This window comes from Chiloscyllium punctatum, unplaced genomic scaffold (genome assembly GCF_047496795.1).
Source record: "Chiloscyllium punctatum isolate Juve2018m unplaced genomic scaffold, sChiPun1.3 scaffold_278, whole genome shotgun sequence".
NCBI classification, from domain to species: domain Eukaryota; kingdom Metazoa; phylum Chordata; class Chondrichthyes; order Orectolobiformes; family Hemiscylliidae; genus Chiloscyllium; species Chiloscyllium punctatum.
The window spans coordinates 247,438-319,254 of NW_027310012.1; the positions used below are offsets into that span (position 1 = coordinate 247,438).

General features: G+C 45.5%; 7 non-coding genes across 7 annotated transcripts; all 7 read left to right on the plus strand.

The window, feature by feature from the left end:
• Positions 1-21,040: 21,040 nt before the first annotated feature.
• On the plus strand, positions 21,041-21,122 carry trnal-cag (transfer RNA leucine (anticodon CAG)). The gene has a single exon. It is a non-coding gene; the product is annotated as a tRNA-Leu (tRNA).
• A 6,566-nt stretch (positions 21,123-27,688) lies between these two features.
• Positions 27,689-27,770, plus strand: trnal-cag (transfer RNA leucine (anticodon CAG)). Its single transcript has one exon. It is a non-coding gene; the product is annotated as a tRNA-Leu (tRNA).
• Positions 27,771-34,336: 6,566 nt separating this feature from the next.
• Positions 34,337-34,418, plus strand: trnal-cag (transfer RNA leucine (anticodon CAG)). The gene has a single exon. It is a non-coding gene; the product is annotated as a tRNA-Leu (tRNA).
• A 6,566-nt stretch (positions 34,419-40,984) lies between these two features.
• Positions 40,985-41,066, plus strand: trnal-cag (transfer RNA leucine (anticodon CAG)). The gene has a single exon. It is a non-coding gene; the product is annotated as a tRNA-Leu (tRNA).
• A 3,242-nt stretch (positions 41,067-44,308) lies between these two features.
• Positions 44,309-44,390, plus strand: trnal-cag (transfer RNA leucine (anticodon CAG)). The gene has a single exon. It is a non-coding gene; the product is annotated as a tRNA-Leu (tRNA).
• Positions 44,391-57,603: 13,213 nt separating this feature from the next.
• Positions 57,604-57,685, plus strand: trnal-cag (transfer RNA leucine (anticodon CAG)). Its single transcript has one exon. It is a non-coding gene; the product is annotated as a tRNA-Leu (tRNA).
• A 3,243-nt stretch (positions 57,686-60,928) lies between these two features.
• Positions 60,929-61,010, plus strand: trnal-cag (transfer RNA leucine (anticodon CAG)). The gene has a single exon. It is a non-coding gene; the product is annotated as a tRNA-Leu (tRNA).
• The last annotated feature ends 10,807 nt before the right edge of the window (positions 61,011-71,817 follow it).

Genomic DNA, 71,817 nt, shown 5'->3' on the forward strand with positions numbered 1-71,817 from the left:
CAGGGGACAGGGGGAAAGTTAAAGAAAATAAAAACCGGGAGAACAGTAGATGCTGTAAATCAGAAACAAAAACAGAAGTGTCTAGAAATGCTCAACAAGTCTGGAAGCATCTGTAAAGAGAAATCAGAGGTCACATTTCTGAAGAAGGACCCGAAACATTAACGGATTTTTATTTTCACAGATGCTGCAAGACCTGCTGAGCATTTCCAACAACATGTGAAAGTTTAATGGGAGTTATATCAGGCAAGTCTCGTATGCAAAAGGTGATAGATGACTGGAAATGTACTTTCCTGGGAGGTGGTAAATGCAGAAACAATCACAATGCTTTAGAGGCATTTGGGCAGGCACATAAGTGGACAGGGGTTGGCAGGGATATGGATCATGTCCAGGCCGGTGGAAATGGTTTGGAATGGCATCATGGTCTGCACAGACATAATGAGCCAATTAATCAGATGCTGTACTTTTCTGTTTTCCAGGGGGTACTGTGCATGGAGCGAGAGGTAATATTTTTTTCTAACACACAGTGAGTTGATACATTTTGAGAGAAGCAATGTAGAAAGGAAATATATATTTAGATAGCACAGACACAAAGAGTAGAGACTGAGGGAAGGGCGGGGGAATGTGTATAATTCATTAAAGGAGAGAAAACATAATCAGAGTGTTTTGATCAAAATATATGGGAACCTGGGTTTCATTAATAAAGGGAATGAGAACAAATTCATGGAAACAATTTCAGTGACTGATTAGGTCACAATCAATCATTGTATCCAATTCAGGTCAACAAATTCCTGCTCAGGAAGGATCTGAGTGATCTTCAGAGTGTGCAGTACAGACTTACTGGTGTGGTGCACTGATGAAGAAAATGCAGTCACTGGATTGATTTGGAAAAAAGATTGTTATTTTCTTTGAAGAAATCAAGTTGAATATATCTTAATAGATTAAAATGGATAAGATTATAACTACCTAGATAGAGCAGACAATAAAATAAATTGCACTCAATAGGTGATGGCTCAAAACTTAAGATCAAATATAACGTTTTGAGAAAGTGGAAGATTGCAATGTTCCGCTGACTGTATTGGCTGGAAATATGCAGAACGTGCTGCCTATTATGGTGTTGCAAGTAGAGATGATCAAAGATTCACAAATACGATTATATCAGATCTGAGGGAAATAAACTTTCAGGGTTTTGAGGACAGTTGGAGAATGAGAATAAGGGATTCTGCTGCAGAGAACCAGCTTGAATTTGATGGGCCCCTTTCTGTGCTATAACACATTTTTTTGTACTTGCTTAACTTGGTCTGGTTATTTGTCTTCAGGGGTTAAATTATCATTAAGGTAAATCTGCTCTGTGCTCATGCTCAGACCAACACAGGTTGTCCTTCCACAGCAGGAGATAATGTTTACTCCTTTATAATTGGTTCTGGGGGAGTCCCCAGGTAGGGTACCCAGAACTGAAAATCTGCTCCAGGGTGTTTTAACCAGGATTGTGAATATCTTGGAACATCTAGTGCCACACCAATACCTGAAATACTTTCCGACTGAATGACTAAATGAAATATGTTCCTTCCACAACATGTTGCTGGCTGGAGTTCTGTGGTCAGTGTTGTTCCACAAGGATCAGAATTGGAACATCATTGTCTGCAACATACATCAATGCTTAGCATGGAAATGTAAACGATTTGATTAGCAGGTTTTAGATGGAAGAAATTGATGAAGTTGTGAATCGTGAAGAATATTGTCCAAGGATACAGCAAGAAAGAGATCAGTAGGAAAACCTGTACGGAGATAGATATTGATCCAGACAAGTGTGAGGTGATGTATTTTGTGAGGCTCATTGCAAGAGGAATGTATTCACTAAACTGAAGGGCTCTCAGCAGCATTGATGTACACAGGGTTCTCCAGGGGCAAGTTCACAGCTCCCTGAAAGTGGTGAAGAAGGTGGATGGCATACTTGCCTTCTTGTGTCAGGGACTGAATATAAAACTGTCATTAGGCAACCTTTGGAGTATTGTGTGCTGTTTTGATCACCACATAAAAAGGAGGATGTTGAGGCTTTGGACAGCGTGAAAACAGGTTTACCAGGATGTTGCCTGGATTGGGAGAGGTTGGAAAGACTTGGATTTTTGCGTTGGGAAAGTCAGTGGCTGTGGGTGATCCGAAAGGCTCAGACAGAGTGAATAATCTGAATCTTTTCCCAAGGTGTAAACGGCAAATTCTACAGGCCAGAGTTTTAAGGGGAGTGGGGGCAAGTTTAAAGGAAATGAAAACTGAACCAACTGCAGATGCTGTAAACCAGAAACAAAAAAATTTTTCTGGAAAAGTTCAGCAGGTCTAGCAGCTTCTATGAAGATAAATTAAAGTCAACGTTTCTGAGGAGGGGTGACCAGACCCGAAATATTAACTCATTTTTCTTCACAGATGCTGCATGATCTGCTAAGCATTTCCAACAACACCTGAGCAAGCTTAAAGGGAGTTGTGTCAGACAAGTTTCTTATGCAGAAGCTGGTAAGTGCCAAGAATGTACTTTCCTGAGAGATGGGAAAAGCAGAAACAATCACAATGTTTCAGAGGCATTTGGACAGACAGATAAGCAGGCATGGATTGGCAGGGATATGGACCATATACAGGCAGATGGAATTAGTTTGGAATGGCATCATGGACCGCACAGACATGGTGGGCCAATTATTCCGGTGCTGTCCTGTTCTGTTTTCTAGGGGGTAGAATGTGTGGAGCGAGAGATAATATTTTGAGTGGAATATGTCTCTTCTTTAGAACACACAGTAAGTTAATACATTTTGAGAGAAGCAATGTAGAAAGGGAATATATATTTGCATGGCACAGACACAGAGAGCAGGCCAGCAGGAATGGGGGACAATGTGTACCAATCCTTAAAGGAGAGAAAACATTATGTGTTTTGGGTAAAACAAATGGGATGCTGGGCTTCATTAATGGAGGAATGATAACAAACTCACGGAAAAGATTCTGACCCTTGACAAAGCTTGAGTTAGGTCACAGTCAATCATTGCATTCAATTCTGGTCAACATATTCCTGGTCAGAACGAGGAAGTTAAAATACCATAGAGGGACCAGTTCCATACATTTTGCTTCTCTTTCAGGACACCGTGGGGTCTCAAGGGTTAAACATTACCTTGCAAAAGGCCTTATTTCATCAACTGAAGGCCTGTACTCTTAGAATACAGACAGAACACCTCAGAATGGTGGAGGCTGACAGTATCTCAAAATAGAACCTCTTGCAGCCAGACATGTGGATTGCCCCGTAATCCCAGACAGAGGAATTTGCCCTTTTCAGACAAGACTGGTAGCCCTGGGCACAACTCTGTTAAACTGCCTCCCACTCCCATTGTCTTACCTCCCCTCCATATTGGCATAGGTAAGTGAATCCCTTATTTACTGAAGGAAGAACCATTCTGCCTTAATCTCCTCCCATCAACACATAATCAACACATAATCATGAACAATACGATCATCAGTTTCTGTAATCCATCACACGTTATCACAGACATCGCTTTGTAAGGTCATAATTACCTACTTTAAACTATGCAAAGACAATCGTCCATGTGATTGATATGCCTTTGTCTAATTCCTATTAAATATACTGTCTCTGTGGGTAAGGCAGAGATTCGTGAAGAAGAGTGTCTACAAGTAGACACTCAGCTACTTTAGAGACATTTTGAAACTCTCGCCGGCTGTCCAATAATAAAGTTACTGCTGTTGTGCAGAAAACTTGCATCGTCTGGATTTGTGGAACAAAATAGGCATCAACAATGAAGGATATGAGTGATCTTCAGACTGTGGCATATAGGCTTACTGGAGTGGCTCACTGATGAAGAAAATGCAGTCACTGGATTGATTTGAAAAAATTGCGATTTTCTTTGAAGTGAAGAAGTTGGATATATTTTTGATAAAGCTGTATAAGGTTATAACACACCTAGATACAGCAGACAAAAATATCTGCATTCGATAGGTGATGGCACAAGAGTTAAGGTCAGATGTAAGGTTTTGAGACAGCGGGAGATGAGTAAGTGTTTCTGCTGACTGTATTGGCTGGAAATATGCAGAACATGCTGCCTACTATGTTGGTGCAAGGAGAGAAGATCAATGATTGATAAAAACAATTAGATCAGTTCTGAGGGAAATAAACTTGCAGAGTTTGGGGTACGTATGGGGAATGAGAATATGGGATTCTGCTACAGAGAGACAGCTTGGATTTGATGGGCCTCTTTCTGTGCTATAATGCATTTTATTTGGACTTGCTCAACTTGCTCTGGTCACCGATTAAGTTGTCATTGAGGTACATCTTCTCAGTGTTCCTACTCAGACCAATACAGGCTGTCCCTCCACAACAGGAGATAATGTTTACTGCTTTATACTGGGTTCTTGGGGGGGGGGGGGGGGGGTGATGGGGACGGGCTATCGGTGTGTGTAACAGTCTGTCAACATTTATCTGAAATGGCTCAACACCAGTGCAGCCACACCAGGGATCGACTCTGGAAATGTGGGGAATGCCAGAAGGGAATTCTTTACCCATCCCACCTGGAAACTGGCCAAACCAGTCAGACTGGGGGGCCGTTCACCTGCTCTGTGTGTGTGAGGGGGAAGGGATTCACTCAGGCATCCATCCTGCTGAGACACCAGTCAATTTACTGATAACCACAGTTGAAGGACTTTTTCCTCTTTTTCACGCCAAGTAATGAACAATGGTTTTGACAGCTCATAAAGTTGTGCACACAGAAATTAGCTTTGGAAATGTTCACAACATTGTTGAACATGCACAGATTCACACTGGGTACAGATTTTTATTTTCCTTTATTCATTCACAGGATGAGGGTGCCGCTGGCCCGGCAGCATTTACTGCCCATACCTCATTGCCCAGAGGGAAGGTAAGAGTCAACCACATTACTGTGGATCTGAGGTCACAATGTTGGCCAGACCAGGTAAGGATGGCAGCTTCATTCCTGAAAGGGCATTAGTGATCCAGATGGGTTTTTCTGACAATCGATTAATGGTCATCATTAGACTCTAATTTCACAAGTTTTTTTATTGAATTCAAATTCCCCCATCTGCTGCAATAGGCTTTGAACCCAGGTCTCCAGAACACGATCTGGGGTTTTAGATTAACTGCCTCGCGACAATACCACGAGACCAATACTTCCCCACATCGCTGTCCATCTGCACAGAGTGAACAGTGATTTTCTGGTTCATCAGAACTTGGTAATCACACATATGTTTGCTCAATGATTGCAGGAGTTGGATGTTGATTGGCTATTGACATCCATCTCCGAACCATGTATTCTGGGGTTTTTTTCTGATGATGATTGGAAGCATCATCAGTCTTGTTATCTTTTGGGGGTAAAAACAGTTTCAATTAGCTTTCTGCTAAATGCATGGCAATCAATTCTATCTCACAACTCACAGGCACATTAGTTTCTTTTGAAGGGCTCTCCATCTCCCCAACCTCCTTCATCCTCACCTCCAGCAATACAATAATCTCACAGTCTCTTTGTGACTATGAATGAGATAATCTGATCAGCTGCTTCTTCCCCAGCTCCTATGTCAAGTTGGATCTTAAACTCCCCTTGCTGCAGTTGTGGTCCTGCATCATTGTACAGTGTTTCTTGTATTTCATGACTTGGCCTATCAGTGTTCATGATACTGCATGTATTATATGGGGCCAACAGTGTAAGAGTTTAGCTCATTCCTTCCAAGAACTGCAGTAGAATTGTACTCCAACAAATCATATACAATCAGGGCCCCGCATATTACCCAACTTGCCTCTTACCATCAAACCAGAGTATCAGTCCTCATTCAACTGTGAGAATTCAGGAGGGCATATCAGTAAAAGCAGCATGAATACCTAAAAATGAGGTGTTAACCTGATGAAGTTCCCAAAGAGGACTACTTGTGTGCCTAACAGCATAAGCAGCAAGTGATAGACAGAGTGAAGCAATCCGGGAAACAACAGACAGATCTAAGATTTGCAGTCCAACCAAATCCAGTTGTGAAGGAAGTCAGAGCACAGCTGGAGTTCTGAGGACAGTTCTCTTCAAGATATTAACCAACAAGAATGTCAGACTGGATTAATTATCGTAAAACTCAAGTCCGTTTGATATTCATATATTTACAATCAGTGTTCAATTCACCAAATGTAGCTGAAGGTAAAGATAATCTTCAAGTAATTGTCACGATGGAGACATCTGAATACTTGGTCAGCAACTTAAAGCCTATTGTGTTTAGATAGTAATATTTTTAAAGAGATTTTAAAAAGTAAGGTGACTTGAGTATAATGGAAGCAGTTGATTGGTAGGTAGCTGATAATGTTCTTTTAATCTGAAGTTAATTTAGGATGTGTTAACAAATAAACACATGGTAGGGAATCCCAGCCCCATGGAGTGCAAATCCAGTTCCAAGTGGGAAACCAGGACACGTCTTGTGTGATCGACAACCACAAGAACACGGAGGTGACATGGGAAATATCAGCAACACTCATTTGACTGCAGTTAATGTACTGCACACACTTCTGATCCCCTTATTCCAGGGTTAATGTGATCACACCAGAGAGGATACAGAGGAGATTGATCAGAATGTTTCTACAATTGGAAAATTCCTGCTCTGAGGAAAGGTTGGATAGGCTGGGGATGATTTCCGAGGAGGATGACCTGAGATTTAATTGAAGTGATAAAATGCTGAGGAATCCAGATTGAGTGTCTAGGAAGGAGCTATGCATTAACTGAGAGGTCAGAAACTGGACGATTTAGATTGAAACAAATTCCCAGAAAGAAGGGGAGAGGAGAATTCATTTCACTCAGAGATGGTGGGGAGCAGGAAATCATTGATGGGGTGGCAGAGGCAGTAACCAGCATCACATTAGAATAAAAGGACATGGATGTAACTGCGATGCTGGAACATTAAGGGCTGTGGACTAAAGTCTGCAGAATGGGATCATTGTGATTTATTTAACATTTCTCCAGAATATTAAACTCAAGTCCAATTTGAGAATTTATGAACATCATTCGACCTGAATTCCAAATGTCAGAATAAATTTATCAGAAAGTTACAGCACAGATAGAGGCCACTTGGCCTATCCTGCATATGTTGGCTGAAATAGAATGACCCAGGCTTTACAGCGTTCTGTACTCACCAATGAGAGCAACAATTTCAGACTGTGTACTCTGCCCTCAATGTTGTTATAATCTGCTTTTTCAATGTATTTCTTTGACAGCTGCTCACCTTGTTTCCTGGTTTCTTTCCCAGCTCTAACTCCATTCCCCATGGCCTTGAGGGACTACCATTTCTGTAATTTAATCTCTCCTGTCTTCCCCCGTGTGACAGAGTGTCTTTTTGTCCTTGTCTCCCTCCCACCTTGCTCACATCTTGTTTCAGTTCTGATTGTTCCCAGACCTCTGTGACTTCACTGCGCCCCCTGGGTCAGTGGCACGAGTTTTGAATTCTATTTCTCATGAGATAATCGGAAATCTTTCTGGCTGCAGTTTCTCCCAGATTTTATTTTGAAAAAAAGAGGATTTGCGTCAAAGTCAAGTATTTCTGAGCCTTCATCCCACAATCCTGAGCACTTAGACATAATATGTGACCCTCCCACAGATGTGCAGGTTTGGTGGATTGGCCATGCTAACATGGCCAATAGTGTGTAGGTTAGGTGGGTTGAGTTAGCCAGGCTAAATGTGGGGTTATGAAGGTAGGGTAGGACAGCAAGTCATTGCATACTGGATGGACCAAATAGTCTCTTTGTGCGCCTAAGGGATTCTGTAATTCTAACTAGTTGTGATTGTTGTCACATTTTCCTAAGTCCAGGTTCATTCAACTCAGGTACACATGCTGCCTTTTGTGTTTTTGTGGGTGCTCAATCAATCCTTTCCTTCTGTTTTACATCAAATTCACACTGTGTGTGAGGGTGGGAATTTATGTAAATATAAATACTCCAACCGAACCCCCTCACAAGTCAGGAACTGTTTCTGGTACGAGCATCACTCACAACAGGAAAATAAAGGTTCAGTCATAAATCTGACAGAGAAACAGTGGGTATAATCACCAGGAAAGGCATAACAGCTTAAAAATCTTTTCTTAAGAAAACAGGAGGCTGAGAGACAACCTGGTACAAGTAGAAAGCTTTGTATCTGTGTTTTAAGAGATTTGAGGTTGAAATCATTGCGTTTGAAGCATGTTTCATTGCTCCAGGTCATCAAAGGTACGATCTAAATGTGCATCTTTCTTTCTGCCTATCTGTCTGAGTCAACAATCAGACGGATATGTCATTGTCTGAGTGTTTTCCCAAATCCCGGATTGAATCTGCCTCCTCCCACAATTTCAGGTGCCAGCTGCCTCGAGTCCACCCACATGGGCATAATGAAGAGCATGACGGGAGAATGGATTGAAACCGAGAGTTCAATGCCGGAATGAAATAGGAAGAAGGAAATAAACAGTATTTTTGGATCCCAGGGGATACATGCTCCAGGATTATTCCCTGTGGGCATTCCTGCAGTAACACGAGACAGCATCCCATGATGAGAGTTAAACCCGGGTGGCAGGAGAGGGAGCCACTGAACATGAGCAGGTTTCGTTCAAACACAGGAGGTTTGTTCAGTCGGTAACAGTGTGTTCGACAGGGAGGGGAAGGGAGCAGTGAGGGGAAATGTCACCACAAGCTGCAGATGGATAACTTTCACTGAAATAGGAGGAAGTCATTCAGCCCTTCAACCCTGCTCTGCCATTCAATAGATCATGGCTGATTTGTGGCCTAAGTTGGAATTTTCAAAACCATTCAAACACATCAATTAACTACTCTGCACCAGACAAGATCAATATTCAAAAACTAAACATCTGCAAATGCTGGGAAATCAGGAACAATACCAGAAACTGCTGGAAAAAATCAGATCTGGTAGCATCTGTGGAGAGTGAACCTTTGGGTCCAGCGACCGGTCAAGTGATCACCTGCAGCTGACCATTCTGCAACACTCTCTGGAATAGGTTCTGGTGCGAGTGGAATGAGACAGTCAATAACAATTTAGAAAATAGGAGGATGTGCTCAATCAGAATAAAACACATTTTGGTCTTTCACTTTTAATTCAACTGCAAAAATTATTCATTATCATTTCAGAAATAAGATAATAGGCCAGAAATCAACTCTTCATGTCATTGGGTCTGAGAAACTGTTAATTCTGACCTGGTCCAGCCTACAAGTGAATCCAGACATTGAATAACGTGGTTGACTCTGAACCATCTCTTGGGCAGTTAGAATGGATGATAAATGCTGCCCCAGCACGTGATGCCATGATCCCACGAACAAACAAAACAAATCTGATCGCTGTGGTTACTTGTGAACTCGCCGGTGTTATTGGAAGAGGATGAATGGGAAGGTTTATGGGGTAAAGGCAGAAGACTGGCATTCAGTGAGGTGATCCTTTGGAGAGCTGATGAGCCAATCAGCCTCCTTTTGCACAGTAACAATTCTGTGAATATTTCATTCTGAGCCTTATGAGGAAATATCTGGGCAGGGTTTGTAAAGAGGTCAGATTGAATGAGGGTCTCAGTGAGCACAAGTGAGACACAAGTACAGAGAGGTTTTGGGATAGATTAAATTAAATTTTATACATTTGCATAGTCATCAACATGACAGCAGTTAAAACTGGGAGTCTAATTAGAGCAGCAAATAAATCTTAAACAGTTACGCAGCTAAAGGGGATGCTGGGTAAAGATACTGTAGTTCGCGTTTATTTTATTCCAGGCACACCAGCCTAGGAGCACATCCTTCCTGTATGTATCCTCTCGAGCTCTTGAAGATTTTTGTTCCTTTGAAGTGTTTCATGTTTAGATACTCCAGAGAAGACAGCTTCAAGCTCCTTAATCTCTCCTGCCAGGGCAATGCTGCTGTTAGATTTAAATTCACTGCTGCATGTTACTGGCTGCTTCATGGACTGGAACTGGCAATTGAGAATGAAAGGTTACTGTATAAAATATCTTCAATGGTATTACCAGACGGGAGTGGTTTTAGGAAAATTACCTTGGCTTACCGGCATTGAGTGTCAGAGCACTTCCTGTTGTGGGGCATCCTGTTTAGATTCAATCTATTGATAACTATTAGAACTGACTTGTACTGGCTCCGTCAAAGTGGTCAGAGCATTATGGCTGTCATCGAAGGTGGTAACAAACTTCTCATGGGTTAAAAATCATAAAAGATAAAGTAGTCTGAATTGCAGAACTGCACACAGTAATCTAGCTAGGATCCCGCTGGGCTTCTGTATATCGCACTGACGACAGCTGTTTCCAGCCGTCTTCCGCTTTTTTGTTGCAAGTACCTTCGCGGATGACATCAAAAGACGTTGGCTGTTACTGTGTGATACTATACCAATGGAAACAGCTCGATCAATAGAGGCAGCTCAGTCCGCTGGGATGGGTTAATTTCTGCAGTGTCTCCTGCGGATCAGATGCAGTACATTTTATCATTCAGATCATACAGAGTGAGAGCGCTCGAAAAGGCCAATTGGTCACTCGTACCTGTGTCAGCTCGGGAGTTACAAAATATGGGTTAAAGCAGAAACACTGGGGATTGGATCATGTTTCAAGTATTTACGTGAGGCAGGAAGCAGTGATTAGGATCTGACTACAGGAGCAGCAAATAGGTTGTATAGCGCATAGGAGAACTTTGAAGTATTGAATTCTGATTGATGGGCCGATCATGCTTTCACTAGGCCACGCTGTTGCAGAAGATAATATGTCAGTGTCTCTCGCAATTGTGATGTCGCAGGCAAATATCACCGTTACTTTGCAGGAAATTCCTTTTTCCAATGTGACGACAGTCTGTATGTAAAATAGCTTCTAAATTTAATCCTTTCTCATAAATAATTCCACTCCATCTCAGTGTGTTCAATTGTCTTCTTTCTAATTTACCTGTTATTGTGCCTGCATTGAAGTTGCTTTGCTCCTTCTGCGAATCTTTTACAGTCTGGGTGATGTGATGCATTTGTATTGACCCACCTTCTGACAGAATTTTCCACTTCACTTCAGCCCGTCCTAACTTCGCTATCTGATACCATTCCCGTTGTCTGCGTGTTAAGCGCTCGTCTCAGACACAGACTACCCTCACCCAAAATAAACGCAAAACTCAGACACACTGTGATCACTGCAATATACCGGCCATTCGAACTGACAACCGGAAGCGGCAGAGACAGGCCACGATAAATGCCGGAAGAAACAGCACAGAAGCGCGTCACAGGAGGTTCCCAAACACTGAGGATGTCAACTCGACGAAACGTTTGCAAGACAAATTCCCAGCTCCACAACAGAACCACAACAGGGGCTCTATTCTCTTCTCATGAGGAAGAAGGTACTTATCTCAATCTGTGGAATTCCCTATTCAAAATGCGGTGGATGCCAGGACAATGAGCCAATTTAATGAAGAGATACAGATGTTTAATTTGCAATGAGATGAAGGGTGAGAGAGCAGGCTGGAAAATCCAGCTGAGACCGATGTGAGCTCAATCATCACCGTATTAAATGGTGGGGCTGGTTCTCCTGTGCCCAGTGCTTATCTTCTAACGGTAATAACTGGAAAGCTGAATCCAAAAATCACCAACTTCACCAAAGGAGATTTTCGGAAAATGACAGATAGTCAAGTGCATTAGCATACCAAGCTTAGATAGTGAGGAAGTGTGTAGGAGATAATGATTTTGCAATTTTAAACTCAGGGGAGAGTGTGATTTATGGTTTTAGACTGTGTGGTACATTCACACCGTCCAGAATACTCTGTTGTGATTACCTATCCTGTACTTTATTACACAGCCAGGGTCTCTGACAATGAAATCCAAAACACCCATGAAACATCGCCTCCCCTCGTAATCTGATAAAAGAATTCTGAGAAGTCTGGTTGAACTTAGAACACAGATGGAAAGCTGGAAGATTAGATCCACTCCCAAGATCCTGTGCTTAAACAAAAGGAGACTACAATAGGATGAGGCAGGAGTTGGCTAATGTAGACTGGAAACAAAGACTTTATGGTGGGAAAGTTGACGGACAGTGCAGGAAGATCAAAGCAATTTTTCGAAGTGCTCAGCAAAATTATATATCAGGGAAAAGGAAGGACTGTAGGAAAAGGAGTAATCTGGCATGGGTGGTTCAGGAAATAAGGGAGTCTATCAAACTGAAATAAAATACATAAATATTGGCAAAGACCAAGGAGATTAGAAAAACTTTAAAGATCAACAGAAAGCGGGATGGAATTGGCGGAGAAAAGTGATTAATACCTGTCCCTTGGGCTGGAATAGCAGTTTACCCTGCTAGAGGGGAACCTATTGTGTGGGGAATATATGGCCTCTGAAATTGCTGAAGTACTTAACTGTTACCATTGAGATAATCTTGATCAAGTTAAAAATCACAGCACACTCCAAAGGCTTGTACTTCCAAATAATCCTGTCGGATTACAACTTGGTGATGTGTGGTTTTTAACTTTGTCCACCCCACCACCGGCTCCTCGACATCAGAATCCTGAGAGATACCCCACTGAAACTGAAGCGCCTGTCAGATACTTGAGGGAGTCACAGGGGTGTGGGGGAAGGGTGTGTGGTTTAACCACAAAGTGCTGAACTGAACTAGACTTTCTAACTGCCGTTGCCATGGAGATAATACTGAGAGACAGTCTCTATTCAAAGTCCCAAACCACAAAGGTATACGAATGGGAGCTGTACATCGGACAGGCGGGGAGTTACCTGATGCTGTCTGGAGGTATTTTGTATGTACACTATCCAGGTGTCTGCCATGTCTCATCAATGAAGACTCAAAGAAGACCTCTCACAGTTCTGTGCCGAGTTATTCCTATCCAGCAGGGTTCAGGAATATGAGTACACAGCAGTCAGCCTTCACAGTGGAGGATACGAAGAACAGGGCAGTAATTGATAAGGAGACTGAGGAAGGTGAGGACCTAGATAATAACAATTATCGTGAAAGAGTTAGAGCTGGGCAAGTTAATGGAGCGAAAGGTACACAAGTCTCATTGCCCTGATGGAATACATCCCAGGATACCAGAGTTAGTGGGAGAAATAGGAAATGCACTTAGAATTGTAGAATCTTACAGCAGAGATAGGCCCTTTGGCCCAAACTGGCCCATGCCGACCAGAATGTCCATCCACACGAACCCCATTTCCCTGCACTTGCCCATTTGTTTCTGACCCTTTCCTATCCATGTATGTGTCCAAATGCCTTTTCCCTGTTGTGAGTGTTCCTGCCTGACCCACTTCCACTGGCAGTTCATTCCATATACATACCACCATCTGTCTAAAACAGTTGCCCCTCAGCTTCCCTTTTATTCTTTCTCCTCTAACCTTAAACTGATCTAATCAAGCCATCCAATCCTTGAGTTCCTGGGAAAAGGATGAGTACATTCACCTTATCCATGACCCTCATGGTCTTATACACTTCTAGAAAATAACCCACTCAGTTTCCTCTGCACAAAACGTAAAATCCTCACTTGTCCAACCTCTCCCTTTAACACAGATCCCTGAGCGCTGGCAACATCCTTTTAAATTGTTCTGCACTTTTTACTGTTTCATACAGGAAAATACATTACATTCATCATATTCTAACTATTTCCCCACGGTGCTGGAACCGACATGACAATGCAAATGGATTACAATCCCTGATCGAGAATGAACTCCTTGACAACAATCCCGTTTTCATAGTGTTTCGCATGGTGCAGGTATACTTGTGTCTTTCTGGTTGTATGGTTAATTCTCACAGATACATTTGGAGCTGAAAGGAGTCTGAGAAGATAGACTCAGCTTACCATTGATTTTTGTCTGGATTGATGGGCTCTCATTATCTGCTGCGAAATTGATATTGTAGACGGGCACATCCCAGCAGCTGTGCGAGTCGGAGAGGGATCATGGAACCATTTTCATGTGACTTGGCATCTGTTGTTATGCAGGAGAGCACAGTTGGAAACGCAAGAAAATGGTGCGCGCGGCCGCCTGGTAGTGTGGCCGAGCGGTCTAAGGCGCTGGATCCAGGTTCCTGTCTCGAAAGGGGCGTGGGTTCGGATCCCACCACTGCCATGGCTTCAACTTTCAGTGCTGGATGCCCCTGAGCTGCCGGACGGGCGGCTGCGGCTTGTTTCTGTAGTGTAGATGTCATCACGTTCGCCTCACACGCGAAAGGTCCCCAGTTCGAAACTGGGCAGAAACTGCTTTGTTCTTCAACGGCAGCCTTTTACATGGGCAAGAACGGTGCTTTCTTGCTTGCTTTCCCATCTGCAAACCTGCCTTCGAAGTTGCTTGAACAAATCTGCTCGCGTAGTGAAATGTAATGCAATTCCATTTAATGACTGTGCAAAGAATTGTAAAGTTTTAATCCAAACTGGTTCTGATCATATGCAATTCTGTTTGAGAGTGTAGTTACCCCCTTCTGATTCTTCTACGAAAAGCAGTACCGCATTTGCATTCCTTGCGCAGGCGGCTCGGTTCAAAGACAGGGAAGAAGCTGATGCGCTGGTGTCACAGTGCACCACGGATTCCTGAACTTGTCTGTCTGTTAAATGTCCCCCAAAGGCGTCTCTGAAAGGCCTCGTTTGGAAGCTGTCTGTCGTTATTCAACGTACGAGAATTGGCACCAGAGGTCCTGAATCATGTTTTGGAGCAGTTCGCACTTGAGTGGCTGTTTCAATCAGCAACAGCAATGAAAGACATTACACTCTCAGAGGAAACTCTGGACCTGTGCTTTCATGGTGTCGCTAGTATTAAGGTGCGCCAGAGACCTAAGCCACGTTGGAACTGAAACGGAGGAATCGACAGAGAGGTTACAGAATGACATCGCATCCATTTGGTATTCTTGAAATCACTGAGGAGCAGGAAAATGTAAACGGGGAAGTCGAGTGGGGAAGTCAGGCAGTTGCAGCTCTGGAGAAACTCCTTCTTTGTGACTCACTCAGCAACCAGACACGTGAAGGTGACTCAGAGGCGTGAGAGCTCTTCACATCGAGAACAAAAAGCAATCAAGGGCAGTTAGCACCTCTTCCGGAGTGGGGGTGGGGTGAGGTAATTACCTTTTGACTTTGTTACTATGTTGAGAAACTGCCTTTTAGATTGAAGTGAACAGAAACTGCATTTCTAATAAGCACCATGGAATTGAGCAAAATTTATTGAGTCGCTTCTCGTCGATTCCCACACAGGTTTCCAACTCAGTTGCTATCCATGTGGCTGATGTCCAGGAGTGAACATCTCTGCAGCAAATTGCACGGTTAGGGTAAAAGGCAAGGAAAGTGGCTTCTCGAACTGGCTCCGAGGTCAGAGCATCGTCACAATGTGATCTGTCGTTCTCGAATAGGAATGCGACCTCCGGTTTTAGGGTGGAGTACATTGTTTGGGACTCTTTTTCTGCAAAACAGGCACAGTGACTGAAATTACGCTGCACGGTATGATGTGGAACACGGCTTTGTGCATTTTCCCTGTAGTCCGGTGTGCTTCATGTTCCGTGTAAACGTGAAACTTGCCCTGTTTCAAGCAATGGGTGAAATCATTTAGCAAAGCAGGAATCGAAATTGCAGTAATGTCAAGCAGCTCGTGGTTATTTGACCAAATCATAACCGAACATATATTCTCACAGATACATTTGGAGCTGAAAGGAGTCTGAGAAGATAGACTCAGCTTACCATTGATTTTTGTCTGGATTGATGGGCTCTCATTATCTGCTGCGAAATTGATATTGTAGACGGGCACATCCCAGCAGCTGTGCGAGTCGGAGAGGGATCATGGAACCATTTTCATGTGACTTGGCATCTGTTGTTATGCAGGAGAGCACAGTTGGAAACGCAAGAAAATGGTGCGCGCGGCCGCCTGGTAGTGTGGCCGAGCGGTCTAAGGCGCTGGATCCAGGTTCCTGTCTCGAAAGGGGCGTGGGTTCGGATCCCACCACTGCCATGGCTTCAACTTTCAGTGCTGGATGCCCCTGAGCTGCCGGACGGGCGGCTGCGGCTTGTTTCTGTAGTGTAGATGTCATCACGTTCGCCTCACACGCGAAAGGTCCCCAGTTCGAAACTGGGCAGAAACTGCTTTGTTCTTCAACGGCAGCCTTTTACATGGGCAAGAACGGTGCTTTCTTGCTTGCTTTCCCATCTGCAAACCTGCCTTCGAAGTTGCTTGAACAAATCTGCTCGCGTAGTGAAATGTAATGCAATTCCATTTAATGACTGTGCAAAGAATTGTAAAGTTTTAATCCAAACTGGTTCTGATCATATGCAATTCTGTTTGAGAGTGTAGTTACCCCCTTCTGATTCTTCTACGAAAAGCAGTACCGCATTTGCATTCCTTGCGCAGGCGGCTCGGTTCAAAGACAGGGAAGAAGCTGATGCGCTGGTGTCACAGTGCACCACGGATTCCTGAACTTGTCTGTCTGTTAAATGTCCCCCAAAGGCGTCTCTGAAAGGCCTCGTTTGGAAGCTGTCTGTCGTTATTCAACGTACGAGAATTGGCACCAGAGGTCCTGAATCATGTTTTGGAGCAGTTCGCACTTGAGTGGCTGTTTCAATCAGCAACAGCAATGAAAGACATTACACTCTCAGAGGAAACTCTGGACCTGTGCTTTCATGGTGTCGCTAGTATTAAGGTGCGCCAGAGACCTAAGCCACGTTGGAACTGAAACGGAGGAATCGACAGAGAGGTTACAGAATGACATCGCATCCATTTGGTATTCTTGAAATCACTGAGGAGCAGGAAAATGTAAACGGGGAAGTCGAGTGGGGAAGTCAGGCAGTTGCAGCTCTGGAGAAACTCCTTCTTTGTGACTCACTCAGCAACCAGACACGTGAAGGTGACTCAGAGGCGTGAGAGCTCTTCACATCGAGAACAAAAAGCAATCAAGGGCAGTTAGCACCTCTTCCGGAGTGGGGGTGGGGTGAGGTAATTACCTTTTGACTTTGTTACTATGTTGAGAAACTGCCTTTTAGATTGAAGTGAACAGAAACTGCATTTCTAATAAGCACCATGGAATTGAGCAAAATTTATTGAGTCGCTTCTCGTCGATTCCCACACAGGTTTCCAACTCAGTTGCTATCCATGTGGCTGATGTCCAGGAGTGAACATCTCTGCAGCAAATTGCACGGTTAGGGTAAAAGGCAAGGAAAGTGGCTTCTCGAACTGGCTCCGAGGTCAGAGCATCGTCACAATGTGATCTGTCGTTCTCGAATAGGAATGCGACCTCCGGTTTTAGGGTGGAGTACATTGTTTGGGACTCTTTTTCTGCAAAACAGGCACAGTGACTGAAATTACGCTGCACGGTATGATGTGGAACACGGCTTTGTGCATTTTCCCTGTAGTCCGGTGTGCTTCATGTTCCGTGTAAACGTGAAACTTGCCCTGTTTCAAGCAATGGGTGAAATCATTTAGCAAAGCAGGAATCGAAATTGCAGTAATGTCAAGCAGCTCGTGGTTATTTGACCAAATCATAACCGAACATATATTCTCACAGATACATTTGGAGCTGAAAGGAGTCTGAGAAGATAGACTCAGCTTACCATTGATTTTTGTCTGGATTGATGGGCTCTCATTATCTGCTGCGAAATTGATATTGTAGACGGGCACATCCCAGCAGCTGTGCGAGTCGGAGAGGGATCATGGAACCATTTTCATGTGACTTGGCATCTGTTGTTATGCAGGAGAGCACAGTTGGAAACGCAAGAAAATGGTGCGCGCGGCCGCCTGGTAGTGTGGCCGAGCGGTCTAAGGCGCTGGATCCAGGTTCCTGTCTCGAAAGGGGCGTGGGTTCGGATCCCACCACTGCCATTTCTGCAGATCAACTCCAACGCTGCAGCTTGTTAAAATGCTGTTTCTGTCCCCACTGTATTGATGTTGAAAACAAAAGTAAAATGGCTTTGCTTCCCGGGGAATTAACTGTGGTGTGGGATAGTGCCGAATATTTCAAAGTGTCTCTGTCTGTCATGATCGTGTTCGCCTCCCGCGCAGAAAATCGCAAGCAGCTGTGCTGTTCCAGGCAAGTTGAGCTTGTACTGGAACCGAATGGAGACCGGTATTTCATCGCTGTTGTGAAACAAAGTTCTTGGGTGACTCGACTCGTCGTTATTCGGTTTTTCGGCCAATGGGAAAATCGTTCCAACGAATTTCGATGTGATATGTTGTTGAATTTTTCCCATTTCCTTCGTTTCCGTCCTGGAGACATCGGAAGGGAAAGGTAATCTAATCGAGACTGTGATTGGTGAAATTCACTTTTTATGGACCATTCTTATTAGGTTCTTTCTTTCACTCTTTTCAGTATTGTCTGGGAAGTGGTGGTTCCCTAAGGCTGCAGCATGTGTGAAAGAGTAGTTTGGAATTGTCCTGTTGTTAGTTGTGAGATTACTTTATAAATCATGCCCTCGGACTGTCTCACATTTAGCATTCATGCATCTCTGTGTCTGAAAATGCATTAGGTATGCCAGCTTTGTTTGCGTTCCGTGTGAAATGCTTTCTGTTTTGCGATTCGCTCAATACTTTACGAGTTAACATCGTTTCTGAGGAAACTGCCAGCTGCAAAAGTCCTTAACTGAGGATCTGGGAAAATTTCACAGAGTATGGTCAGTCGGAGCAAAAGTAAGGAAGTCGTTCCTTTCTGCAGTGTTTCGCAATACTACCTTTCCCGTGAGCATCGAACACAGTAAAGGATTGTGCCACAGACTGCGACGGCAAGCTCCGCTAAAAAGTAATCCTTTAAAGCAGGTGTAAGCAACACAACGTTTTTGGGGGACACCGCGTGGAAACAGATCCTTCGGTGTATCTCGTCCATGCTCAGCACATAGCCAAATATAAACAAGTCCGCTTCCCCAGTATTTGGCCCCAAACCCTCTCAACCCATCCTATCCAGAAACTCATGCAATTTTCTGAGCCTCCTCCGCTTCCTCTGGTAGCTCATTCCATACACGCACAACCTTCTGTGTGGGAAATGTGCCTCAGGTCCTTTGTCAATTTCAGCCCACTCACCTTAAACCTAGGCTCTCGAGTTTTCAACTCACCCCAACTTGGGTAAAACACGTAAATACTCAGTTTCCAACCCTTCCATTAGATCATGTCGCAGTCGTTACGCTGCAGGGAAAGTCGTCCCAGCCTAGTCCACCTCGCCCTACGGTCCAAACATTGACCACATCCTTGTCTATATTTTATCATCAATTTCACGAGTCTTTTTTTTATGTTTTGAAGATGTCAATTACGCTGGACAACAACGAGCTGTTGGAAACAGAAAGGTGAAACGAAGAATGGCTTCAACTTTCAGTGCTGGATGCCCCTGAGCTGCCGGACGGGCGGCTGCGGCTTGTTTCTGTAGTGTAGATGTCATCACGTTCGCCTCACACGCGAAAGGTCCCCAGTTCGAAACTGGGCAGAAACTGCTTTGTTCTTCAACGGCAGCCTTTTACATGGGCAAGAACGGTGCTTTCTTGCTTGCTTTCCCATCTGCAAACCTGCCTTCGAAGTTGCTTGAACAAATCTGCTCGCGTAGTGAAATGTAATGCAATTCCATTTAATGACTGTGCAAAGAATTGTAAAGTTTTAATCCAAACTGGTTCTGATCATATGCAATTCTGTTTGAGAGTGTAGTTACCCCCTTCTGATTCTTCTACGAAAAGCAGTACCGCATTTGCATTCCTTGCGCAGGCGGCTCGGTTCAAAGACAGGGAAGAAGCTGATGCGCTGGTGTCACAGTGCACCACGGATTCCTGAACTTGTCTGTCTGTTAAATGTCCCCCAAAGGCGTCTCTGAAAGGCCTCGTTTGGAAGCTGTCTGTCGTTATTCAACGTACGAGAATTGGCACCAGAGGTCCTGAATCATGTTTTGGAGCAGTTCGCACTTGAGTGGCTGTTTCAATCAGCAACAGCAATGAAAGACATTACACTCTCAGAGGAAACTCTGGACCTGTGCTTTCATGGTGTCGCTAGTATTAAGGTGCGCCAGAGACCTAAGCCACGTTGGAACTGAAACGGAGGAATCGACAGAGAGGTTACAGAATGACATCGCATCCATTTGGTATTCTTGAAATCACTGAGGAGCAGGAAAATGTAAACGGGGAAGTCGAGTGGGGAAGTCAGGCAGTTGCAGCTCTGGAGAAACTCCTTCTTTGTGACTCACTCAGCAACCAGACACGTGAAGGTGACTCAGAGGCGTGAGAGCTCTTCACATCGAGAACAAAAAGCAATCAAGGGCAGTTAGCACCTCTTCCGGAGTGGGGGTGGGGTGAGGTAATTACCTTTTGACTTTGTTACTATGTTGAGAAACTGCCTTTTAGATTGAAGTGAACAGAAACTGCATTTCTAATAAGCACCATGGAATTGAGCAAAATTTATTGAGTCGCTTCTCGTCGATTCCCACACAGGTTTCCAACTCAGTTGCAATCCATGTGGCTGATGTCCAGGAGTGAACATCTCTGCAGCAAATTGCACGGTTAGGGTAAAAGGCAAGGAAAGTGGCATCTAGAACTGGCTCCGAGGTCAGAGCATCGTCACAATGTGATCTGTCGCTCTCGAATAGGAATGCGACTTCCGGTTTTAGGGTGGAGTACATTGTTTGGGACTCTTTTTCTGCAAAACAGACACAGTGACTGAAATTACGCTGCACGGTATGATGTGGAACACGGCTTTGTGCATTTTCCCTGTAGTCCGGTGTGCTTCATGTTCCGTGTAAACGTGAAACTTGCCCTGTTTCAAGCAATGGGTGAAATCATTTAGCAAAGCAAGAATCGAAATTGCAGTAATGTCAAGCAGCTCGTGGTTATTTGACCAAATCATAACCGAACATATATTCTCACAGATACATTTGGAGCTGAAAGGAGTCTGAGAAGATAGACTCAGCTTACCATTGATTTTTGTCTGGATTGATGGGCTCTCATTATCTGCTGCGAAATTGATATTGTAGACGGGCACATCCCAGCAGCTGTGCGAGTCGGAGAGGGATCATGGAACCATTTTCATGTGACTTGGCATCTGTTGTTATGCAGGAGAGCACAGTTGGAAACGCAAGAAAATGGTGCGCGCGGCCGCCTGGTAGTGTGGCCGAGCGGTCTAAGGCGCTGGATCCAGGTTCCAGTCTCGAAAGGGGCGTGGGTTCGGATCCCACCACTGCCATTTCTGCAGATCAACTCCAACGCTGCAGCTTGTTAAAATGCTGTTTCTGTCCCCACTGTATTGATGTTGAAAACAAAAGTAAAATGGCTTTGCTTCCCGGGGAATTAACTGTGGTGTGGGATAGTGCCGAATATTTCAAAGTGTCTCTGTCTGTCATGATCGTGTTCGCCTCCCGCGCAGAAAATCGCAAGCAGCTGTGCTGTTCCAGGCAAGTTGAGCTTGTACTGGAACCGAATGGAGACCGGTATTTCATCGCTGTTGTGAAACAAAGTTCTTGGGTGACTCGACTCGTCGTTATTCGGTTTTTCGGCCAATGGGAAAATCGTTCCAACGAATTTCGATGTGATATGTTGTTGAATTTTTCCCATTTCCTTCGTTTCCGTCCTGGAGACATCGGAAGGGAAAGGTAATCTAATCGAGACTGTGATTGGTGAAATTCACTTTTTATGGACCATTCTTATTAGGTTCTTTCTTTCACTCTTTTCAGTATTGTCTGGGAAGTGGTGGTTCCCTAAGGCTGCAGCATGTGTGAAAGAGTAGTTTGGAATTGTCCTGTTGTTAGTTGTGAGATTACTTTATAAATCATGCCCTCGGACTGTCTCACATTTAGCATTCATGCATCTCTGTGTCTGAAAATGCATTAGGTATGCCAGCTTTGTTTGCGTTCCGTGTGAAATGCTTTCTGTTTTGCGATTCGCTCAATACTTTACGAGTTAACATCGTTTCTGAGGAAACTGCCAGCTGCAAAAGTCCTTAACTGAGGATCTGGGAAAATTTCACAGAGTATGGTCAGTCGGAGCAAAAGTAAGGAAGTCGTTCCTTTCTGCAGTGTTTCGCAATACTACCTTTCCCGTGAGCATCGAACACAGTAAAGGATTGTGCCACAGACTGCGACGGCAAGCTCCGCTAAAAAGTAATCCTTTAAAGCAGGTGTAAGCAACACAACGTTTTTGGGGGACACCGCGTGGAAACAGATCCTTCGGTGTATCTCGTCCATGCTCAGCGCATAGCCAAATATAAACAAGTCCGCTTCCCCAGTATTTGGCCCCAAACCCTCTCAACCCATCCTATCCAGAAACTCATGCAATTTTCTGAGCCTCCTCCGCTTCCTCTGGTAGCTCATTCCATACACGCACAACCTTCTGTGTGGGAAATGTGCCTCAGGTCCTTTGTCAATTTCAGCCCACTCACCTTAAACCTATGCTCTCGAGTTTTCAACTCACCCCAACTTGGGTAAAACACGTAAATACTCAGTTTCCAACCCTTCCATTAGATCATGTCGCAGTCGTTACGCTGCAGGGAAAGTCGTCCCAGCCTAGTCCACCTCGCCCTACGGTCCAAACATTGACCACATCCTTGTCTATATTTTATCATCAATTTCACGAGTCTTTTTTTTATGTTTTGAAGATGTCAATTACGCTGGACAACAACGAGCTGTTGGAAACAGAAAGGTGAAACGAAGAATGGCTTCAACTTTCAGTGCTGGATGCCCCTGAGCTGCCGGACGGGCGGCTGCGGCTTGTTTCTGTAGTGTAGATGTCATCACGTTCGCCTCACACGCGAAAGGTCCCCAGTTCGAAACTGGGCAGAAACTGCTTTGTTCTTCAACGGCAGCCTTTTACATGGGCAAGAACGGTGCTTTCTTGCTTGCTTTCCCATCTGCAAACCTGCCTTCGAAGTTGCTTGAACAAATCTGCTCGCGTAGTGAAATGTAATGCAATTCCATTTAATGACTGTGCAAAGAATTGTAAAGTTTTAATCCAAACTGGTTCTGATCATATGCAATTCTGTTTGAGAGTGTAGTTACCCCCTTCTGATTCTTCTACGAAAAGCAGTACCGCATTTGCATTCCTTGCGCAGGCGGCTCGGTTCAAAGACAGGGAAGAAGCTGATGCGCTGGTGTCACAGTGCACCACGGATTCCTGAACTTGTCTGTCTGTTAAATGTCCCCCAAAGGCGTCTCTGAAAGGCCTCGTTTGGAAGCTGTCTGTCGTTATTCAACGTACGAGAATTGGCACCAGAGGTCCTGAATCATGTTTTGGAGCAGTTCGCACTTGAGTGGCTGTTTCAATCAGCAACAGCAATGAAAGACATTACACTCTCAGAGGAAACTCTGGACCTGTGCTTTCATGGTGTCGCTAGTATTAAGGTGCGCCAGAGACCTAAGCCACGTTGGAACTGAAACGGAGGAATCGACAGAGAGGTTACAGAATGACATCGCATCCATTTGGTATTCTTGAAATCACTGAGGAGCAGGAAAATGTAAACGGGGAAGTCGAGTGGGGAAGTCAGGCAGTTGCAGCTCTGGAGAAACTCCTTCTTTGTGACTCACTCAGCAACCAGACACGTGAAGGTGACTCAGAGGCGTGAGAGCTCTTCACATCGAGAACAAAAAGCAATCAAGGGCAGTTAGCACCTCTTCCGGAGTGGGGGTGGGGTGAGGTAATTACCTTTTGACTTTGTTACTATGTTGAGAAACTGCCTTTTAGATTGAAGTGAACAGAAACTGCATTTCTAATAAGCACCATGGAATTGAGCAAAATTTATTGAGTCGCTTCTCGTCGATTCCCACACAGGTTTCCAACTCAGTTGCAATCCATGTGGCTGATGTCCAGGAGTGAACATCTCTGCAGCAAATTGCACGGTTAGGGTAAAAGGCAAGGAAAGTGGCATCTAGAACTGGCTCCGAGGTCAGAGCATCGTCACAATGTGATCTGTCGCTCTCGAATAGGAATGCGACCTCCGGTTTTAGGGTGGAGTACATTGTTTGGGACTCTTTTTCTGCAAAACAGGCACAGTGACTGAAATTACGCTGCACGGTATGATGTGGAACACGGCTTTGTGCATTTTCCCTGTAGTCCGGTGTGCTTCATGTTCCGTGTAAACGTGAAACTTGCCCTGTTTCAAGCAATGGGTGAAATCATTTAGCAAAGCAGGAATCGAAATTGCAGTAATGTCAAGCAGCTCGTGGTTATTTGACCAAATCATAACCGAACATATATTCTCACAGATACATTTGGAGCTGAAAGGAGTCTGAGAAGATAGACTCAGCTTACCATTGATTTTTGTCTGGATTGATGGGCTCTCATTATCTGCTGCGAAATTGATATTGTAGACGGGCACATCCCAGCAGCTGTGCGAGTCGGAGAGGGATCATGGAACCATTTTCATGTGACTTGGCATCTGTTGTTATGCAGGAGAGCACAGTTGGAAACGCAAGAAAATGGTGCGCGCGGCCGGCTGGTAGTGTGGCCGAGCGGTCTAAGGCGCTGGATCCAGGTTACAGTCTCGAAAGGGGCGTGGGTTCGGATCCCACCACTGCCATTTCTGCAGATCAACTCCAACGCTGCAGCTTGTTAAAATGCTGTTTTTGTCCCCACTGTATTGATGTTGAAAACAAAAGTAAAATGGCTTTGCTTCCCGGGGAATTAACTGTGGTGTGGGATAGTGCCGAATATTTCAAAGTGTCTCTGTCTGTCATGATCGTGTTCGCCTCCCGCGCAGAAAATCGCAAGCAGCTGTGCTGTTCCAGGCAAGTTGAGCTTGTACTGGAACCGAATGGAGACCGGTATTTCATCGCTGTTGTGAAACAAAGTTCTTGGGTGACTCGACTCGTCGTTATTCGGTTTTTCGGCCAATGGGAAAATCGTTCCAACGAATTTCGATGTGATATGTTGTTGAATTTTTCCCATTTCCTTCGTTTCCGTCCTGGAGACATCGGAAGGGAAAGGTAATCTAATCGAGACTGTGATTGGTGAAATTCACTTTTTATGGACCATTCTTATTAGGTTCTTTCTTTCACTCTTTTCAGTATTGTCTGGGAAGTGGTGGTTCCCTAAGGCTGCAGCATGTGTGAAAGAGTAGTTTGGAATTGTCCTGTTGTTAGTTGTGAGATTACTTTATAAATCATGCCCTCGGACTGTCTCACATTTAGCATTCATGCATCTCTGTGTCTGAAAATGCATTAGGTATGCCAGCTTTGTTTGCGTTCCGTGTGAAATGCTTTCTGTTTTGCGATTCGCTCAATACTTTACGAGTTAACATCGTTTCTGAGGAAACTGCCAGCTGCAAAAGTCCTTAACTGAGGATCTGGGAAAATTTCACAGAGTATGGTCAGTCGGAGCAAAAGTAAGGAAGTCGTTCCTTTCTGCAGTGTTTCGCAATACTACCTTTCCCGTGAGCATCGAACACAGTAAAGGATTGTGCCACAGACTGCGACGGCAAGCTCCGCTAAAAAGTAATCCTTTAAAGCAGGTGTAAGCAACACAACGTTTTTGGGGGACACCGCGTGGAAACAGATCCTTCGGTGTATCTCGTCCATGCTCAGCGCATAGCCAAATATAAACAAGTCCGCTTCCCCAGTATTTGGCCCCAAACCCTCTCAACCCATCCTATCCAGAAACTCATGCAATTTTCTGAGCCTCCTCCGCTTCCTCTGGTAGCTCATTCCATACACGCACAACCTTCTGTGTGGGAAATGTGCCTCAGGTCCTTTGTCAATTTCAGCCCACTCACCTTAAACCTATGCTCTCGAGTTTTCAACTCACCCCAACTTGGGTAAAACACGTAAATACTCAGTTTCCAACCCTTCCATTAGATCATGTCGCAGTCGTTACGCTGCAGGGAAAGTCGTCCCAGCCTAGTCCACCTCGCCCTACGGTCCAAACATTGACCACATCCTTGTCTATATTTTATCATCAATTTCACGAGTCTTTTTTTTATGTTTTGAAGATGTCAATTACGCTGGACAACAACGAGCTGTTGGAAACAGAAAGGTGAAACGAAGAATGGCTTCAACTTTCAGTGCTGGATGCCCCTGAGCTGCCGGACGGGCGGCTGCGGCTTGTTTCTGTAGTGTAGATGTCATCACGTTCGCCTCACACGCGAAAGGTCCCCAGTTCGAAACTGGGCAGAAACTGCTTTGTTCTTCAACGGCAGCCTTTTACATGGGCAAGAACGGTGCTTTCTTGCTTGCTTTCCCATCTGCAAACCTGCCTTCGAAGTTGCTTGAACAAATCTGCTCGCGTAGTGAAATGTAATGCAATTCCATTTAATGACTGTGCAAAGAATTGTAAAGTTTTAATCCAAACTGGTTCTGATCATATGCAATTCTGTTTGAGAGTGTAGTTACCCCCTTCTGATTCTTCTACGAAAAGCAGTACCGCATTTGCATTCCTTGCGCAGGCGGCTCGGTTCAAAGACAGGGAAGAAGCTGATGCGCTGGTGTCACAGTGCACCACGGATTCCTGAACTTGTCTGTCTGTTAAATGTCCCCCAAAGGCGTCTCTGAAAGGCCTCGTTTGGAAGCTGTCTGTCGTTATTCAACGTACGAGAATTGGCACCAGAGGTCCTGAATCATGTTTTGGAGCAGTTCGCACTTGAGTGGCTGTTTCAATCAGCAACAGCAATGAAAGACATTACACTCTCAGAGGAAACTCTGGACCTGTGCTTTCATGGTGTCGCTAGTATTAAGGTGCGCCAGAGACCTAAGCCACGTTGGAACTGAAACGGAGGAATCGACAGAGAGGTTACAGAATGACATCGCATCCATTTGGTATTCTTGAAATCACTGAGGAGCAGGAAAATGTAAACGGGGAAGTCGAGTGGGGAAGTCAGGCAGTTGCAGCTCTGGAGAAACTCCTTCTTTGTGACTCACTCAGCAACCAGACACGTGAAGGTGACTCAGAGGCGTGAGAGCTCTTCACATCGAGAACAAAAAGCAATCAAGGGCAGTTAGCACCTCTTCCGGAGTGGGGGTGGGGTGAGGTAATTACCTTTTGACTTTGTTACTATGTTGAGAAACTGCCTTTTAGATTGAAGTGAACAGAAACTGCATTTCTAATAAGCACCATGGAATTGAGCAAAATTTATTGAGTCGCTTCTCGTCGATTCCCACACAGGTTTCCAACTCAGTTGCTATCCATGTGGCTGATGTCCAGGAGTGAACATCTCTGCAGCAAATTGCACGGTTAGGGTAAAAGGCAAGGAAAGTGTCATCTAGAACTGGCTCCGAGGTCAGAGCATCGTCACAATGTGATCTGTCGCTCTCGAATAGGAATGCGACCTCCGGTTTTAGGGTGGAGTACATTGTTTGGGACTCTTTTTCTGCAAAACAGACACAGTGACTGAAATTACGCTGCACGGTATGATGTGGAACACGGCTTTGTGCATTTTCCCTGTAGTCCGGTGTGCTTCATGTTCCGTGTAAACGTGAAACTTGCCCTGTTTCAAGCAATGGGTGAAATCATTTAGCAAAGCAGGAATCGAAATTGCAGTAATGTCAAGCAGCTCGTGGTTATTTGACCAAATCATAACCGAACATATATTCTCACAGATACATTTGGAGCTGAAAGGAGTCTGAGAAGATAGACTCAGCTTACCATTGATTTTTGTCTGGATTGATGGGCTCTCATTATCTGCTGCGAAATTGATATTGTAGACGGGCACATCCCAGCAGCCGTGCGAGTCGGAGAGGGATCATGGAACCATTTTCATGTGACTTGGCATCTGTTGTTATGCAGGAGAGCACAGTTGGAAACGCAAGAAAATGGTGCGCGCGGCCGGCTGGTAGTGTGGCCGAGCGGTCTAAGGCGCTGGATCCAGGTTCCAGTCTCGAAAGGGGCGTGGGTTCGGATCCCACCACTGCCATTTCTGCAGATCAACTCCAACGCTGCAGCTTGTTAAAATGCTGTTTCTGTCCCCACTGTATTGATGTTGAAAACAAAAGTAAAATGGCTTTGCTTCCCGGGGAATTAACTGTGGTGTGGGATAGTGCCGAATATTTCAAAGTGTCTCTGTCTGTCATGATCGTGTTCGCCTCCCGCGCAGAAAATCGCAAGCAGCTGTGCTGTTCCAGGCAAGTTGAGCTTGTACTGGAACCGAATGGAGACCGGTATTTCATCGCTGTTGTGAAACAAAGTTCTTGGGTGACTCGACTCGTCGTTATTCGGTTTTTCGGCCAATGGGAAAATCGTTCCAACGAATTTCGATGTGATATGTTGTTGAATTTTTCCCATTTCCTTCGTTTCCGTCCTGGAGACATCGGAAGGGAAAGGTAATCTAATCGAGACTGTGATTGGTGAAATTCACTTTTTATGGACCATTCTTATTAGGTTCTTTCTTTCACTCTTTTCAGTATTGTCTGGGAAGTGGTGGTTCCCTAAGGCTGCAGCATGTGTGAAAGAGTAGTTTGGAATTGTCCTGTTGTTAGTTGTGAGATTACTTTATAAATCATGCCCTCGGACTGTCTCACATTTAGCATTCATGCATCTCTGTGTCTGAAAATGCATTAGGTATGCCAGCTTTGTTTGCGTTCCGTGTGAAATGCTTTCTGTTTTGCGATTCGCTCAATACTTTACGAGTTAACATCGTTTCTGAGGAAACTGCCAGCTGCAAAAGTCCTTAACTGAGGATCTGGGAAAATTTCACAGAGTATGGTCAGTCGGAGCAAAAGTAAGGAAGTCGTTCCTTTCTGCAGTGTTTCGCAATACTACCTTTCCCGTGAGCATCGAACACAGTAAAGGATTGTGCCACAGACTGCGACGGCAAGCTCCGCTAAAAAGTAATCCTTTAAAGCAGGTGTAAGCAACACAACGTTTTTGGGGGACACCGCGTGGAAACAGATCCTTCGGTGTATCTCGTCCATGCTCAGCGCATAGCCAAATATAAACAAGTCCGCTTCCCCAGTATTTGGCCCCAAACCCTCTCAACCCATCCTATCCAGAAACTCATGCAATTTTCTGAGCCTCCTCCGCTTCCTCTGGTAGCTCATTCCATACACGCACAACCTTCTGTGTGGGAAATGTGCCTCAGGTCCTTTGTCAATTTCAGCCCACTCACCTTAAACCTATGCTCTCGAGTTTTCAACTCACCCCAACTTGGGTAAAACACGTAAATACTCAGTTTCCAACCCTTCCATTAGATCATGTCGCAGTCGTTACGCTGCAGGGAAAGTCGTCCCAGCCTAGTCCACCTCGCCCTACGGTCCAAACATTGACCACATCCTTGTCTATATTTTATCATCAATTTCACGAGTCTTTTTTTTATGTTTTGAAGATGTCAATTACGCTGGACAACAACGAGCTGTTGGAAACAGAAAGGTGAAACGAAGAATGGCTTCAACTTTCAGTGCTGGATGCCCCTGAGCTGCCGGACGGGCGGCTGCGGCTTGTTTCTGTAGTGTAGATGTCATCACGTTCGCCTCACACGCGAAAGGTCCCCAGTTCGAAACTGGGCAGAAACTGCTTTGTTCTTCAACGGCAGCCTTTTACATGGGCAAGAACGGTGCTTTCTTGCTTGCTTTCCCATCTGCAAACCTGCCTTCGAAGTTGCTTGAACAAATCTGCTCGCGTAGTGAAATGTAATGCAATTCCATTTAATGACTGTGCAAAGAATTGTAAAGTTTTAATCCAAACTGGTTCTGATCATATGCAATTCTGTTTGAGAGTGTAGTTACCCCCTTCTGATTCTTCTACGAAAAGCAGTACCGCATTTGCATTCCTTGAGCAGGCGGCTCGGTTCAAAGACAGGGAAGAAGCTGATGCGCTGGTGTCACAGTGCACCACGGATTCCTGAACTTGTCTGTCTGTTAAATGTCCCCCAAAGGCGTCTCTGAAAGGCCTCGTTTGGAAGCTGTCTGTCGTTATTCAACGTACGAGAATTGGCACCAGAGGTCCTGAATCATGTTTTGGAGCAGTTCGCACTTGAGTGGCTGTTTCAATCAGCAACAGCAATGAAAGACATTACACTCTCAGAGGAAACTCTGGACCTGTGCTTTCATGGTGTCGCTAGTATTAAGGTGCGCCAGAGACCTAAGCCACGTTGGAACTGAAACGGAGGAATCGACAGAGAGGTTACAGAATGACATCGCATCCATTTGGTATTCTTGAAATCACTGAGGAGCAGGAAAATGTAAACGGGGAAGTCGAGTGGGGAAGTCAGGCAGTTGCAGCTCTGGAGAAACTCCTTCTTTGTGACTCACTCAGCAACCAGACACGTGAAGGTGACTCAGAGGCGTGAGAGCTCTTCACATCGAGAACAAAAAGCAATCAAGGGCAGTTAGCACCTCTTCCGGAGTGGGGGTGGGGTGAGGTAATTACCTTTTGACTTTGTTACTATGTTGAGAAACTGCCTTTTAGATTGAAGTGAACAGAAACTGCATTTCTAATAAGCACCATGGAATTGAGCAAAATTTATTGAGTCGCTTCTCGTCGATTCCCACACAGGTTTCCAACTCAGTTGCTATCCATGTGGCTGATGTCCAGGAGTGAACATCTCTGCAGCAAATTGCACGGTTAGGGTAAAAGGCAAGGAAAGTGGCATCTAGAACTGGCTCCGAGGTCAGAGCATCGTCACAATGTGATCTGTCGCTCTCGAATAGGAATGCGACCTCCGGTTTTAGGGTGGAGTACATTGTTTGGGACTCTTTTTCTGCAAAACAGGCACAGTGACTGAAATTACGCTGCACGGTATGATGTGGAACACGGCTTTGTGCATTTTCCCTGTAGTCCGGTGTGCTTCATGTTCCGTGTAAACGTGAAACTTGCCCTGTTTCAAGCAATGGGTGAAATCATTTAGCAAAGCAGGAATCGAAATTGCAGTAATGTCAAGCAGCTCGTGGTTATTTGACCAAATCATAACCGAACATATATTCTCACAGATACATTTGGAGCTGAAAGGAGTCTGAGAAGATAGACTCAGCTTACCATTGATTTTTGTCTGGATTGATGGGCTCTCATTATCTGCTGCGAAATTGATATTGTAGACGGGCACATCCCAGCAGCTGTGCGAGTCGGAGAGGGATCATGGAACCATTTTCATGTGACTTGGCATCTGTTGTTATGCAGGAGAGCACAGTTGGAAACGCAAGAAAATGGTGCGCGCGGCCGGCTGGTAGTGTGGCCGAGCGGTCTAAGGCGCTGGATCCAGGTTACAGTCTCGAAAGGGGCGTGGGTTCGGATCCCACCACTGCCATTTCTGCAGATCAACTCCAACGCTGCAGCTTGTTAAAATGCTGTTTTTGTCCCCACTGTATTGATGTTGAAAACAAAAGTAAAATGGCTTTGCTTCCCGGGGAATTAACTGTGGTGTGGGATAGTGCCGAATATTTCAAAGTGTCTCTGTCTGTCATGATCGTGTTCGCCTCCCGCGCAGAAAATCGCAAGCAGCTGTGCTGTTCCAGGCAAGTTGAGCTTGTACTGGAACCGAATGGAGACCGGTATTTCATCGCTGTTGTGAAACAAAGTTCTTGGGTGACTCGACTCGTCGTTATTCGGTTTTTCGGCCAATGGGAAAATCGTTCCAACGAATTTCGATGTGATATGTTGTTGAATTTTTCCCATTTCCTTCGTTTCCGTCCTGGAGACATCGGAAGGGAAAGGTAATCTAATCGAGACTGTGATTGGTGAAATTCACTTTTTATGGACCATTCTTATTAGGTTCTTTCTTTCACTCTTTTCAGTATTGTCTGGGAAGTGGTGGTTCCCTAAGGCTGCAGCATGTGTGAAAGAGTAGTTTGGAATTGTCCTGTTGTTAGTTGTGAGATTACTTTATAAATCATGCCCTCGGACTGTCTCACATTTAGCATTCATGCATCTCTGTGTCTGAAAATGCATTAGGTATGCCAGCTTTGTTTGCGTTCCGTGTGAAATGCTTTCTGTTTTGCGATTCGCTCAATACTTTACGAGTTAACATCGTTTCTGAGGAAACTGCCAGCTGCAAAAGTCCTTAACTGAGGATCTGGGAAAATTTCACAGAGTATGGTCAGTCGGAGCAAAAGTAAGGAAGTCGTTCCTTTCTGCAGTGTTTCGCAATACTACCTTTCCCGTGAGCATCGAACACAGTAAAGGATTGTGCCACAGACTGCGACGGCAAGCTCCGCTAAAAAGTAATCCTTTAAAGCAGGTGTAAGCAACACAACGTTTTTGGGGGACACCGCGTGGAAACAGATCCTTCGGTGTATCTCGTCCATGCTCAGCGCATAGCCAAATATAAACAAGTCCGCTTCCCCAGTATTTGGCCCCAAACCCTCTCAACCCATCCTATCCAGAAACTCATGCAATTTTCTGAGCCTCCTCCGCTTCCTCTGGTAGCTCATTCCATACACGCACAACCTTCTGTGTGGGAAATGTGCCTCAGGTCCTTTGTCAATTTCAGCCCACTCACCTTAAACCTATGCTCTCGAGTTTTCAACTCACCCCAACTTGGGTAAAACACGTAAATACTCAGTTTCCAACCCTTCCATTAGATCATGTCGCAGTCGTTACGCTGCAGGGAAAGTCGTCCCAGCCTAGTCCACCTCGCCCTACGGTCCAAACATTGACCACATCCTTGTCTATATTTTATCATCAATTTCACGAGTCTTTTTTTTATGTTTTGAAGATGTCAATTACGCTGGACAACAACGAGCTGTTGGAAACAGAAAGGTGAAACGAAGAATGGCTTCAACTTTCAGTGCTGGATGCCCCTGAGCTGCCGGACGGGCGGCTGCGGCTTGTTTCTGTAGTGTAGATGTCATCACGTTCGCCTCACACGCGAAAGGTCCCCAGTTCGAAACTGGGCAGAAACTGCTTTGTTCTTCAACGGCAGCCTTTTACATGGGCAAGAACGGTGCTTTCTTGCTTGCTTTCCCATCTGCAAACCTGCCTTCGAAGTTGCTTGAACAAATCTGCTCGCGTAGTGAAATGTAATGCAATTCCATTTAATGACTGTGCAAAGAATTGTAAAGTTTTAATCCAAACTGGTTCTGATCATATGCAATTCTGTTTGAGAGTGTAGTTACCCCCTTCTGATTCTTCTACGAAAAGCAGTACCGCATTTGCATTCCTTGCGCAGGCGGCTCGGTTCAAAGACAGGGAAGAAGCTGATGCGCTGGTGTCACAGTGCACCACGGATTCCTGAACTTGTCTGTCTGTTAAATGTCCCCCAAAGGCGTCTCTGAAAGGCCTCGTTTGGAAGCTGTCTGTCGTTATTCAACGTACGAGAATTGGCACCAGAGGTCCTGAATCATGTTTTGGAGCAGTTCGCACTTGAGTGGCTGTTTCAATCAGCAACAGCAATGAAAGACATTACACTCTCAGAGGAAACTCTGGACCTGTGCTTTCATGGTGTCGCTAGTATTAAGGTGCGCCAGAGACCTAAGCCACGTTGGAACTGAAACGGAGGAATCGACAGAGAGGTTACAGAATGACATCGCATCCATTTGGTATTCTTGAAATCACTGAGGAGCAGGAAAATGTAAACGGGGAAGTCGAGTGGGGAAGTCAGGCAGTTGCAGCTCTGGAGAAACTCCTTCTTTGTGACTCACTCAGCAACCAGACACGTGAAGGTGACTCAGAGGCGTGAGAGCTCTTCACATCGAGAACAAAAAGCAATCAAGGGCAGTTAGCACCTCTTCCGGAGTGGGGGTGGGGTGAGGTAATTACCTTTTGACTTTGTTACTATGTTGAGAAACTGCCTTTTAGATTGAAGTGAACAGAAACTGCATTTCTAATAAGCACCATGGAATTGAGCAAAATTTATTGAGTCGCTTCTCGTCGATTCCCACACAGGTTTCCAACTCAGTTGCTATCCATGTGGCTGATGTCCAGGAGTGAACATCTCTGCAGCAAATTGCACGGTTAGGGTAAAAGGCAAGGAAAGTGGCATCTAGAACTGGCTCCGAGGTCAGAGCATCGTCACAATGTGATCTGTCGCTCTCGAATAGGAATGCGACCTCCGGTTTTAGGGTGGAGTACATTGTTTGGGACTCTTTTTCTGCAAAACAGACACAGTGACTGAAATTACGCTGCACGGTATGATGTGGAACACGGCTTTGTGCATTTTCCCTGTAGTCCGGTGTGCTTCATGTTCCGTGTAAACGTGAAACTTGCCCTGTTTCAAGCAATGGGTGAAATCATTTAGCAAAGCAGGAATCGAAATTGCAGTAATGTCAAGCAGCTCGTGGTTATTTGACCAAATCATAACCGAACATATATTCTCACAGATACATTTGGAGCTGAAAGGAGTCTGAGAAGATAGACTCAGCTTACCATTGATTTTTGTCTGGATTGATGGGCTCTCATTATCTGCTGCGAAATTGATATTGTAGACGGGCACATCCCAGCAGCCGTGCGAGTCGGAGAGGGATCATGGAACCATTTTCATGTGACTTGGCATCTGTTGTTATGCAGGAGAGCACAGTTGGAAACGCAAGAAAATGGTGCGCGCGGCCGGCTGGTAGTGTGGCCGAGCGGTCTAAGGCGCTGGATCCAGGTTCCAGTCTCGAAAGGGGCGTGGGTTCGGATCCCACCACTGCCATTTCTGCAGATCAACTCCAACGCTGCAGCTTGTTAAAATGCTGTTTCTGTCCCCACTGTATTGATGTTGAAAACAAAAGTAAAATGGCTTTGCTTCCCGGGGAATTAACTGTGGTGTGGGATAGTGCCGAATATTTCAAAGTGTCTCTGTCTGTCATGATCGTGTTCGCCTCCCGCGCAGAAAATCGCAAGCAGCTGTGCTGTTCCAGGCAAGTTGAGCTTGTACTGGAACCGAATGGAGACCGGTATTTCATCGCTGTTGTGAAACAAAGTTCTTGGGTGACTCGACTCGTCGTTATTCGGTTTTTCGGCCAATGGGAAAATCGTTCCAACGAATTTCGATGTGATATGTTGTTGAATTTTTCCCATTTCCTTCGTTTCCGTCCTGGAGACATCGGAAGGGAAAGGTAATCTAATCGAGACTGTGATTGGTGAAATTCACTTTTTATGGACCATTCTTATTAGGTTCTTTCTTTCACTCTTTTCAGTATTGTCTGGGAAGTGGTGGTTCCCTAAGGCTGCAGCATGTGTGAAAGAGTAGTTTGGAATTGTCCTGTTGTTAGTTGTGAGATTACTTTATAAATCATGCCCTCGGACTGTCTCACATTTAGCATTCATGCATCTCTGTGTCTGAAAATGCATTAGGTATGCCAGCTTTGTTTGCGTTCCGTGTGAAATGCTTTCTGTTTTGCGATTCGCTCAATACTTTACGAGTTAACATCGTTTCTGAGGAAACTGCCAGCTGCAAAAGTCCTTAACTGAGGATCTGGGAAAATTTCACAGAGTATGGTCAGTCGGAGCAAAAGTAAGGAAGTCGTTCCTTTCTGCAGTGTTTCGCAATACTACCTTTCCCGTGAGCATCGAACACAGTAAAGGATTGTGCCACAGACTGCGACGGCAAGCTCCGCTAAAAAGTAATCCTTTAAAGCAGGTGTAAGCAACACAACGTTTTTGGGGGACACCGCGTGGAAACAGATCCTTCGGTGTATCTCGTCCATGCTCAGCGCATAGCCAAATATAAACAAGTCCGCTTCCCCAGTATTTGGCCCCAAACCCTCTCAACCCATCCTATCCAGAAACTCATGCAATTTTCTGAGCCTCCTCCGCTTCCTCTGGTAGCTCATTCCATACACGCACAACCTTCTGTGTGGGAAATGTGCCTCAGGTCCTTTGTCAATTTCAGCCCACTCACCTTAAACCTATGCTCTCGAGTTTTCAACTCACCCCAACTTGGGTAAAACACGTAAATACTCAGTTTCCAACCCTTCCATTAGATCATGTCGCAGTCGTTACGCTGCAGGGAAAGTCGTCCCAGCCTAGTCCACCTCGCCCTACGGTCCAAACATTGACCACATCCTTGTCTATATTTTATCATCAATTTCACGAGTCTTTTTTTTATGTTTTGAAGATGTCAATTACGCTGGACAACAACGAGCTGTTGGAAACAGAAAGGTGAAACGAAGAATGGCTTCAACTTTCAGTGCTGGATGCCCCTGAGCTGCCGGACGGGCGGCTGCGGCTTGTTTCTGTAGTGTAGATGTCATCACGTTCGCCTCACACGCGAAAGGTCCCCAGTTCGAAACTGGGCAGAAACTGCTTTGTTCTTCAACGGCAGCCTTTTACATGGGCAAGAACGGTGCTTTCTTGCTTGCTTTCCCATCTGCAAACCTGCCTTCGAAGTTGCTTGAACAAATCTGCTCGCGTAGTGAAATGTAATGCAATTCCATTTAATGACTGTGCAAAGAATTGTAAAGTTTTAATCCAAACTGGTTCTGATCATATGCAATTCTGTTTGAGAGTGTAGTTACCCCCTTCTGATTCTTCTACGAAAAGCAGTACCGCATTTGCATTCGTTGCGCAGGCGGCTCGGTTCAAAGACAGGGAAGAAGCTGATGCGCTGGTGTCACAGTGCACCACGGATTCCTGAACTTGTCTGTCTGTTAAATGTCCCCCAAAGGCGTCTCTGAAAGGCCTCGTTTGGAAGCTGTCTGTCGTTATTCAACGTACGAGAATTGGCACCAGAGGTCCTGAATCATGTTTTGGAGCAGTTCGCACTTGAGTGGCTGTTTCAATCAGCAACAGCAATGAAAGACATTACACTCTCAGAGGAAACTCTGGACCTGTGCTTTCATGGTGTCGCTAGTATTAAGGTGCGCCAGAGACCTAAGCCACGTTGGAACTGAAACGGAGGAATCGACAGAGAGGTTACAGAATGACATCGCATCCATTTGGTATTCTTGAAATCACTGAGGAGCAGGAAAATGTAAACGGGGAAGTCGAGTGGGGAAGTCAGGCAGTTGCAGCTCTGGAGAAACTCCTTCTTTGTGACTCACTCAGCAACCAGACACGTGAAGGTGACTCAGAGGCGTGAGAGCTCTTCACATCGAGAACAAAAAGCAATCAAGGGCAGTTAGCACCTCTTCCGGAGTGGGGGTGGGGTGAGGTAATTACCTTTTGACTTTGTTACTATGTTGAGAAACTGCCTTTTAGATTGAAGTGAACAGAAACTGCATTTCTAATAAGCACCATGGAATTGAGCAAAATTTATTGAGTCGCTTCTCGTCGATTCCCACACAGGTTTCCAACTCAGTTGCTATCCATGTGGCTGATGTCCAGGAGTGAACATCTCTGCAGCAAATTGCACGGTTAGGGTAAAAGGCAAGGAAAGTGGCATCTAGAACTGGCTCCGAGGTCAGAGCATCGTCACAATGTGATCTGTCGCTCTCGAATAGGAATGCGACCTCCGGTTTTAGGGTGGAGTACATTGTTTGGGACTCTTTTTCTGCAAAACAGGCACAGTGACTGAAATTACGCTGCACGGTATGATGTGGAACACGGCTTTGTGCATTTTCCCTGTAGTCCGGTGTGCTTCATGTTCCGTGTAAACGTGAAACTTGCCCTGTTTCAAGCAATGGGTGAAATCATTTAGCAAAGCAGGAATCGAAATTGCAGTAATGTCAAGCAGCTCGTGGTTATTTGACCAAATCATAACCGAACATATATTCTCACAGATACATTTGGAGCTGAAAGGAGTCTGAGAAGATAGACTCAGCTTACCATTGATTTTTGTCTGGATTGATGGGCTCTCATTATCTGCTGCGAAATTGATATTGTAGACGGGCACATCCCAGCAGCTGTGCGAGTCGGAGAGGGATCATGGAACCATTTTCATGTGACTTGGCATCTGTTGTTATGCAGGAGAGCACAGTTGGAAACGCAAGAAAATGGTGCGCGCGGCCGGCTGGTAGTGTGGCCGAGCGGTCTAAGGCGCTGGATCCAGGTTACAGTCTCGAAAGGGGCGTGGGTTCGGATCCCACCACTGCCATTTCTGCAGATCAACTCCAACGCTGCAGCTTGTTAAAATGCTGTTTTTGTCCCCACTGTATTGATGTTGAAAACAAAAGTAAAATGGCTTTGCTTCCCGGGGAATTAACTGTGGTGTGGGATAGTGCCGAATATTTCAAAGTGTCTCTGTCTGTCATGATCGTGTTCGCCTCCCGCGCAGAAAATCGCAAGCAGCTGTGCTGTTCCAGGCAAGTTGAGCTTGTACTGGAACCGAATGGAGACCGGTATTTCATCGCTGTTGTGAAACAAAGTTCTTGGGTGACTCGACTCGTCGTTATTCGGTTTTTCGGCCAATGGGAAAATCGTTCCAACGAATTTCGATGTGATATGTTGTTGAATTTTTCCCATTTCCTTCGTTTCCGTCCTGGAGACATCGGAAGGGAAAGGTAATCTAATCGAGACTGTGATTGGTGAAATTCACTTTTTATGGACCATTCTTATTAGGTTCTTTCTTTCACTCTTTTCAGTATTGTCTGGGAAGTGGTGGTTCCCTAAGGCTGCAGCATGTGTGAAAGAGTAGTTTGGAATTGTCCTGTTGTTAGTTGTGAGATTACTTTATAAATCATGCCCTCGGACTGTCTCACATTTAGCATTCATGCATCTCTGTGTCTGAAAATGCATTAGGTATGCCAGCTTTGTTTGCGTTCCGTGTGAAATGCTTTCTGTTTTGCGATTCGCTCAATACTTTACGAGTTAACATCGTTTCTGAGGAAACTGCCAGCTGCAAAAGTCCTTAACTGAGGATCTGGGAAAATTTCACAGAGTATGGTCAGTCGGAGCAAAAGTAAGGAAGTCGTTCCTTTCTGCAGTGTTTCGCAATACTACCTTTCCCGTGAGCATCGAACACAGTAAAGGATTGTGCCACAGACTGCGACGGCAAGCTCCGCTAAAAAGTAATCCTTTAAAGCAGGTGTAAGCAACACAACGTTTTTGGGGGACACCGCGTGGAAACAGATCCTTCGGTGTATCTCGTCCATGCTCAGCGCATAGCCAAATATAAACAAGTCCGCTTCCCCAGTATTTGGCCCCAAACCCTCTCAACCCATCCTATCCAGAAACTCATGCAATTTTCTGAGCCTCCTCCGCTTCCTCTGGTAGCTCATTCCATACACGCACAACCTTCTGTGTGGGAAATGTGCCTCAGGTCCTTTGTCAATTTCAGCCCACTCACCTTAAACCTATGCTCTCGAGTTTTCAACTCACCCCAACTTGGGTAAAACACGTAAATACTCAGTTTCCAACCCTTCCATTAGATCATGTCGCAGTCGTTACGCTGCAGGGAAAGTCGTCCCAGCCTAGTCCACCTCGCCCTACGGTCCAAACATTGACCACATCCTTGTCTATATTTTATCATCAATTTCACGAGTCTTTTTTTTATGTTTTGAAGATGTCAATTACGCTGGACAACAACGAGCTGTTGGAAACAGAAAGGTGAAACGAAGAATGGCTTCAACTTTCAGTGCTGGATGCCCCTGAGCTGCCGGACGGGCGGCTGCGGCTTGTTTCTGTAGTGTAGATGTCATCACGTTCGCCTCACACGCGAAAGGTCCCCAGTTCGAAACTGGGCAGAAACTGCTTTGTTCTTCAACGGCAGCCTTTTACATGGGCAAGAACGGTGCTTTCTTGCTTGCTTTCCCATCTGCAAACCTGCCTTCGAAGTTGCTTGAACAAATCTGCTCGCGTAGTGAAATGTAATGCAATTCCATTTAATGACTGTGCAAAGAATTGTAAAGTTTTAATCCAAACTGGTTCTGATCATATGCAATTCTGTTTGAGAGTGTAGTAACCCCCTTCTGATTCTTCTACGAAAAGCAGTACCGCATTTGCATTCCTTGAGCAGGCGGCTCGGTTCAAAGACAGGGAAGAAGCTGATGCGCTGGTGTCACAGTGCACCACGGATTCCTGAACTTGTCTGTCTGTTAAATGTCCCCCAAAGGCGTCTCTGAAAGGCCTCGTTTGGAAGCTGTCTGTCGATATTCAACGTACGAGAATTGGCACCAGAGGTCCTGAATCATGTTTTGGAGCAGTTCGCACTTGAGTGGCTGTTTCAATCAGCAACAGCAATGAAAGACATTACACTCTCAGAGGAAACTCTGGACCTGTGCTTTCATGGTGTCGCTAGTATTAAGGTGCGCCAGAGACCTAAGCCACGTTGGAACTGAAACGGAGGAATCGACAGAGAGGTTACAGAATGACATCGCATCCATTTGGTATTCTTGAAATCACTGAGGAGCAGGAAAATGTAAACGGGGAAGTCGAGTGGGGAAGTCAGGCAGTTGCAGCTCTGGAGAAACTCCTTCTTTGTGACTCACTCAGCAACCAGACACGTGAAGGTGACTCAGAGGCGTGAGAGCTCTTCACATCGAGAACAAAAAGCAATCAAGGGCAGTTAGCACCTCTTCCGGAGTGGGGGTGGGGAGAGGTAATTACCTTTTGACTTTGTTACTATGTTGAGAAACTGCCTTTTAGATTGAAGTGAACAGAAACTGCATTTCTAATAAGCACCATGGAATTGAGCAAAATTTATTGAGTCGCTTCTCGTCGATTCCCACACAGGTTTCCAACTCAGTTGCTATCCATGTGGCTGATGTCCAGGAGTGAACATCTCTGCAGCAAATTGCACGGTTAGGGTAAAAGGCAAGGAAAGTGTCATCTAGAACTGGCTCCGAGGTCAGAGCATCGTCACAATGTGATCTGTCGCTCTCGAATAGGAATGCGACCTCCGGTTTTAGGGTGGAGTACATTGTTTGGGACTCTTTTTCTGCAAAACAGGCACAGTGACTGAAATTACGCTGCACGGTATGATGTGGAACACGGCTTTGTGCATTTTCCCTGTAGTCCGGTGTGCTTCATGTTCCGTGTAAACGTGAAACTTGCCCTGTTTCAAGCAATGGGTGAAATCATTTAGCAAAGCAGGAATCGAAATTGCAGTAATGTCAAGCAGCTCGTGGTTATTTGACCAAATCATAACCGAACATATATTCTCACAGATACATTTGGAGCTGAAAGGAGTCTGAGAAGATAGACTCAGCTTACCATTGATTTTTGTCTGGATTGATGGGCTCTCATTATCTGCTGCGAAATTGATATTGTAGACGAGCACATCCCAGCAGCTGTGCGAGTCGGAGAGGGATCATGGAACCATTTTCATGTGACTTGGCATCTGTTGTTATGCAGGAGAGCACAGTTGGAAACGCAAGAAAATGGTGCGCGCGGCCGGCTGGTAGTGTGGCCGAGCGGTCTAAGGCGCTGGATCCAGGTTCCAGTCTCGAAAGGGGCGTGGGTTCGGATCCCACCACTGCCATTTCTGCAGATCAACTCCAACGCTGCAGCTTGTTAAAATGCTGTTTTTGTCCCCACTGTATTGATGTTGAAAACAAAAGTAAAATGGCTTTGCTTCCCGGGGAATTAACTGTGGTGTGGGATAGTGCCGAATATTTCAAAGTGTCTCTGTCTGTCATGATCGTGTTCGCCTCCCGCGCAGAAAATCGCAAGCAGCTGTGCTGTTCCAGGCAAGTTGAGCTTGTACTGGAACCGAATGGAGACCGGTATTTCATCGCTGTTGTGAAACAAAGTTCTTGGGTGACTCGACTCGTCGTTATTCGGTTTTTCGGCCAATGGGAAAATCGTTCCAACGAATTTCGATGTGATATGTTGTTGAATTTTTCCCATTTCCTTCGTTTCCGTCCTGGAGACATCGGAAGGGAAAGGTAATCTAATCGAGACTGTGATTGGTGAAATTCACTTTTTATGGACCATTCTTATTAGGTTCTTTCTTTCACTCTTTTCAGTATTGTCTGGGAAGTGGTGGTTCCCTAAGGCTGCAGCATGTGTGAAAGAGTAGTTTGGAATTGTCCTGTTGTTAGTTGTGAGATTACTTTATAAATCATGCCCTCGGACTGTCTCACATTTAGCATTCATGCATCTCTGTGTCTGAAAATGCATTAGGTATGCCAGCTTTGTTTGCGTTCCGTGTGAAATGCTTTCTGTTTTGCGATTCGCTCAATACTTTACGAGTTAACATCGTTTCTGAGGAAACTGCCAGCTGCAAAAGTCCTTAACTGAGGATCTGGGAAAATTTCACAGAGTATGGTCAGTCGGAGCAAAAGTAAGGAAGTCGTTCCTTTCTGCAGTGTTTCGCAATACTACCTTTCCCGTGAGCATCGAACACAGTAAAGGATTGTGCCACAGACTGCGACGGCAAGCTCCGCTAAAAAGTAATCCTTTAAAGCAGGTGTAAGCAACACAACGTTTTTGGGGGACACCGCGTGGAAACAGATCCTTCGGTGTATCTCGTCCATGCTCAGCGCATAGCCAAATATAAACAAGTCCGCTTCCCCAGTATTTGGCCCCAAACCCTCTCAACCCATCCTATCCAGAAACTCATGCAATTTTCTGAGCCTCCTCCGCTTCCTCTGGTAGCTCATTCCATACACGCACAACCTTCTGTGTGGGAAATGTGCCTCAGGTCCTTTGTCAATTTCAGCCCACTCACCTTAAACCTATGCTCTCGAGTTTTCAACTCACCCCAACTTGGGTAAAACACGTAAATACTCAGTTTCCAACCCTTCCATTAGATCATGTCGCAGTCGTTACGCTGCAGGGAAAGTCGTCCCAGCCTAGTCCACCTCGCCCTACGGTCCAAACATTGACCACATCCTTGTCTATATTTTATCATCAATTTCACGAGTCTTTTTTTTATGTTTTGAAGATGTCAATTACGCTGGACAACAACGAGCTGTTGGAAACAGAAAGGTGAAACGAAGAATGGCTTCAACTTTCAGTGCTGAATGCCCCTGAGCTGCCGGACGGGCGGCTGCGGCTTGTTTCTGTAGTGTAGATGTCATCACGTTCGCCTCACACGCGAAAGGTCCCCAGTTCGAAACTGGGCAGAAACTGCTTTGTTCTTCAACGGCAGCCTTTTACATGGGCAAGAACGGTGCTTTCTTGCTTGCTTTCCCATCTGCAAACCTGCCTTCGAAGTTGCTTGAACAAATCTGCTCGCGTAGTGAAATGTAATGCAATTCCATTTAATGACTGTGCAAAGAATTGTAAAGTTTTAATCCAAACTGGTTCTGATCATATGCAATTCTGTTTGAGAGTGTAGTTACCCCCTTCTGATTCTTCTACGAAAAGCAGTACCGCATTTGCATTCCTTGCGCAGGCGGCTCGGTTCAAAGACAGGGAAGAAGCTGATGCGCTGGTGTCACAGTGCACCACGGATTCCTGAACTTGTCTGTCTGTTAAATGTCCCCCAAAGGCGTCTCTGAAAGGCCTCGTTTGGAAGCTGTCTGTCGATATTCAACGTACGAGAATTGGCACCAGAGGTCCTGAATCATGTTTTGGAGCAGTTCGCACTTGAGTGGCTGTTTCAATCAGCAACAGCAATGAAAGACATTACACTCTCAGAGGAAACTCTGGACCTGTGCTTTCATGGTGTCGCTAGTATTAAGGTGCGCCAGAGACCTAAGCCACGTTGGAACTGAAACGGAGGAATCGACAGAGAGGTTACAGAATGACATCGCATCCATTTGGTATTCTTGAAATCACTGAGGAGCAGGAAAATGTAAACGGGGAAGTCGAGTGGGGAAGTCAGGCAGTTGCAGCTCTGGAGAAACTCCTTCTTTGTGACTCACTCAGCAACCAGACACGTGAAGGTGACTCAGAGGCGTGAGAGCTCTTCACATCGAGAACAAAAAGCAATCAAGGGCAGTTAGCACCTCTTCCGGAGTGGGGGTGGGGAGAGGTAATTACCTTTTGACTTTGTTACTATGTTGAGAAACTGCCTTTTAGATTGAAGTGAACAGAAACTGCATTTCTAATAAGCACCATGGAATTGAGCAAAATTTATTGAGTCGCTTCTCGTCGATTCCCACACAGGTTTCCAACTCAGTTGCTATCCATGTGGCTGATGTCCAGGAGTGAACATCTCTGCATCAAATTGCACGGTTAGGGTAAAAGGCAAGGAAAGTGTCATCTAGAACTGGCTCCGAGGTCAGAGCATCGTCACAATGTGATCTGTCGTTCTCGAATAGGAATGCGACCTCCGGTTTTAGGGTGGAGTACATTGTTTGGGACTCTTTTTCTGCAAAACAGGCACAGTGACTGAAATTACGCTGCACGGTATGATGTGGAACACGGCTTTGTGCATTTTCCCTGTAGTCCGGTGTGCTTCATGTTCCGTGTAAACGTGAAACTTGCCCTGTTTCAAGCAATGGGTGAAATCATTTAGCAAAGCAAGAATCGAAATTGCAGTAATGTCAAGCAGCTCGTGGTTATTTGACCAAATCATAACCGAACATATATTCTCACAGATACATTTGGAGCTGAAAGGAGTCTGAGAAGATAGACTCAGCTTACCATTGATTTTTGTCTGGATTGATGGGCTCTCATTATCTGCTGCGAAATTGATATTGTAGACGGGCACATCCCAGCAGCTGTGCGAGTCGGAGAGGGATCATGGAACCATTTTCATGTGACTTGGCATCTGTTGTTATGCAGGAGAGCACAGTTGGAAACGCAAGAAAATGGTGCGCGCGGCCGGCTGGTAGTGTGGCCGAGCGGTCTAAGGCGCTGGATCCAGGTTCCAGTCTCGAAAGGGGCGTGGGTTCGGATCCCACCACTGCCATTTCTGCAGATCAACTCCAACGCTGCAGCTTGTTAAAATGCTGTTTCTGTCCCCACTGTATTGATGTTGAAAACAAAAGTAAAATGGCTTTGCTTCCCGGGGAATTAACTGTGGTGTGGGATAGTGCCGAATATTTCAAAGTGTCTCTGTCTGTCATGATCGTGTTCGCCTCCCGCGCAGAAAATCGCAAGCAGCTGTGCTGTTCCAGGCAAGTTGAGCTTGTACTGGAACCGAATGGAGACCGGTATTTCATCGCTGTTGTGAAACAAAGTTCTTGGGTGACTCGACTCGGTCGTTATTCGGTTTTTCGGCCAATGGGAAAATCGTTCCAACGAATTTCGATGTGATATGTTGTTGAATTTTTCCCATTTCCTTCGTTTCCGTCCTGGAGACATCGGAAGGGAAAGGTAATCTAATCGAGACTGTGATTGGTGAAATTCACTTTTTATGGACCATTCTTATTAGGTTCTTTCTTTCACTCTTTTCAGTATTGTCTGGGAAGTGGTGGTTCCCTAAGGCTGCAGCATGTGTGAAAGAGTAGTTTGGAATTGTCCTGTTGTTAGTTGTGAGATTACTTTATAAATCATGCCCTCGGACTGTCTCACATTTAGCATTCATGCATCTCTGTGTCTGAAAATGCATTAGGTATGCCAGCTTTGTTTGCGTTCCGTGTGAAATGCTTTCTGTTTTGCGATTCGCTCAATACTTTACGAGTTAACATCGTTTCTGAGGAAACTGCCAGCTGCAAAAGTCCTTAACTGAGGATCTGGGAAAATTTCACAGAGTATGGTCAGTCGGAGCAAAAGTAAGGAAGTCGTTCCTTTCTGCAGTGTTTCGCAATACTACCTTTCCCGTGAGCATCGAACACAGTAAAGGATTGTGCCACAGACTGCGACGGCAAGCTCCGCTAAAAAGTAATCCTTTAAAGCAGGTGTAAGCAACACAACGTTTTTGGGGGACACCGCGTGGAAACAGATCCTTCGGTGTATCTCGTCCATGCTCAGCGCATAGCCAAATATAAACAAGTCCGCTTCCCCAGTATTTGGCCCCAAACCCTCTCAACCCATCCTATCCAGAAACTCATGCAATTTTCTGAGCCTCCTCCGCTTCCTCTGGTAGCTCATTCCATACACGCACAACCTTCTGTGTGGGAAATGTGCCTCAGGTCCTTTGTCAATTTCAGCCCACTCACCTTAAACCTATGCTCTCGAGTTTTCAACTCACCCCAACTTGGGTAAAACACGTAAATACTCAGTTTCCAACCCTTCCATTAGATCATGTCGCAGTCGTTACGCTGCAGGGAAAGTCGTCCCAGCCTAGTCCACCTCGCCCTACGGTCCAAACATTGACCACATCCTTGTCTATATTTTATCATCAATTTCACGAGTCTTTTTTTATGTTTTGAAGATGTCAATTACGCTGGACAACAACGAGCTGTTGGAAACAGAAAGGTGAAACGAAGAATGGCTTCAACTTTCAGTGCTGGATGCCCCTGAGCTGCCGGACGGGCGGCTGCGGCTTGTTTCTGTAGTGTAGATGTCATCACGTTCACCTCACGCGCGAAAGGTCCCCAGTTCGAAACTGGGCAGAAACTGCTTTGTTCTTCAACGGCAGCCTTTTACATGGGCAAGAACGGTGCTTTCTTGCTTGCTTTCCCATCTGCAAACCTGCCTTCGAAGTTGCTTGAACAAATCTGCTCGCGTAGTGAAATGTAATGCAATTCCATTTAATGACTGTGCAAAGAATTGTAAAGTTTTTATCCAAACTGGTTCTGATCATATGCAATTCTGTTTGAGAGTGTAGTTACCCCCTTCTGATTCTTCTACGAAAAGCAGTACCGCATTTGCATTCCTTGCGCAGGCGGCTCGGTTCAAAGACAGGGAAGAAGCTGATGCGCTGGTGTCACAGTGCACCACGGATTCCTGAACTTGTCTGTCTGTTAAATGTCCCCCAAAGGCGTCTCTGAAAGGCCTCGTTTGGAAGCTGTCTGTCGTTATTCAACGTACGAGAATTGGCACCAGAGGTCCTGAATCATGTTTTGGAGCAGTTCGCACTTGAGTGGCTGTTTCAATCAGCAACAGCAATGAAAGACATTACACTCTCAGAGGAAACTCTGGACCTGTGCTTTCATGGTGTCGCTAGTATTAAGGTGCGCCAGAGACCTAAGCCACGTTGGAACTGAAACGGAGGAATCGACAGAGAGGTTACAGAATGACATCGCATCCATTTGGTATTCTTGAAATCACTGAGGAGCAGGAAAATGTAAACGGGGAAGTCGAGTGGGGAAGTCAGGCAGTTGCAGCTCTGGAGAAACTCCTTCTTTGTGACTCACTCAGCAACCAGACACGTGAAGGTGACTCAGAGGCGTGAGAGCTCTTCACATCGAGAACAAAAAGCAATCAAGGGCAGTTAGCACCTCTTCCGGAGTGGGGGTGGGGTGAGGTAATTACCTTTTGACTTTGTTACTATGTTGAGAAACTGCCTTTTAGATTGAAGTGAACAGAAACTGCATTTCTAATAAGCACCATGGAATTGAGCAAAATTTATTGAGTCGCTTCTCGTCGATTCCCACACAGGTTTCCAACTCAGTTGCTATCCATGTGGCTGATGTCCAGGAGTGAACATCTCTGCAGCAAATTGCACGGTTAGGGTAAAAGGCAAGGAAAGTGTCATCTAGAACTGGCTCCGAGGTCAGAGCATCGTCACAATGTGATCTGTCGCTCTCGAATAGGAATGCGACCTCCGGTTTTAGGGTGGAGTACATTGTTTGGGACTCTTTTTCTGCAAAACAGACACAGTGACTGAAATTACGCTGCACGGTATGATGTGGAACACGGCTTTGTGCATTTTCCCTGTAGTCCGGTGTGCTTCATGTTCCGTGTAAACGTGAAACTTGCCCTGTTTCAAGCAATGGGTGAAATCATTTAGCAAAGCAGGAATCGAAATTGCAGTAATGTCAAGCAGCTCGTGGTTATTTGACCAAATCATAACCGAACATATATTCTCACAGATACATTTGGAGCTGAAAAGAGTCTGAGAAGATAGACTCAGCTTACCATTGATTTTTGTCTGGATTGATGGGCTCTCATTATCTGCTGCGAAATTGATATTGTAGACGGGCACATCCCAGCAGCTGTGCGAGTCGGAGAGGGATCATGGAACCATTTTAATGTGACTTGGCATCTGTTGTTATGCAGGAGAGCACAGTTGGAAACGCAAGAAAATGGTGCGCGCGGCCGGCTGGTAGTGTGGCCGAGCGGTCTAAGGCGCTGGATCCAGGTTCCTGTCTCGAAAGGGGCGTGGGTTCGGATCCCACCACTGCCATTTCTGCAGATCAACTCCAACGCTGCAGCTTGTTAAAATGCTGTTTCTGTCCCCACTGTATTGATGTTGAAAACAAAAGTAAAATGGCTTTGCTTCCCGGGGAATTAACTGTGGTGTGGGATAGTGCCGAATATTTCAAAGTGTCTCTGTCTGTCATGATCGTGTTCGCCTCCCGCGCAGAAAATCGCAAGCAGCTGTGCTGTTCCAGGCAAGTTGAGCTTGTACTGGAACCGAATGGAGACCGGTATTTCATCGCTGTTGTGAAACAAAGTTCTTGGGTGACTCGACTCGTCGTTATTCGGTTTTTCGGCCAATGGGAAAATCGTTCCAACGAATTTCGATGTGATATGTTGTTGAATTTTTCCCATTTCCTTCGTTTCCGTCCTGGAGACATCGGAAGGGATAGGTAATCTAATCGAGACTGTGATTGGTGAAATTCACTTTTTATGGCCCATTCTTATTAGGTTCTTTCTTTCACTCTTTTCAGTATTGTCTGGGAAGTGGTGGTTCCCTAAGGCTGCAGCATGTGTGAAAGAGTAGTTTGGAATTGTCCTGTTGTTAGTTGTGAGATTACTTTATAAATCATGCCCTCGGACTGTCTCACATTTAGCATTCATGCATCTCTGTGTCTGAAAATGCATTAGGTATGCCAGCTTTGTTTGTGTTCCGTGTTAAATGCTTTCTGTTTTGCGATTCGCTCAATACTTTACGAGTTAACAGCGTTTCTGAGGAAACTTCCAGCTGCAAAAGTCCTTAACTGAGGATCTGGGAAAATTTCACAGAGTATGGTCAGTCGGAGCAAAAGTAAGGAAGTCGTTCCTTTCTGCAGTGTTTCGCAATACTACCTTTCCCGTGAGCATCGAACACAGTAAAGGATTGTGCCACAGACTGCGACGGCAAGCTCCGCTAAAAAGTAATCCTTTAAAGCAGGTGTAAGCAACACAACGTTTTTGGGGGACACCGCGTGGAAACAGATACTTCGGTGTATCTCGTCCATGCTCAGCACATAGCCAAATATAAACAAGTCCGGTTCCCCAGTATTTGGCCCCAAACCCTCTCAACCCATCCTATCCAGAAACTCATGCAATTTTCTGAGCCTCCTCCGCTTCCTCTGGTAGCTCATTCCATACACGCACAACCTTCTGTGTGGGAAATGTGCCTCAGGTCCTTTGTCAATTTCAGCCCACTCACCTTAAACCTATGCTCTCGAGTTTTCAACTCACCCCAACTTGGGTAAAACACGTAAATACTCAGTTTCCAACCCTTCCATTAGATCATGTCGCAGTCGTTACGCTGCAGGGAAAGTCGTCCCAGCCTAGTCCACCTCGCCCTACGGTCCAAACATTGACCACATCCTTGTCTATATTTTATCATCAATTTCACGAGTCTTTTTTTTATGTTTTGAAGATGTCAATTACGCTGGACAACAACGAGCTGTTGGAAACAGAAAGGTGAAACGAAGAATGGCTTCAACTTTCAGTGCTGGATGCCCCTGAGCTGCCGGACGGGCGGCTGCGGCTTGTTTCTGTAGTGTAGATGTCATCACGTTCGCCTCACACGCGAAAGGTCCCCAGTTCGAAACTGGGCAGAAACTGCTTTGTTCTTCAACGGCAGCCTTTTGCATGGGCAAGAACGGTGCTTTCTTGCTTGCTTTCCCATCTGCAAACCTGCCTTCGAAGTTGCTTGAACAAATCTGCTCGCGTATTGAAATGTAATGCAATTCCATTTAATGACTGTGCAAAGAAATGTAAAGTTTTTATCCAAACTGGTTCTGATCATATGCAATTCTGTTTGAGAGTGTAGTTACCCCCTTCTGATTCTTCTACGAAAAGCAGTACCGCATTTGCATTCCTTGCGCAGGCGGCTCGGTTCAAAGACAGGGAAGAAGCTGATGCGCTGGTGTCACAGTGCACCACGGATTCCTGAACTTGTCTGTCTGTTAAATGTCCCCCAAAGGCGTCTCTGAAAGGCCTCGTTTGGAAGCTGTCTGTCGTTATTCAACGTACGAGAATTGGCACCAGAGGTCCTGAATCATGTTTTGGAGCAGTTCGCACTTGAGTGGCTGTTTCAATCAGCAACAGCAATGAAAGACATTACACTCTCAGAGGAAACTCTGGACCTGTGCTTTCATGGTGTCGCTAGTATTAAGGTGCGCCAGAGACCTAAGCCACGTTGGAACTGAAACGGAGGAATCGACAGAGAGGTTACAGAATGACATCGCATCCATTTGGTATTCTTGAAATCACTGAGGAGCAGGAAAATGTAAACGGGGAAGTCGAGTGGGGAAGTCAGGCAGTTGCAGCTCTGGAGAAACTCCTTCTTTGTGACTCACTCAGCAACCAGACACGTGAAGGTGACTCAGAGGCGTGAGAGCTCTTCACATCGAGAACAAAAAGCAATCAAGGGCAGTTAGCACCTCTTCCGGAGTGGGGGTGGGGTGAGGTAATTACCTTTTGACTTTGTTACTATGTTGAGAAACTGCCTTTTAGATTGAAGTGAACAGAAACTGCATTTCTAATAAGCACCATGGAATTGAGCAAAATTTATTGAGTCGCTTCTCGTCGATTCCCACACAGGTTTCCAACTCAGTTGCTATCCATGTGGCTGATGTCCAGGAGTGAACATCTCTGCAGCAAATTGCACGGTTAGGGTAAAAGGCAAGGAAAGTGTCATCTAGAACTGGCTCCGAGGTCAGAGCATCGTCACAATGTGATCTGTCGCTCTCGAATAGGAATGCGACCTCCGGTTTTAGGGTGGAGTACATTGTTTGGGACTCTTTTTCTGCAAAACAGGCACAGTGACTGAAATTACGCTGCACGGTATGATGTGGAACACGGCTTTGTGCATTTTCCCTGTAGTCCGGTGTGCTTCATGTTCCGTGTAAACGTGAAACTTGCCCTGTTTCAAGCAATGGGTGAAATCATTTAGCAAAGCAGGAATCGAAATTGCAGTAATGTCAAGCAGCTCGTGGTTATTTGACCAAATCATAACCGAACATATATTCTCACAGATACATTTGGAGCTGAAAAGAGTCTGAGAAGATAGACTCAGCTTACCATTGATTTTTGTCTGGATTGATGGGCTCTCATTATCTGCTGCGAAATTGATATTGTAGACGGGCACATCCCAGCAGCTGTGCGAGTCGGAGAGGGATCATGGAACCATTTTCATGTGACTTGGCATCTGTTGTTATGCAGGAGAGCACAGTTGGAAACGCAAGAAAATGGTGCGCGCGGCCGGCTGGTAGTGTGGCCGAGCGGTCTAAGGCGCTGGATCCAGGTTCCTGTCTCGAAAGGGGCGTGGGTTCGGATCCCACCACTGCCATTTCTGCAGATCAACTCCAACGCTGCAGCTTGTTAAAATGCTGTTTCTGTCCCCACTGTATTGATGTTGAAAACAAAAGTAAAATGGCTTTGCTTCCCGGGGAATTAACTGTGGTGTGGGATAGTGCCGAATATTTCAAAGTGTCTCTGTCTGTCATGATCGTGTTCGCCTCCCGCGCAGAAAATCGCAAGCAGCTGTGCTGTTCCAGGCAAGTTGAGCTTGTACTGGAACCGAATGGAGACCGGTATTTCATCGCTGTTGTGAAACAAAGTTCTTGGGTGACTCGACTCGTCGTTATTCGGTTTTTCGGCCAATGGGAAAATCGTTCCAACGAATTTCGATGTGATATGTTGTTGAATTTTTCCCATTTCCTTCGTTTCCGTCCTGGAGACATCGGAAGGGATAGGTAATCTAATCGAGACTGTGATTGGTGAAATTCACTTTTTATGGCCCATTCTTATTAGGTTCTTTCTTTCACTCTTTTCAGTATTGTCTGGGAAGTGGTGGTTCCCTAAGGCTGCAGCATGTGTGAAAGAGTAGTTTGGAATTGTCCTGTTGTTAGTTGTGAGATTACTTTATAAATCATGCCCTCGGACTGTCTCACATTTAGCATTCATGCATCTCTGTGTCTGAAAATGCATTAGGTATGCCAGCTTTGTTTGTGTTCCGTGTTAAATGCTTTCTGTTTTGCGATTCGCTCAATACTTTACGAGTTAACAGCGTTTCTGAGGAAACTTCCAGCTGCAAAAGTCCTTAACTGAGGATCTGGGAAAATTTCACAGAGTATGGTCAGTCGGAGCAAAAGTAAGGAAGTCGTTCCTTTCTGCAGTGTTTCGCAATACTACCTTTCCCGTGAGCATCGAACACAGTAAAGGATTGTGCCACAGACTGCGACGGCAAGCTCCGCTAAAAAGTAATCCTTTAAAGCAGGTGTAAGCAACACAACGTTTTTGGGGGACACCGCGTGGAAACAGATACTTCGGTGTATCTCGTCCATGCTCAGCACATAGCCAAATATAAACAAGTCCGGTTCCCCAGTATTTGGCCCCAAACCCTCTCAACCCATCCTATCCAGAAACTCATGCAATTTTCTGAGCCTCCTCCGCTTCCTCTGGTAGCTCATTCCATACACGCACAACCTTCTGTGTGGGAAATGTGCCTCAGGTCCTTTGTCAATTTCAGCCCACTCACCTTAAACCTATGCTCTCGAGTTTTCAACTCACCCCAACTTGGGTAAAACACGTAAATACTCAGTTTCCAACCCTTCCATTAGATCATGTCGCAGTCGTTACGCTGCAGGGAAAGTCGTCCCAGCCTAGTCCACCTCGCCCTACGGTCCAAACATTGACCACATCCTTGTCTATATTTTATCATCAATTTCACGAGTCTTTTTTTTATGTTTTGAAGATGTCAATTACGCTGGACAACAACGAGCTGTTGGAAACAGAAAGGTGAAACGAAGAATGGCTTCAACTTTCAGTGCTGGATGCCCCTGAGCTGCCGGACGGGCGGCTGCGGCTTGTTTCTGTAGTGTAGATGTCATCACGTTCGCCTCACACGCGAAAGGTCCCCAGTTCGAAACTGGGCAGAAACTGCTTTGTTCTTCAACGGCAGCCTTTTGCATGGGCAAGAACGGTGCTTTCTTGCTTGCTTTCCCATCTGCAAACCTGCCTTCGAAGTTGCTTGAACAAATCTGCTCGCGTATTGAAATGTAATGCAATTCCATTTAATGACTGTGCAAAGAAATGTAAAGTTTTTATCCAAACTGGTTCTGATCATATGCAATTCTGTTTGAGAGTGTAGTTACCCCCTTCTGATTCTTCTACGAAAAGCAGTACCGCATTTGCATTCCTTGCGCAGGCGGCTCGGTTCAAAGACAGGGAAGAAGCTGATGCGCTGGTGTCACAGTGCACCACGGATTCCTGAACTTGTCTGTCTGTTAAATGTCCCCCAAAGGCGTCTCTGAAAGGCCTCGTTTGGAAGCTGTCTGTCGTTATTCAACGTACGAGAATTGGCACCAGAGGTCCTGAATCATGTTTTGGAGCAGTTCGCACTTGAGTGGCTGTTTCAATCAGCAACAGCAATGAAAGACATTACACTCTCAGAGGAAACTCTGGACCTGTGCTTTCATGGTGTCGCTAGTATTAAGGTGCGCCAGAGACCTAAGCCACGTTGGAACTGAAACGGAGGAATCGACAGAGAGGTTACAGAATGACATCGCATCCATTTGGTATTCTTGAAATCACTGAGGAGCAGGAAAATGTAAACGGGGAAGTCGAGTGGGGAAGTCAGGCAGTTGCAGCTCTGGAGAAACTCCTTCTTTGTGACTCACTCAGCAACCAGACACGTGAAGGTGACTCAGAGGCGTGAGAGCTCTTCACATCGAGAACAAAAAGCAATCAAGGGCAGTTAGCACCTCTTCCGGAGTGGGGGTGGGGTGAGGTAATTACCTTTTGACTTTGTTACTATGTTGAGAAACTGCCTTTTAGATTGAAGTGAACAGAAACTGCATTTCTAATAAGCACCATGGAATTGAGCAAAATTTATTGAGTCGCTTCTCGTCGATTCCCACACAGGTTTCCAACTCAGTTGCTATCCATGTGGCTGATGTCCAGGAGTGAACATCTCTGCAGCAAATTGCACGGTTAGGGTAAAAGGCAAGGAAAGTGTCATCTAGAACTGGCTCCGAGGTCAGAGCATCGTCACAATGTGATCTGTCGCTCTCGAATAGGAATGCGACCTCCGGTTTTAGGGTGGAGTACATTGTTTGGGACTCTTTTTCTGCAAAACAGGCACAGTGACTGAAATTACGCTGCACGGTATGATGTGGAACACGGCTTTGTGCATTTTCCCTGTAGTCCGGTGTGCTTCATGTTCCGTGTAAACGTGAAACTTGCCCTGTTTCAAGCAATGGGTGAAATCATTTAGCAAAGCAGGAATCGAAATTGCAGTAATGTCAAGCAGCTCGTGGTTATTTGACCAAATCATAACCGAACATATATTCTCACAGATACATTTGGAGCTGAAAGGAGTCTGAGAAGATAGACTCAGCTTACCATTGATTTTTGTCTGGATTGATGGGCTCTCATTATCTGCTGCGAAATTGATATTGTAGACGGGCACATCCCAGCAGCTGTGCGAGTCGGAGAGGGATCATGGAACCATTTTCATGTGACTTGGCATCTGTTGTTATGCAGGAGAGCACAGTTGGAAACGCAAGAAAATGGTGCGCGCGGCCGGCTGGTAGTGTGGCCGAGCGGTCTAAGGCGCTGGATCCAGGTTCCTGTCTCGAAAGGGGCGTGGGTTCGGATCCCACCACTGCCATTTCTGCAGATCAACTCCAACGCTGCAGCTTGTTAAAATGCTGTTTCTGTCCCCACTGTATTGATGTTGAAAACAAAAGTAAAATGGCTTTGCTTCCCGGGGAATTAACTGTGGTGTGGGATAGTGCCGAATATTTCAAAGTGTCTCTGTCTGTCATGATCGTGTTCGCCTCCCGCGCAGAAAATCGCAAGCAGCTGTGCTGTTCCAGGCAAGTTGAGCTTGTACTGGAACCGAATGGAGACCGGTATTTCATCGCTGTTGTGAAACAAAGTTCTTGGGTGACTCGACTCGTCGTTATTCGGTTTTTCGGCCAATGGGAAAATCGTTCCAACGAATTTCGATGTGATATGTTGTTGAATTTTTCCCATTTCCTTCGTTTCCGTCCTGGAGACATCGGAAGGGAAAGGTAATCTAATCGAGACTGTGATTGGTGAAATTCACTTTTTATGGACCATTCTTATTAGGTTCTTTCTTTCACTCTTTTCAGTATTGTCTGGGAAGTGGTGGTTCCCTAAGGCTGCAGCATGTGTGAAAGAGTAGTTTGGAATTGTCCTGTTGTTAGTTGTGAGATTACTTTATAAATCATGCCCTCGGACTGTCTCACATTTAGCATTCATGCATCTCTGTGTCTGAAAATGCATTAGGTATGCCAGCTTTGTTTGCGTTCCGTGTGAAATGCTTTCTGTTTTGCGATTCGCTCAATACTTTACGAGTTAACATCGTTTCTGAGGAAACTGCCAGCTGCAAAAGTCCTTAACTGAGGATCTGGGAAAATTTCACAGAGTATGGTCAGTCGGAGCAAAAGTAAGGAAGTCGTTCCTTTCTGCAGTGTTTCGCAATACTACCTTTCCCGTGAGCATCGAACACAGTAAAGGATTGTGCCACAGACTGCGACGGCAAGCTCCGCTAAAAAGTAATCCTTTAAAGCAGGTGTAAGCAACACAACGTTTTTGGGGGACACCGCGTGGAAACATATCCTTCGGTGTATCTCGTCCATGCTCAGCGCATAGCCAAATATAAACAAGTCCGCTTCCCCAGTATTTGGCCCCAAACCCTCTCAACCCATCCTATCCAGAAACTCATGCAATTTTCTGAGCCTCCTCCGCTTCCTCTGGTAGCTCATTCCATACACGCACAACCTTCTGTGTGGGAAATGTGCCTCAGGTCCTTTGTCAATTTCAGCCCACTCACCTTAAACCTATGCTCTCGAGTTTTCAACTCACCCCAACTTGGGTAAAACACGTAAATACTCAGTTTCCAACCCTTCCATTAGATCATGTCGCAGTCGTTACGCTGCAGGGAAAGTCGTCCCAGCCTAGTCCACCTCGCCCTACGGTCCAAACATTGACCACATCCTTGTCTATATTTTATCATCAATTTCACGAGTCTTTTTTTATGTTTTGAAGATGTCAATTACGCTGGACAACAACGAGCTGTTGGAAACAGAAAGGTGAAACGAAGAATGGCTTCAACTTTCAGTGCTGGATGCCCCTGAGCTGCCGGACGGGCGGCTGCGGCTTGTTTCTGTAGTGTAGATGTCATCACGTTCGCCTCACGCGCGAAAGGTCCCCAGTTCGAAACTGGGCAGAAACTGCTTTGTTCTTCAACGGCAGCCTTTTACATGGGCAAGAACGGTGCTTTCTTGCTTGCTTTCCCATCTGCAAACCTGCCTTCGAAGTTGCTTGAACAAATCTGCTCGCGTAGTGAAATGTAATGCAATTCCATTTAATGACTGTGCAAAGAATTGTAAAGTTTTAATCCAAACTGGTTCTGATCATATGCAATTCTGTTTGAGAGTGTAGTTACCCCCTTCTGATTCTTCTACGAAAAGCAGTACCGCATTTGCATTCGTTGCGCAGGCGGCTCGGTTCAAAGACAGGGAAGAAGCTGATGCGCTGGTGTCACAGTGCACCACGGATTCCTGAACTTGTCTGTCTGTTAAATGTCCCCCAAAGGCGTCTCTGAAAGGCCTCGTTTGGAAGCTGTCTGTCGTTATTCAACGTACGAGAATTGGCACCAGAGGTCCTGAATCATGTTTTGGAGCAGTTCGCACTTGAGTGGCTGTTTCAATCAGCAACAGCAATGAAAGACATTACACTCTCAGAGGAAACTCTGGACCTGTGCTTTCATGGTGTCGCTAGTATTAAGGTGCGCCAGAGACCTAAGCCACGTTGGAACTGAAACGGAGGAATCGACAGAGAGGTTACAGAATGACATCGCATCCATTTGGTATTCTTGAAATCACTGAGGAGCAGGAAAATGTAAACGGGGAAGTCGAGTGGGGAAGTCAGGCAGTTGCAGCTCTGGAGAAACTCCTTCTTTGTGACTCACTCAGCAACCAGACACGTGAAGGTGACTCAGAGGCGTGAGAGCTCTTCACATCGAGAACAAAAAGCAATCAAGGGCAGTTAGCACCTCTTCCGGAGTGGGGGTGGGGTGAGGTAATTACCTTTTGACTTTGTTACTATGTTGAGAAACTGCCTTTTAGATTGAAGTGAACAGAAACTGCATTTCTAATAAGCACCATGGAATTGAGCAAAATTTATTGAGTCGCTTCTCGTCGATTCCCACACAGGTTTCCAACTCAGTTGCTATCCATGTGGCTGATGTCCAGGAGTGAACATCTCTGCAGCAAATTGCACGGTTAGGGTAAAAGGCAAGGAAAGTGTCATCTAGAACTGGCTCCGAGGTCAGAGCATCGTCACAATGTGATCTGTCGCTCTCGAATAGGAATGCGACCTCCGGTTTTAGGGTGGAGTACATTGTTTGGGACTCTTTTTCTGCAAAACAGGCACAGTGACTGAAATTACGCTGCACGGTATGATGTGGAACACGGCTTTGTGCATTTTCCCTGTAGTCCGGTGTGCTTCATGTTCCGTGTAAACGTGAAACTTGCCCTGTTTCAAGCAATGGGTGAAATCATTTAGCAAAGCAGGAATCGAAATTGCAGTAATGTCAAGCAGCTCGTGGTTATTTGACCAAATCATAACCGAACATATATTCTCACAGATACATTTGGAGCTGAAAAGAGTCTGAGAAGATAGACTCAGCTTACCATTGATTTTTGTCTGGATTGATGGGCTCTCATTATCTGCTGCGAAATTGATATTGTAGACGGGCACATCCCAGCAGCTGTGCGAGTCGGAGAGGGATCATGGAACCATTTTCATGTGACTTGGCATCTGTTGTTATGCAGGAGAGCACAGTTGGAAACGCAAGAAAATGGTGCGCGCGGCCGGCTGGTAGTGTGGCCGAGCGGTCTAAGGCGCTGGATCCAGGTTCCAGTCTCGAAAGGGGCGTGGGTTCGGATCCCACCACTGCCATTTCTGCAGATCAACTCCAACGCTGCAGCTTGTTAAAATGCTGTTTCTGTCCCCACTGTATTGATGTTGAAAACAAAAGTAAAATGGCTTTGCTTCCCGGGGAATTAACTGTGGTGTGGGATAGTGCCGAATATTTCAAAGTGTCTCTGTCTGTCATGATCGTGTTCGCCTCCCGCGCAGAAAATCGCAAGCAGCTGTGCTGTTCCAGGCAAGTTGAGCTTGTACTGGAACCGAATGGAGACCGGTATTTCATCGCTGTTGTGAAACAAAGTTCTTGGGTGACTCGACTCGTCGTTATTCGGTTTTTCGGCCAATGGGAAAATCGTTCCAACGAATTTCGATGTGATATGTTGTTGAATTTTTCCCATTTTCTTCGTTTCCGTCCTGGAGACATCGGAAGGGAAAGGTAATCTAATCGAGACTGTGATTGGTGAAATTCACTTTTTATGGACCATTCTTATTAGGTTCTTTCTTTCACTCTTTTCAGTATTGTCTGGGAAGTGGTGGTTCCCTAAGGCTGCAGCATGTGTGAAAGAGTAGTTTGGAATTGTCCTGTTGTTAGTTGTGAGATTACTTTATAAATCATGCCCTCGGACTGTCTCACATTTAGCATTCATGCATCTCTGTGTCTGAAAATGCATTAGGTATGCCAGCTTTGTTTGTGTTCCGTGTTAAATGCTTTCTGTTTTGCGATTCGCTCAATACTTTACGAGTTAACAGCGTTTCTGAGGAAACTTCCAGCTGCAAAAGTCCTTAACTGAGGATCTGGGAAAATTTCACAGAGTATGGTCAGTCGGAGCAAAAGTAAGGAAGTCGTTCCTTTCTGCAGTGTTTCGCAATACTACCTTTCCCGTGAGCATCGAACACAGTAAAGGATTGTGCCACAGACTGCGACGGCAAGCTCCGCTAAAAAGTAATCCTTTAAAGCAGGTGTAAGCAACACAACGTTTTTGGGGGACACCGCGTGGAAACAGATACTTCGGTGTATCTCGTCCATGCTCAGCACATAGCCAAATATAAACAAGTCCGGTTCCCCAGTATTTGGCCCCAAACCCTCTCAACCCATCCTATCCAGAAACTCATGCAATTTTCTGAGCCTCCTCCGCTTCCTCTGGTAGCTCATTCCATACACGCACAACCTTCTGTGTGGGAAATGTGCCTCAGGTCCTTTGTCAATTTCAGCCCACTCACCTTAAACCTATGCTCTCGAGTTTTCAACTCACCCCAACTTGGGTAAAACACGTAAATACTCAGTTTCCAACCCTTCCATTAGATCATGTCGCAGTCGTTACGCTGCAGGGAAAGTCGTCCCAGCCTAGTCCACCTCGCCCTACGGTCCAAACATTGACCACATCCTTGTCTATATTTTATCATCAATTTCACGAGTCTTTTTTTTATGTTTTGAAGATGTCAATTACGCTGGACAACAACGAGCTGTTGGAAACAGAAAGGTGAAACGAAGAATGGCTTCAACTTTCAGTGCTGGATGCCCCTGAGCTGCCGGACGGGCGGCTGCGGCTTGTTTCTGTAGTGTAGATGTCATCACGTTCGCCTCACACGCGAAAGGTCCCCAGTTCGAAACTGGGCAGAAACTGCTTTGTTCTTCAACGGCAGCCGTTTGCATGGGCAAGAACGGTGCTTTCTTGCTTGCTTTCCCATCTGCAAACCTGCCTTCGAAGTTGCTTGAACAAATCTGCTCGCGTAGTGAAATGTAATGCAATTCCATTTAATGACTGTGCAAAGAAATGTAAAGTTTTTATCCAAACTGGTTCTGATCATATGCAATTCTGTTTGAGAGTGTAGTTACCCCCTTCTGATTCTTCTACGAAAAGCAGTACCGCATTTGCATTCCTTGCGCAGGCGGCTCGGTTCAAAGACAGGGAAGAAGCTGATGCGCTGGTGTCACAGTGCACCACGGATTCCTGAACTTGTCTGTCTGTTAAATGTCCCCCAAAGGCGTCTCTGAAAGGCCTCGTTTGGAAGCTGTCTGTCGTTATTCAACGTACGAGAATTGGCACCAGAGGTCCTGAATCATGTTTTGGAGCAGTTCGCACTTGAGTGGCTCTTTCAATCAGCAACAGCAATAAAAGAAATTACACTCTCAGAGGAACCTCTGGACCTGTGCTTTCATGGTGTCGCTAGTATTAAGGTGCGCCCCGAGACCTAAGCCACGTTGGAACTGAAACGGAGGAATCGACAGAGAGGTTACAGTATGACATCGCATCCATTTGGTTTTCTTGAAATCACTGAGGAGCAGGAAAATGTAAACGGGGAAGTCGAGTGGGGAAGTCAGGCAGTTGCAGCTCTGTAGAAACTCCTTCTTTGTGACTCACTCAGCAACCAGACACGTGAAGGTGACTCAGAGGCGTGAGAGCTCTTCACATCGAGAACAAAAAGCAATCAAGGGCAGTTAGCACCTCTTCCGGAGTGGGGGTGGGGTGAGGTAATTACCTTTTGACTTTGTTACTATGTTGAGAAACTGCCTTTTAGATTGAAGTGAACAGAAACTGCATTTCCAATAAGCACCATGGAATTGAGCAAAATTTATTGAGTCGCTTCTCGTCGATTCCCACACAGGTTTCCAACTCAGTTGCTATCCATGTGGCTGATGTCCAGGAGTGAACATCTCTGCAGCAAATTGCACGGTTAGGGTAAAAGGCAAGGAAAGTGGCATCTCGAACTGGCTCCGAGGTCAGAGCATCGTCACAATGTGATCTGTCGTTCTCGAATAGGAATGCGACCTCCGGTTTTAGGGTGGAGTACATTGTTTGGGACTCTTTTTCTGCAAAACAGGCACAGTGACTGAAATTACGCTGCACGGTATGATGTGGAACACGGCTTTGTGCATTTTCCCTGTAGTCCGGTGTGCTTCATGTTCCGTGTAAACGTGAAACTTGCCCTGTTTCAAGCAATGGGTGAAATCATTTAGCAAAGCAAGAATCGAAATTGCAGTAATGTCAAGCAGCTCGTGGTTATTTGACCAAATCATAACCGAACATATATTCTCACAGATACATTTGGAGCTGAAAAGAGTCTGAGAAGATAGACTCAGCTTACCATTGATTTTTGTCTGGATTGATGGGCTCTCATTATCTGCTGCGAAATTGATATTGTAGACGGGCACATCCCAGCAGCTGTGCGAGTCGGAGAGGGATCATGGAACCATTTTCATGTGACTTGGCATCTGTTGTTATGCAGGAGAGCACAGTTGGAAATGCAAGAAAATGGTGCGCGCGGCCGGCTGGTAGTGTGGCCGAGCGGTCTAAGGCGCTGGATCCAGGTTCCAGTCTCGAAAGGGGCGTGGGTTCGGATCCCACCACTGCCATTTCTGCAGATCAACTCCAACGCTGCAGCTTTTTTGTTAAAATGCTGTTTTTGTCCCCACTGTATTGATGTTGAAAACAAAAGAAAAATGGCTTTGCTTCCCGGGGAATTAACTGTGTTGTGGGATAGTGCCGAATATTTCAATGTGTCTCTGTCTGTCATGATCGTGTTCGCCTCACCGCGCAGAGAATCGCAAGCAGCTGTGCTGTTCCAGGCAAGTTGAGCTTGTACTGGAACCGAATGGAGACTGTTACTTCATCGCTGTTGTGAAACAAAGTCCTGGGGTGACTCGATTCGTCGCTATTTGTTTTTTTGGCCAATGGGAAAATCATTCCAACGAATTTCGATGTGATATGTTGTTGAATTTCTCCCATTTCCTTCGTTTCCGTCCTGGAGACATCGGAAGGGAAAGGTAATCTAATCGAGACTGTGATTGGTGAAATTCACTTTTTATGGCCCATACTTATTAGGTTCTTTCTTTCTCTGGGAAGTGGTGGTTCCCTAAGGCTGCAGTATGTGTGAAAGAGTAGTTTGGAATTGTCCTGTTGTTAGTTGTGACATTACTTTATAAATCATGCCTTCGGACTGTCTCACATTTTGCATTCATGCATCTCTGTGTCTGAAAATGCATTAGGTATGCCAGCTTTGTTTGTGTTCCGTGTTAAATGCTTTCTGTTTTGGGATTCGCTCAATGCTTTACGAGTTAACAGGGTTTCTGAGGAAACTTCCAGCTGCAAAAGTCCTTAACTGAGGATCTGGGAAAATTTCACAGAGTATGGTCAGTCGGAGCAAAAGTAAGGAAGTCGTTCCATCCTCACCGACTTATAACTCTTATAGTTCCTCACACTATCTCACCTCTTCCATTCCCATCTGTGCTAGAGATCTCTAAAATTTCTTTATTCTTGTTTAAACTTCTGATCACCTAAAATCTCTCACTTTTTTAATTTGTAAGCCCTTCAGTTTCTGTAACTCTCCATATAACTGTATTCAATGACAGCACTGGTTCCCTTCCTTAAATCTCTATAATTACAATTGTTGCGTGTGCTAAATTGGCACTTTTCATCATCCTTATCCATCTCGGGACTTCCAGCCCCTACAATCCCCACTCTTTAGAATGCTCCCATTGTCTGCACCTCCTCATGTCCTGAGGGTCATTGAACACCACCAGTGCTCCAAACGTTTATATTCCCTCCAGTTACTGCAAGTCTTCTAACTCTTTCACAACCAACAGTCTCCAGTAGCATACACTTGTTGACGGTCAATTTGCATTTGTTGAAGTCTAACATCTGTGTAAGCAGCTCAGAAAAAGCCCTTTAGACTCTACAAATCTCCGTCATGAACAAGCCACTATCTCTCTATTTCCTTTGCCTTCTTCAATGTCTGGAACTCTCACTGTTTATTCCAGTAACCTGCTTTAGTTGCTGCAGGTCTGCCTAGCTCCCAGATGAACTGTTCCATCCGATATAGCTCGCTCAATCACTGCAATACCCTCTGCTTTGTCTAATCCTCCTCTTTTCCACCATCTTCCAGGCACAACGACGATCCTGTAAGAGAACAGTATGGAATGAGATGTTATAAATCTTAGCTGAGGTTTGAGGCCTACCATTACCTGGGAGTCACAAGGGGAGACAACCTGAGAGAGAGCAGCACAGAACCGACGAATATAAATCAGCAGTGAGGATCGAGGCCGATTGAGATTTGAAGTTGGAGAAACAGCAGAGCAGGAAGCTGGAAACCAACACCGAGTCACAGAGGGAGTGACCATGTGAGGGAACAACTTGGGGCAGGAGCTTGATGCTAACTCACACCTGGGAGTTACAGAGGCAGCAAAGTGGGAGGATATAAATCAGCACTGAGGATCGAGTCCTAGTCGTATCTGGGAGTCACAGAGACGGTGATCCTGTGAGGGATCAGAGTGGAGTGGGAGCTGGAGGATTACACGTCCCTGGGATTCACAGAGAGAGTGACCCTGTGAGGGAGCAGAGTGGAGTGGGAGCTGGAGCATTACACGTCCCTGGCAGTCACAGAGACGGTGACCCTGTGAGGGAGCAGAGTGGAGTGGGAGCTGGAGGATTACACGTCCCTGGCAGTCACGGAAATAACTTTCTGCTGCTGGAATCTGCATGCATTGAGTTTGAAAGAAGTGCAAGCGCCATCACAGAAAAAGCTGTAAGTTCATTATCTGATTAATACACCGTTATTGGCGACTTTCAGTTAATTGCTATAAGTTAGCAAATTTATTTTTTGAACTTCTGAAATCAGGGTTGAACACAGAAATAAGAGGGAGAAGTGAAATTCTCAGCCAATATAATAAATAAACCTGAGTAGACCACATTGGAATAAGGGACTTAACCATATTGTTATTTCCCTGATTTAATTTCATTCTTAATAATTAATTAAGTTACTCCAGATGTTGCATTTTACGACATTGCAAGACATGTTTGCCAGATGGAAAATGTGTTCTGTTACATTGGGAAGTCATAGCCCCTGCTTGTTCCCTAGATGGACACTGGGTCATGGAGCTCAGACAGGGACTGGAGACTCTATGGGACAAATGAGATGCTGAGAATTAGGATGGATAGCACACACAGAGAGCAGATCACCCTGCATACATAACGGCCTGGAAGAAGGGAGGGTCTGTGGGTCAAGACAATCGAAGGGAAACATTCAGGGAATGGAAGAATATCCTGATATCTCCCTCCCAATAAAGTGTCCCAGTTTGGGAGCTGATGAAGGTGTAGGCTGCTCAAGGGAGGGCAGTCAGAGCCATATCTGTGGTACCACAAGCAGCCTGACTGTACAGGTGGGGAGGGAGAAGGAAGGAGGAGCAATAGGCACAGGGGAGTCAGGAAAGTGAAGAAGGTGTCAGTGTTTCTGTAATTCCAGGAGAGTGGGGTTAAGAATGTCACGGTGGCTGCAGGACATACGTCTGCGGGACAGTGAGCAGTCAAATGTCATGTTCATGTTGGTAGGAATGACCTGGGTAGGAAGGGTGAAGTGGTCTGGGCATCAGAATTTAGGGAGCTCCGTGGATGGTTAGCAAGCCGGTCCGCAAATGTAACAATCGCTGGAATACTCCCAGTTCCGTGTCCAACTGAGAACAGGACTCGGAGTTTTAGGTCGATGAGAGTGTGACTGAAATGGTTATGCTGCAGGACGGGCTTCAGATTCCTAAGACATTGGGACAGCAACTGTACAAACTGGATGGGCTAACGTGACAGAGCTGGGACTGAATTTCTTACGGGGTGTTTGGGACGGATTGAAAATAACTTGGCGTGTGCTTAGGATCCAAAAAGGAATAGTAGAGGAGACTACCAGAATTCTCAAAATAATGGGAGATACAGTTGGTACTAATTTACAACAACAAGTTTATCAGTGGAAGATGGAGTGAGAAAGAAAGCCTTAATCTGAGGTACTCTGCATAGACATGAATATTCGGAGTTTGGAGAATTCCAGATGCAGATTGGTGTGTGGGAATCTGATAGACTGATCACCGAGAGTTGGCTCAAGGAATGGCAGGACTGGGTGTTAAATATTGCTGAGTATAAAGGATTCTAAAATGATAGAAGGGAAGGAAAGCGATGAAGGTAGAAGCATTGGTTTAGATTAGAGTTAGTTAAGGCATCCAAGAGAAAGAGGATCCGTCCAAGGACAGAATGAATTTGGCTGGAGCTACAGAACAACAAATGTACACTTACACTGTGAGGTACAGTCTGTCGACCAGCAACGAAAGAAATGTTGGAGAGAATAAATATGCAGGATCTTATGAGAGCGATGATAATAATACAGATCGGTTATACTGAGAAACTTAATGTTTCCAGATACTGGTGGTGAAGGTTCACGAGGGTCAAGTGTTCCTGGATTACATGGAGGAGAGCTCACTGAAGGAGGATGTATCCAGCCCAAGAGAGCATGTACTGTTGGACTTGGTCCTTGGGAAAGAGGTGGGGCAAGTGGATCCAGTGTCAGTAGGGCAACGTTTTGGGGTGCAGTGATCATTTTATTGTAAAGTTCTGGATGATGGTAGAGAATGATATGCAATAATTGAGAGTGAGAAACATTAGTTGACTGAGAGCAGCCTTCAATGGAGCAAGAATGAAACTGGGAAATTTTCAACAAGGCCAGAGAAATGGTTGCTTTAAATAGTGCGAACCAGGTCAGATGTAGCTGTCATTATGGAGATGTGGCTGCAGTGTGACCATTTATACAGAAAGGATAAATAGGCCAACACAGTGAAGTAGCATTGTGGATAAAGGATGGGATCAGTATTATTGTGATGGTAATCAATTCACACACTACTCCTCCCTGCCCTCACCCCTCATCCCTGCGTATTAATCCAATCAGATACTGGTAAACTTTGAAAACTTCAGAAAATAGCACAGTATAGAAGTGATGACTCTGTCCACTATCTGCATTGGACGAGATGTAACGTTGTTTTGAAAGCCCTAGTTCTGTCTCCCAGGACACTGTAGGACGTCAGGTGCAGATCCCGGTACCTCTTTCAAATGGTTTGAGAGTTTCTGCATCTACTCCGATTCTATGTGTGACTCCCAGATCCTGACCATACTCTGGGTGAAATAACAACTTTCCTCATCACTTGTCTAATATTTCAACCAATTACATTAAATATTTGCCACTGGTAACTGAGCTCTCCAAAGGAACAAGGTATTCTCTCACTTTCTACCCATGTCCCTGACAATATGTGCACCCCAATCAAATCGCCTCGCACAATCCTCCATTCCAATCTTTCCTCATAACTGCACTTCCACAGTCACAGGGTAACGGATCTCCTCTGTACACTCCAGTCCAATTCCATCCTTCCATGTGATAAGGTGAGCAGAACTGCACACAGTCCTCAAGCTGTAACTGAACCCATTATGTATACAGTTCCAGCATAAGTTTCCTGTTCTGAAATTCTGCACTTTGGCTGACAGAGGAAATGATGCCATTTGCTCCATTAACAAGATTATTGGTGTTTCCAGCTACCATCATTTATCTGCCCACACTGACCATGCTCTCTATTTTGTATTCCTCTCTTTTATTGATGTCCCCAAATGCCTTGCCTTGCACTTCTCTGGGTTTTTTTGCTTCATTCACCTGGACCCCATAGTTTCTGGTTTTAAACAGTCTGCCATGGGATCTTTCGTTAAATCCAAGTAAGTCACATGCAGTTACAAGTTACTGCCTCAAACCGACACAGTCGGATTAATTACACACGCTCTTCCTTGAACAAATCCAGACCGCCTGCCCTGGAGTCCCTGGGACTTCCTCAGTGACCGTTTATCCACTGTCTCAGAATTCCAGCCGTGACCTATTCAGTCAGTCCCTTGCTCCACATTAAAAAAAGTTGCGGTATAAGCCATTCTCCTGTCCTCCGGCATCATCCCTGCATCCAGTGAGGATGTATAATGTAGGTAACTATAAGGCAGGAGTTTTTCCACGGCTCCTTTTAATATTCTGGAACATCGTATTACCCCTATTTTAAGTATTTGAATCTCCTGCATAATTCTCCGCTCCAAGTTTGTTGCTGCCAATATTTTATCCCTATTTTGATTCAGACAGACAGAGGCCTAACCCATTTTATGATTTGGTCAAGTCTCATTTTATTCGGGTTTCATGGAGGGTTTCGCTCCACAAGGTGAATTGCATTTTCTCATGATACCATCCCCAATCTGCCTCATTAACTATCTCCCTGCCCGTGAAGTCTTCCTCTCATCTGATACTAACGCGATGATTTTCCCCTTTGTCATGAGAACTGCCCACTGCCTGGATATCCCAGAATGCATCGGACTCCCTGTTTCCGAGAGCCATCTTTAAAAAGTCATTATACTCTTGGATTGTGAATCTGAAACTGGCCTGGACATGGCAGAGGGGGTAAAACTGGGGCTCCCCATTGTGGACAAGCCCCTGGTCCTGGGGTATGACATGGTGCATGAGAGGGACATTATCTTCCTCCAGGGCTGGCAGGGGAAGCTATGACACCAGACCCTTCCAGCTTGGTCTGAGGCTGACCCCTGGGTCAGTGAGGTGCCAGCCTTCTGGGTGAATGCCTAGCAGTGTAGGAAGGATGTCAATGATCTTCTCCCCTCTACCAGGGTATGTGGCACCATCTGCACTTTATGACCTCACCCTCACTCTCTCTGTTACTGCACCCACCTCCCACCAAGGCTCATGTTCTCCCACTCTCAGTGAATGCAGCATCTTCTCTCAGTCTCTCTCTAATCTCTTCTCTGCCCCTCTGCCCAACTCTGCCTGGTGTCTGTGCTGCCCACTCCCTCACTCAGAACACCTCGACACCATTCCCTCAGGTGTGCTAGCACTAACAGCTGTACCAACCTCTTCAATTTCCCTAAGCTTTCTTTCTAATTCTCACATTCCGGAAGGAACCATCCCATACTTGGGCACAAAGAGTGAAGAGGGATATGGGATCGCCAGCATCTGCAGACCTCACTGTCCCCTCTTTATCAGATGAGCCAATGGAGTGAAGAATAGCAGATAGAGTTTAATGTAGATCAATGTGAGGTGCTTCATTTTGGAAAAGCAAATCTTCGCAGGACTTATACACTTAATGGTTTAGTTCTAGGGAGTGTTGCTGAACAAAGTGACCTGGAGTGCATGTTCATAGTTCCTTGAAAATAGAGTGGCAGGTAGGTAGGATAGTGAAGAATATATTTGGTATGCTTTCCTTTATTGGTCAGAGTATCGAGTATAAGAGTTGGGAGGTCATCTTGTGGTTGTACAGGACATTGGTTAGGCTACTTTTGGAATATTGCGTGCTATTCTAGTTTCATTCCTATCGGAAGAAATTTGTGAAACTTCAAAGGGTTCAGAAATTATTTACAATAATGTTGCCCGGATTGGACGATTTGAGCGACAGGAAGAGGCTAATCAACTGGGCTGTTTTCCCTGGAGTGTCAGAGGCTGAGGGGTGACCATATAGAGGTTTATAAAGTCAGCAGGGGCATGGATAAGAAAAACAGACAAGGTCATTTCCCTGAGGTGGGAGAGTCCAGAACTAGAGGGCATAGGTCCAGGGCGGAGAGGTGAAAGATTTGAAAGGGACCTAAGGGGCAACGTTTTCACACAGAGGTTGCTGTATGTACGAAATCAACTGCCAGAGGAAATGGTGGAACCTGGTACAATTACAGCATTTAAAAGGCATCTGGATGGGTACATGAATAGGAAGGGTTTAGTGGGATATGTGCTGATAAATGGAACCAGATTGGTTATGATATCTTGTCGGCGTGGCCGAATTGGACGAAGGGGTCTGTTTGAGCTGAAAAATGTGTTGCTGGAAAAGCTCAGCAAGTCAGGCAGCATCCAAGGAGCAGGAGAATCGATGTTTTGGGCATAAGCCCTTCTTCAGGAGGTCTGTTTCTTTGTTGTACATCTCTACTGCTCTAATTGATTCCCACTGTCCATTTACAGCCATACATTTCAGTCTGTGTCCCCTGTTTAGCTTGGTCAGTTCTCCTCTCAAATTCATGTAATTGGCTTTGTTTCTGATGCTCGGGTGTGCCTTATGGTCACTTGAAAACCTGATAATCTCTTTGAATTCCACTATATTGCAATCTCTTGGAGGATCTGTGTGACATCACTCCTTCACTCATCTTCATCACCAAATGGTCGATCTGAAATAGTGACATCCAGAGCCACTTGCACAATATGTTATTCAAAGAAACATTGACAAACACATTCAAAGAGGAGCTCGGATAATATCACTCTTGCCAGGGTGACTGTGCCAGATCATGCAAAGATTGAAGTCTCCCAAAATTATCATAATGCCTTTGTACAAATTCCATTGAATTTCTGTTTAATGCAGGGATGAACAATGAAATGCTGCTGGCAGCCTAAAGAAAAGGTTCATCTGCTTGTGTTTGTGACACATGGGACCCAGGATTCACATTTAGTCTGATTCAGCCACATCATGTGAGGCCACATGCTTTCTCTGTAATGCCTTTGTTATTGATTACTGTCAGGGTTACCCATCCGGCAGTCCTATTCTGCCTGAGATCCCACAAGGTTGTGTACCGTTGAATATTTACGTTCCACCTTTTGTTCACCCTGTAACCACATTTCTCTGCTGACTAAATCGCATTTAAATGTGTGTCATAAGTCTATTACCTTTTTGCAGATATTTTGGCAATTCCAAACGAAACAACATTATAACTTATTCTTTCCCAGAATGTCCTGTCACAGCCCAATTCACTGATGTACAGTTTTAGTTAAACTCTGTCCCTTCCTGTTCCTTCCTGCTTGTCTTCAGCCACATTCCCATGCAGTTCCGATGAGTTACCATTTCTCTTTGGATTTGGGAAGCTCCTTTCACCTGAACCCTGTCGCTGCATTATCTCTGTCAGGAGAAAGCCCTGTCCATAGACCTGCGACACGATTGGCCAGGACACTGACCCAAGCAGGGTTGATTTTAATTCACTCGTAGGATATTGCTTCTCTGGCTGTCCAGCATTTCATGCCCACCCCCATACTACCCTTGACCAAAACCAAACCAAACCCCTCCCATCATCTTGCTGTATATTTGAAACCTACTCCGATGCTGACGACTCTCCCCGTGTGTAAATTGCTCCAGTGTCGATAACATGTCCAATCTCAATAATCTTATCCTGCATCCATACAATAATCCCTATTTCTGTCGTATGGCACAATACTTACAGTGCCCCTGTCTCTGTAAAATCCTCCAGCCTGGACCAACGTACCCACCTGGGTACCTTCCCCAAGCCCCAGGAGAGCATGAGATCACTGTAACTTTCTGCAGGTCTGATCACACTCCTGCCTTCTGGCCTATAGCACCACACGACCACAGTAAATTTCTCCCATCCCTACCGAACTCCTTATCCGTAAAAACACCTCCAGATCCTTTTCAAACCACAACAGCACTCCACATCTCTGTTTGCTCCTCCACTCCCAGCACCTCAAACATTCTCTCTTTGTGTAATTCTGCAATTTGGGGGAACACGGTGGCTCAGTGGTGAGCAATGGTGCCTCACAGCGCCAGGGACCCAGGTTCGATTCCACCACTGGGTGACTGTCTATATGGAGTTTGCACCTTCTCCCTGCGTCTGTGTGGGTTTCCTGCGAGTGCTCCAGTTTCCTCCCACAGTCCAAAGATGTGCAGGTCAGGTGAATGAGCCATGCTGAATTGCCCATAGTGTTAGCTTCGTTGTCAGAGAGAAGTGGGTCTGGGTGGGGTGCTCTTTGGAGAGTTGGTGTGGACTTGTTGGGCGGAAGTACCTTTTCTCATGCTGTAGGGAATCTAATCTAAATTCTCCCTCTGCGTTCCATATTACTGTCCCTAAATATATCCATCTGTCCATAATCAGCCCCAACCCCTTCAAACCTCCGAGTCTCTGTGAGCTCCAACATCCCTCGTTAACTGTGTAACCTTTTCCAGTCCTGAAACACTCTGAAAATGTGGACATCCTACAATCCTCCCTATCTGCGTAATCCCCTCAGGACCCTGTAAAACCCCCGATCTGTGGAACCAGCTCCAATGCTTGTGACTCTCCCGATCAGTTTCTACAAGACTTCCTACCTTTGAAACATTCTCCCATCGCTATCACCCGCCCTGTCAATGTAAGCTCCTCCGGTCCCCCCACCAATCTGATCATCTCCATAACCTTCTCCAGCTCTTACACCCCTATCTGTGTAAACGTTACACTTCCCTACAACCATCCCTAAAGCAGAAACCTCCTCCAGTGTCTGTAATACTCCCTATCTGTGTTAGTGTCTCCAGGATCTATTGCTGTTCCTGTCTCTGTAAGCTCTGACAGATTGTCCAGCTTTCCGGTCCGTATCATTTCCAGAACCTCAGCATCCGACATCAACAAAAGTCTTCATTAACTACAGCCTTCCATATCTCTGTTCGTTCCTCAATTCTATACAACTTCATAATCTCTCTAAGTAATACCATTCCATAAAACACTCCCTGTCTGCGTAAACCGCCCCAATCCTGAACTGAGAAGGCTCACTGTCCTTTTGATCACTTGTAGTCCCTTCGGATCTCCCTGTATCTTTCCTGACTCGATTGAACACAGCTCACCTAATTCCTCGAACTCTTACATTACTCCCCATCTCTGTGATATTCTCCAGTCACTGCAGTTCTCATTCTTTATCTCCAGAACTTCCAATCCCCCGATCGATGTAAGGTTATTGATCCCTTGCAGGATGTTTAATACCTGTAGCTGCCTCCAGCTCCTCAACACATCCTGTCGCTTTAACCTTCTCAGATACTACAGCCACAGCCTGTAATATCTTCCAGTATCTGCAACCCTGTTGATTTTTGTAACCCACTCCAGAACAGCACTCCACATCTCTGTGTAACTGATGGGAATGCTGCAAACCTGCCTTCACTGTCCTCACTAACTCTCTGACTCCTGCAGCCCGACAACCCTCAGTATCTCTGGCGCCTCCAATCCCGACACTTCTACTTGGCTGTGTGAACTGATCCAGCCCCTTCAGCATTCCCTATCTCACTCACTCCTGCAGCTCCAATTATTATCCGTGTTCATGTAATTCTCAGCACCAACAATCCTACATTAACTCCTGCAGCTCCAACTACCACCCCAATCAGTGTAACCTCCAGTCCCTCCAATCCTCCCTCTCTCTGTAAATTCCTGCAGCTTCAATTTCACCCCTATCTGTGTAATCTCCAGTCCTGACAATCCTCCCTTCTTGAGCCACCGCACCAGCCATTGGAACTGTTGTAATCTGTGTACCCTCCAGCAGGCGCTACAACACGCCTCATGTCTGTAACTGCACACAGACAATATCTGAAATCCTCCCTGATTTAT